The 71,130-nt window shown below is 43.6% G+C and overlaps 3 protein-coding genes, 1 long non-coding RNA gene and 1 other non-coding gene across 8 annotated transcripts; 4 read left to right on the forward strand and 1 right to left on the reverse strand.

Moving 5' to 3' along the window:
• Positions 1–2,727: 2,727 nt before the first annotated feature.
• Positions 2,728–6,351, reverse strand: LOC135256850 (uncharacterized). The gene is made up of 2 exons (XM_064339054.1): positions 5,733–6,351; positions 2,728–4,949 (listed from the first exon to the last, which is right to left on the reverse strand). Exons 1-2 carry the CDS (start codon positions 5,895–5,897, stop codon positions 3,822–3,824), a joined length of 1,293 nt encoding a protein of 430 aa, XP_064195124.1. The 5' UTR covers positions 5,898–6,351; the 3' UTR covers positions 2,728–3,821.
• An 8,672-nt stretch (positions 6,352–15,023) lies between these two features.
• Positions 15,024–27,589, forward strand: LOC135256851 (fizzy-related protein homolog). Of its 2 annotated transcripts, none has more exons than XM_064339056.1 (14): positions 15,024–15,243; positions 17,705–17,836; positions 18,656–18,784; positions 19,217–19,280; positions 19,668–19,795; positions 20,330–20,412; positions 20,731–20,914; positions 21,684–21,749; positions 21,918–22,020; positions 23,003–23,187; positions 23,765–23,998; positions 24,747–24,851; positions 25,404–25,496; positions 25,878–27,589. In XM_064339056.1, exons 2-14 carry the CDS (start codon positions 17,768–17,770, stop codon positions 25,917–25,919), a joined length of 1,485 nt encoding a protein of 494 aa, XP_064195126.1. In that variant the 5' UTR covers positions 15,024–15,243; positions 17,705–17,767; the 3' UTR covers positions 25,920–27,589. The 2 variants fall into 2 exon arrangements, with proteins under 2 accessions (XP_064195126.1, XP_064195125.1); XM_064339055.1 differs by having other exon boundaries at positions 15,025–15,243; positions 19,665–19,795.
• A 5,231-nt stretch (positions 27,590–32,820) lies between these two features.
• On the forward strand, positions 32,821–35,594 carry LOC135256852 (uncharacterized). Of its 3 annotated transcripts, XR_010330536.1 has the most exons (5): positions 32,821–33,022; positions 33,820–33,909; positions 34,198–34,288; positions 34,513–34,980; positions 35,301–35,594. It is a non-coding gene; the product is annotated as an uncharacterized LOC135256852 (long non-coding RNA). The 3 variants fall into 3 exon arrangements; XR_010330534.1 differs by having other exon boundaries at positions 34,513–35,594; XR_010330535.1 differs by lacking the exon at positions 34,513–34,980.
• Positions 35,595–40,573: 4,979 nt separating this feature from the next.
• Positions 40,574–63,706, forward strand: sin3b (SIN3 transcription regulator family member B). Its single transcript, XM_064341170.1, has 19 exons — positions 40,574–41,011; positions 42,281–42,387; positions 42,652–42,805; positions 44,503–44,853; positions 46,021–46,173; positions 46,363–46,485; positions 47,924–48,013; positions 48,146–48,264; positions 48,461–48,671; positions 50,286–50,407; positions 50,972–51,100; positions 52,333–52,603; positions 53,841–54,618; positions 55,532–55,701; positions 57,831–58,004; positions 58,628–58,720; positions 60,647–60,741; positions 62,020–62,218; positions 62,593–63,706. The coding sequence occupies exons 1-19, from the start codon at positions 40,904–40,906 to the stop codon at positions 62,824–62,826; spliced, it is 3,681 nt and encodes a 1,226-aa protein (XP_064197240.1). The 5' UTR covers positions 40,574–40,903; the 3' UTR covers positions 62,827–63,706.
• A 1,208-nt stretch (positions 63,707–64,914) lies between these two features.
• On the forward strand, positions 64,915–64,986 carry trnag-ucc (transfer RNA glycine (anticodon UCC)). The gene has a single exon. It is a non-coding gene; the product is annotated as a tRNA-Gly (tRNA).
• Positions 64,987–71,130: the final 6,144 nt, after the last annotated feature.

The following is a 71,130-nucleotide window of genomic DNA, read 5'->3' on the forward strand; positions in this document are numbered from 1 at the left end:
TGCACATTTGAGAGTTCAGTGGTGCAATAACCATAGGGACTGGTCTGCAGAGATGTGAAAAAAAGTGATATGGTCAGATGAGTCATTCTTCACCATATTCTTGACAAGTGAGTGAAATCATGTGTGGTGTACACCAAGATAACAGTACAGGCCTGAATACTTTTCCATGGGGCACGAGGGGTCACTGAATGGTTTGATGAGTATGAAAATTATGTGAATCATACCATTCAGTCACCAGATCTCAATCCAACTGAACACCTATAGGAGATTTTGGACTTTTTCCCCTTGTCATCTGTCTCTATCTAGCTGCCTTAAAGTGAAAGTTTGGCAAGACAATCCCCCCCAAGTTTACTTTGGGTACACATTGCATTCGCTGTCTAAATATAGGCTGGTGTTAATTAACAAGGGCCCTTTTCATGGTGTAATACAGTTCTAGTGTGCATCACAATGATTTCTGCATGCTGTGCACTGTGCAGATACCGAGTACAATGAGAGGCTACTCCGTGGTTCATCTGAGGAGGATCGGGCTGCAGTGTCAGCTCAGTGCCATAAGTCTTCTGTGGTGCATATCTGCTACAAGACAGGAAATGATGCATTTTCTATTTCCTCTTCATCTGGATTTACAGCTTGGTCACCTGCATAGGTATATACTGCCACCAACAGGACAGGAAAAGTATTGGAAGAAAATATGCAGTGCTCAGTCCATTGTCAAATCCATACAGTATTGGAAGGTTTGATTGAAGCATTCAGGAGATGGGAGTATGACTCAAATTTTAAACATTCACCAACCCCCCTTGATTGTGAGTGCACTACCTGCTATGTTCTGTTTGTCCTTATACTGTTGGAGATAAAAGGAGTTGGCTTGTGGTGCCTCTACTGCCCCATTTCAATGAGCCTGCATCATGTGCAGGCTTTGTGGTGAGGAGTCGAAGATTATTGCCCACTCTTTGCATTATGGCTGGAGACCGCTCTTAACATCCCAAGAAAATGCTCTGGCAATATGATGGAACCTCATTTGCATAAATGTCAATATGTTGCCATCTTTTTACCCAGCAGTTTAACTTTTGTATGATATTATAAGAGTAATAAATTAATAAAACATGTTTATACCTTGTATACTTGTATAATTTGTATACCTGCTACAGACTAGTATTCTTAACCTTGCACTATAGTAAAAGAATGCAACATTTGTTATTACTAAGCATAGGCCTATATAGGTACTGTATTATTATTACTAGTAGGCTCGTCATATATAATTATTAGTACTGGTCAGTAAAAATATACAATCATTGGCTATCAACTTAGCAAGGCAATGCTTGGGCTGAGATTATGCGATTGCTAGCTAGCTAGCTAGCTAGTGGGTCTGGCACTGGGGTAGCAATTAGTCTGAGGTGAATCATTTGATGATCTTTCCTGGACCTTACCATTAGAAACACGTCAAACATTTTCTTTTTTATATTTTTATAAAAGCGGTACACCATCTGGGTACAAAGATTGTCTTATGTCTTTTGTTTTTGACCCTGCAGTTACGATATCAGAAGTATCTAAACAATATGTCAGTGTTTTGTAGTAAAAACAAGTGGTGTACACTGAAGAAATACAGTCTCTCTGGACTGTGATGTAGGAACAGTTATTCAGATATATTGAGTTACAGATTGTTTCTACATGGAAAATATTGATTTAGGGTTTAAAAAGGGGCTATATCACAGTGAGTCCAGAAAGGATGGGTCAATTTTGTCCCTGTTAACTAAGGGTATATACCTAATATGAAGACAACACAAGGGTTGAGCTGATCACCTCTCCCCTCACCTTGTTCTACCAGTGTGGGTGCTGGACCCTTGTCATGCAACATGTCATGGTCAGATTCGCAGACAAAAGCAGTCAGAGCAGTGACAAAGTTTGAATCACAGTGCTTTCTTTAGGCTGTTCTTTAGCACCCTAATGTCATGCATTGACCCAGGGTGCACCACAAATATGTCCAAGAATATCCCCTAAAGTCACAAATTGCTTTAAGTTACACGGAATAAACCAAACTTATTTTAGTAAGTCAACCTGGTATTGGCCTTTCAGAAAGCTTGATGTGTGATGTGGCATCCATCTAGTGCATCCACAGCTGCTGAATATTGCACTCACAGTCAGTTGGGCAAAACCTTATGTGTTTTGCAGTTCATCTGGCTCTGGTAAAGATAACACCATTTCCAATTTCTCTTTCAACTGCTGTGTAATTTTTTATTTGCCAAAACCACTTAATGAAAAGAAAAATACAGGCTATTACAGCAATGCATTCTACCAACCCAGCCACTGGGGATGTGCAAGCCAGTGCATTCCTAGTGCCGGTCCCAAGCCCGGATAAATGGGGAGGGTTGCACCAGGAAGGGCATCCGGCGTAAAGACATATGCCAAATCAAATATGCGGATCTGATCCACTGTGGCGACCCCTAACGGGAACAGCCGAAAGAAGAAGACAGCAATGCATACTACCATACGTTTAACACATATCGCATTCACTGTAGTGTTTTTATTCCCAAATAATTAATGAGTCTGGTTATGAAAAGGAGACTGAGGCTACACAAGGACAAACTTTAATTGACTTGCCCTAATACGTGTATGGAATAAAAACAGCCTTAAAAGTCTGTCGTATATCTCCATTGGTATCTTGTGTTGACCAACAAGTTATAAATCCAAGCAAACAGAGTGACTAAAAAAATTGTACACAAACTGAACCACTCAGAGTCACATTATTTTTATTAATAATACAATGTATGTCAAAGACTAAATTATAAATAACAATCTACAGGATGACAAAAAATACTACATTAATTTCCCACTGAAACAATGAGTAACCTTACTTGTCCGGCAAATGTTTTGGATTCTCGCGATGGAAGTCCTCCGATGTGATTTCTGCAAGAATCACATTAAAAAGGCAACAAATTTAGCAGAAGTTGCTGGCCATCTACTACAAAGTGGCATAATATCCGTCATTAGACGCTGAGTGATGATGCTCGTAAGTGTCAGAGTTTTTAAACATCCTGCCTTCCTAATCCTCCCCTCTGTTGTCCCACTCACCCGGCCCACTCTGCAATGTCAGAAGAACATCACACAGAGGTGGCCTCACATGAATAAGAGGGGGTGATCTAGGATGCAACCTTACTCATAAGCAATGTGAACATTTTGTAACTGAATTTCTAGTTTGATTGTAGGCCTGCAATGATCCAACGTTTCGCAGTCATCATCATGGAGCGAGTTTTGGCTACATAATTGTGTTTTCATCACACCGGCCTCAGTTTCAGTGTTCTCGACGCTTCCCATGCAGCCTGTGACATGGCAGTGTCGATTGCAGCTCGCATGAAGCGCATCTGGGGGACCCTGTGAAGGACTGCGGAGAGAAAGGAAGCAACACAAGCTTTGGAGTTCGGCTGCATGGCTGTTTGTTTGCAGAGGACATCGCACAGGCTTAAGGATATGTTTACGCATCCTATGCCATCTTGTGAAATGGTTGAAAACAGGTCATAAAATGGATCCAAAACAGTGGAAACGACATACATTCCGTACTGCCCTGCCAAACATTTGGCAGAAAACAAAATCTTCTTTCCCCCAATGGTAACTCTAGAATGTTTATTATCATCAGGTCATGGGGGGGTTTATGGTGGTGAGAGAGGGAAAAGCCATCTCTGCTTTTCAGGAGAGCCAGGTTACTCTAATCCCATGCAAACAGTTCTTCCCTAATTAAAGGGTTAGCTGCACCTCGGGAAGAAGGTGTTGCAAAGTCACCGATGAAGACGCAGTCTATAAGAATGCATTATCTTTAGTCCCGCTGCAGCTCAGTTCTGCTGCTGCTGCTGCTGCTGCTGAAAGTAGTCGCAGAAGAGGGAGCGCACCTCCTCCGCTTCGGGGTCGTCGGCGGAGGGGGGCAGGGCGTCGGCGGGCTGCGGGCAGTCCGCCTGGCTCACCGCCTCCAGCCACTCCTCCACGAAGGTGTCCCCGTGCACCTCGCAGACGTTGTGCAGGATGCAGCAGGCCAGCACCATGGTGGGCACCAGGTCCAGGCTGCAGTCGTTGCGCTTGTGCAGGCACTGCCAGCGGGCCTTGAGGCGCAGGAAGGCGTTCTCGATCACGCTGCGCGCGCGGCTCAGCCGGTAGTTGAAGGCGCGCTGCCGGGGCGCGAGCCCGTCCGACTCCGGGTAGCACTTGAGCAGCCAGCTCTGCAGCGGGTAGGCCGCGTCGCCCAGCAGCAGGTACCCCAGCGGCCGGCCCATGAAGCTCCGGGGCGGCTCGGGGGAGAGCCCGCCCTCGCTCGCCGCGGCCCACAGGGTGGAGTTCTGCAGGATGGTCACGTCCTCCGTGCTGCCCGGGAACCCGGCGCACACGTCCCAGAACTGGCCCAGCCCGTTGACCACGCCCTGCAGCACCACCGAAAGCCAGCCGGCGCCGTTCCAGTAGTCGGCGGTGTTGTTGGAGGGCGCGATGATGGCGATGTGCAGGCTGTCGATGGCGCCCACGCAGTGCGGGAAGCCCCAGCGCGTGTTGAAGAGCCGGGCGGCGTCCTCCATCTCCTGCTCGCTGGGCTGCTGCAGGTAGAGAGGCTTGAGGAGGGACACGATGGCATGGCACACGTCTCGCACGCACTTGCACACGGTGGAGCGGCCCACGCCGAACAGGGCGCTGATGGTGCGGTACTCCACGTTGGTGGCCAGCCGCCACAGCGCCACGGCAACGCGCTTCTCCAAGGGGAGCGCCAGCCGGAAGTGCGTGTCCTGCCTCGTCAGTCGGGGCTTCAGCTTGTTGCACAGGAAAAAGAAGGTGTCCTTGCTCATGCGGAACTTCTCCAACCAATCGCGGGGCTGGAACTCCTTCATCACCACCCGTTCCCACCAATCTGTGCTCTCTATGTTTGTCCAGGCTCGCGTACGGTAATTACAGGTGCACCTTGTGCTGCGTGCTATTAGCATCTGGAGGAGAGAGGGAAAGGAAAAAAAAAACTGATTGTACAACCAACAATTCACGAGGCTGGGAAGCAGTGAAAAGTAAATAAAATAAATCTCACATCGTGTTTCCTGTGCAAGTAATTTTAGATAAGTTGATTTACTGTTCGTCTGCATGTGGCCAAATCAGGACTACTCACCAGTCATTGGAGAACATTTCCACAAGGAAAAACATCCATTGAATTATGACTTCACATTTAAAATTCTACCTCTTAGCCTGCCTTCTATGATAATATGATAGTACTGTGAAGCTATGTCGTTAAGTCGAAGCACGCACTTTAATGCATATTTAATTGGCGATGTTCATACACTAATTGGCCACTTTATTAGGTACACATTCCATATAGGTGTGCCTATACTGCCATGCCGCAAATAATTAACGCTAGTTATGATACCACTGCACACAGAAGTTAGGTGATAACGTGCAACACAATTTACAGGGTGCTCAATATCATGCTGGCCTTAATCGTGTATATGCTACCTGTTTCAAGAAATAGGATAGCACAATCTTCCTGTTTTTGGCACTTCTATGTACTTTATGGAAGAGAGCTGTTTGAATTGATATTTCCCATAATTTACACAAATGGTGACTGGTGAAAACACTAATGAAGAGAATTACATTTTTAACATTAGGTTGGGGTTGGCCAAGATAGCCACTCGAAAGGCAAAGACCGTAACGAGAATATAAACAGAACAGGACACAAATTTATTGAGTTATCACTGAAGTTATGTTATGAATGAAACGTTCACCATGAGCATCCTCCTTTGTCTCTGGAAAAAATACTGCCTGTGACGGATTCGCCTCTGGATTTCATTCCGTCTTTGCACGTCTGCGTTGTTTATGTCCTTTCTGCGCTTCATGAGCGTATACATGAGCAAGAACATTAGAGGCTTTAGAGCTTCCTCCCCAGCCATTTTAGAAGCACAAAACCCGGCTTGCACGACGAATAACAAAATATTCAAAGCAATAAGCTATTAATGTGTTTTCAGGACGCAAGCTACTAATCGAGGCAACAACAAGACATCCACTTCCGGTCACCAAACGGGTGGAAAACTTCAAAATAAAAGGATGTTTTTAACTTGCACGTGTCTAGAAGAAATAGGTCTGGAAGAAGATTCAGCGTGTTATCACTGCAGCCTGGAGTCACTTTAAAATGTAATATTAATATTCCCTCTGCCTCTTTCTTGGTATTATCTTTAATCCTTGCAGTTATTCCTTATAACCAAATTATTGATGTCTGGAGCCATTTGTTTAAGATGCTGTCCCAGCAAGACTTCCCAATGTGAGTTCTCAGTGACTTTCTTAAAAGACCTCTCTTTTGTGTAAGACCTGTTCCTGGAAAAAGACTGCACTTTTGTGGTAAACTTTTGCCTGGAAAAAGACAGCTCTTATGTGTCTGATGAGCAGCCTGGATGCCCGGATTGTTAGGAAGGTTCCGGACTGGGTTAGCTAAGGCTCCAAGGGCAGCGAGGTGGTTTTTATTCCAAACCCAATCAGTTTGGTGATCTACACTCCTGGGCAAAGAAAAATGGGCCAAGCCCAAAATGGCAAAATATTAAGCTTTTAATGGCCTTAACAACAAATAATTGGTCAGAAAATTAGCAAGAATTAAATTAAATTAGCAAAAATTAGCATTGTTTCACCTGAGTATATTTTCCATTGAGTTCAACAGGAAAATTAATCAGGAGAAACAATGCTTGTAGTATCTACTGCATATCTGGCAGCAGCACGGTGGTTTGAGGCTCATTTGATACCTTGGACCCTTGTCTAAATGACTTAAAGCCATTTAGCCAACAAATGTGTTCCATACTGTATCAGCATAATTTACAGCTGAATGTAGTGTATGTATACTCTATTTATTATATATTTTGTGGCATAGTCCAGTGGTTAAGTCTTTTGCCTCTCAATCTGGGGACCCGGGTTGAATTCTCGCCAAGAGCCAATTTCTCATGCTTTCAAAATCTTCAATGTCTATGAATCATAGGTTGTCTTAAAGGAGTAACATGGTGGTTGAACGTGACACTTCCCAGTTGTCTTTAGGCAACAACAAAACAAATGTGCATAATTGTTTTATTATTCAGTTATTTCAATGTACTTTAAAACGTATTTTTCTAAGCCTAAATTTCCCACTATAAAAGTTCACCCGAACCATTCTGGGCGTGGTAATGAGAACTGTCAGTTAGCTATGATTGACAGACCGTGCCCGTTACCATAGCTACCCCCATGCTAAGCGCTCTTTTTGGGAGACTTTTCACAAGCTAGCTAGCTTAGTAGTATATCAAGTATCGATAGATAGCTAAGGTAAGGACGTTGACTTATATCCAATTATAATTTTTGCTATCTAGCTAGCCAAGTTAAGATAAAAGCACAACTATAACGTCCTCATAAAAGCAAACTAGCTAGCTAACGTTATCGATAACATTGCCTTATGAAAGCAAACTACCTAGCTAGCTAACGTTAGCTAGCTAGCTAGCTAGCTAAATGAATATAACCAGAAATAATCTAATAGTCCTTAAAAGGCACTCTAATTTAAGTGAACCTAACGTTAGTCAAATATTTGCATTGTCTTGCCGGTAAGCCAGCGGCGCAAACTATGTGTCTCGAGTTATCCATACCGGGCGTGGAAAACGGGAGTGGTTACTGTGTTCGTGACGCACCAAGTTGACAACTTTCTCAACCGGTTGAAAATAGGACTATAAATTTAATAGTATATTTCTCCAAAAATACAGAACGGACATATTTAATACTCTACTCATTGTGTTTCTTCAATGCCTCTTGTGCAAATAGCACATAAAACCGAGAAAGTGTGAAAATCACCATGGTACTCCTTTAACTTAATACTGCCATATTGGCTGAACATCAACATATTTTTCAACTATTATTTTTGATTTGTAATAGTTGTATTGAAACTCTGATTCAAAACCTGGTTGGAACCATTTAATTTTTACACATTTTACAGAGTAGGCTCTATACACTCTCTGTTCACAGCATGCCTAGGTTCAGACCAAGGAGGAAAACAGCAAGGGGAGTGCCACTGTCCATATTGGAGGTTGCCTCCAGTGATGTGTCCAGGGGCAACTCAGTGAGGGCTGTGGCAACGTCCTATGACATTTGTCATGTGACCTTGTACTGCTTCATAAAAAAGAAGGAGAAGTTTCAGGCAGGAGAAAGACAGGGAACAGCAGCCCCAACTGCAGGCTACAACCCAGCTGGTAGGGTTTTCTCAGTGGAGCAGGAGATCAAGTTGGTGGAGTACCTGAAGGAGTGCAAGCGTACGTGCGGTTGTGTGTGTTTGTTTTCATACAATTGTGAGAAGTGGATGTGATTTGGTTCTTGTGGTTGGAATGTTTTGGGGCCAAAACATAACCATGTTTAGGGCTACCATAAGCTAGGGCCGGCTCTGGGTCTACACAGTGAATGCAAAGAATACAGTAGCAACAGTGGGGTAAGATGCAGTTGTTATAACAAGAACTACCTTTAATAAATATATTAAAAACAGTATATATATGTGTGTGTGTGCGTGTGTGTTGTGGAAGTAAATTCATATAACATTGAATTCATATAATTAATGTAACAGTAAATTCATTTAGTGGCCTTTTTTCAAAAACCATGCTTAACATACAACCTTTTTTTCCCCCCCAGACACGCACGCTTAACTACCAACTGGCTGTGGCATATGATCTTAAGTTCCCAGCTTCATGGAGTACCAATGAGATGGCGGGGCCAGATTGGCTTACTGGCTTTCTTCAGAGGCACCCTACACTTTCTATCCGCAGTCCCCAAGCCTTGCCAGAGCCACAAGCTTTAACCAAACCAATGTGGGAAGGTTCTTCAGTAATCTGGAAGAGGTAGTGGAGAGATATGGTTTCAGTGCAAAAGACATATGGAATGCAGATGAAACTGGTATAACTACAGTCCAGAACCCCGGCAGGGTACTGACAAGACGGGGTGCCATACAGGTTGGAGCTGTGACCTCCGGGGAGCCTGGTTCTCTGGTGACCACGATGGTAGCCATCAATGCCTTAGGTAACACCATTCCTTCCCGCTTTATCTTCCCAAGAAAGAACTTCCATCTTCACTTTGTCAGAGATGGACCACCTGGATCTATTGGGACGGTGAATGGATCCAGCTGGATGCAAGAAGATTTCTTTGTCTTCCTGCACCACTTTCAAGCTCACACAAGATCCAGCCCTCAAGCCGAAGTCTTGCTAATTCTGGACAACCATGCCTCCCATCTGTCAGTGGAGGGGATTGATTTTTGTAAGAGACATGGTGCTCTTATCTTTCCCCCCTCATTGTTCACATAAACTTCAGCCAGGCAGGCTTCAGGTGCTCAGGAATCTGGCCTTTAAACAGGTATATTTTCTCCAACCAGGAATATGCCCCCTCACGTGTCACTGAGCGCTCATGCCCACCACAGCCCTCACCCTCTGCCTCAGAGTCTGCACCTCTGCCTCAGGCTCCTCCTCCTCTGCCTCAGGCACCTCCATCTCAGGCTCCTCTGCCTCAGGCTCCTCCATCTCAGGCTTGTCTGCCTTGGGCTGGTCCATCTCAGGCTTCTCTGCCTCGGGCACCTCCATCTCAGGCTCCTCTGCTCCAGGCTCCTCCATCTCAGGCTCCTCTGCTCCAGGCTCCTCTGCTTCTGCCCATAGAACTTACCTCTTCATCTCAAGGCCTTTGTGCTTCTTTCACTTCAGCACCAGGGCAATCATCTGAGGTTGTCTTCTCACCTGTCACAATTAGACCTCATCCAAAAGCTTCTCCACGCAAAGTGAGTGTCAAGAAAAGGAGAAGAACCACAGCAGTGCTAACTGATACACCTGTCCGAAACTCTGCAGCTGGAGAGGGACAAAGCCATTGGATCAAAGTGCAAGAGGAATATTAATTTCACTGAATCCAAACCCAAACCAAAGAAGAAGAAAGTAAATAACAGAGAAGATGATGAGGAAAGTGAAGAGGAGATATTCTGCATTGTCTGCCTGGAGAGTTACTCCAGATCAAGGGAGGTTTGGATTTCCTGTGTATCATGCCACTCCTGGGCCCATGAAGAATGCACAGATGGGAGCAAATACTATTTGTGCCACAACTGTGAAAGCAGCTGAGACGTGCCCTGCCAACCTCACTTCAGAAAATGATAAGAATAAGATAAGAGAATAAGAGTTCCTCCATTTTCTAACTCCCATGCGATTGTGTTCCCATTTTGTCAGTTGTCTGTTTTCCAGTTGTTGTTTTTTATAACTGTGGGTTATAGTTTTTTCTGCATTCTTTTCTAGAGATAAATTTAGCAGGTTGGGAGCATTGGCAATTCTACGGATTATCAAGTTGAGATGTTTTAGGTCAAATGGTTTATGACTCAGTTCATTTTGTTGTCAGCTACACTGACTTTTTAATGTTGATGACGGGGAAACCCTTTTTTGTGCGATGCTGTTTCTGTTGCTTATTAATTATAAATTGTTTTTATATTTGTATAATTATATCATTAATTAAACTGTTTTAATTAAACTGGAATTAATTGTTGAATGGATATTAAATTGTTTTAACTATGTCTATATTCTTGGGAGTTTTTTATGGTCCTTGGTATTTATATGAAGGTATTACGTGTGTTGTTCCAATTGCCCCCATATGCTGTTACAGTCGCCCCTGCACGTGGGGGCAGATGTAACATTTGACTTATAGTGTTTCAATCAATATTGTGACTCTAACATTGCTTGTAAAAACATTTGATGACTGTTAACAAGTAGAACACAGATACAAGTTACCTACATAAAAATTTTGTCCAAATAGTTCAAGAGGTTTTTGAGTAATGACATCAAAACCAAAAATTGTTACAATTGCCCCTGGTCTCGCCTACCTACCGACTGTATAGGTCTACACTTTCTATCGCAATCCTCCTTAAATGATTTCTAGATAACAGTGGCTATATCAAAGGTGCAATTGAGGTAACGGTAGTAGGAATGCTGTTTTCCATTTTTTACCATGAGCAATAGAACTACTGTAAGAAATTGTGGTGATGCTTAACATTGAATTATGCCCACTACTGACTATGCATCTCCACCTCCAGGCACCAACTCACCGGTTCTATTTCTCTATTTGAAGCGTACATCACCTTCCACGCACCTACATTTAAGATTATTAGATATAGAAGTATTGTTACATTAAGAACATTCACTCATGTTGAAAAAAAAAGTAGCCCTCCAAAAATTACTTAAGAACAAAAATGTTTCTGGTCAGAGAACTCCTCAAGTGAGTGCAAATTCCTAATATATTAAATACAGTTTTATTTGGAATACTTTACCTGCCAAAAGAATTTTGTGGTATGTCCCATTGAAAAACAATAGTGGAGTATGACCATGTTCAAAGGGACTGCATGAAACTTTTCTTTTTTTTTTAAACTGCAAGAGTCAATATGTTTTAGTGTTATAGAACCAAAAGGTGTATATACACTCAAATACCAGGGTTATCAAGATCACAAACAAAGTAATATACCATATCCTTATTTCTATGGATGGGTCAACAGCAGAGTTCCTGTGTCACTTGGCAAATCGGTGCATCCACCACGACACAAACTGAAGGGCATGCAATGTATGGACCGGAGAGAGAGACGATATAACTGAACAGAACCGATTAAAGTAATGGAGTAACAGTAAAATGTTTTCCTTCAAAATTTTCTTAAGAAACGTACTATAGAAAATCTTTACTATTGAAAATACTGAGAACAGTACAAAGAAGTACAGAAGTACAAATCCCTCCTTTACTTAAGTGAATGTAATGGTATACTTATACCCACTTCTTGGTCAGCCAGTGTATTAATTTGAAGATAGTAATCTGTGATGTCAGGATTGCAGACCTACAACACCAATTCCAAAAACGTTGGGACAGTATGGAAAATGCCAATAAAACAAAAAGGAGTGATAATGTAAATTCTATTCACCCTGTACTATATTGAAAACACTACAAAAGAACATTATTTGATGCTTTGCCTTGTGAATTTAATTGTTTTTAGAAAATATACACTCATTTCAAATCTGATGACTGCAACACTCTCCAAAAAAATTTGGACAGTCGAGTGTTTACCACTGTGTAACATCACCATTTCTTTTAATAACACTTATTAAGCATTTGGGCACTGAAGACACCAGTTGGTTAAGATTAGCAAGTGGAATTTCCCCCCATTCTTCCATTATGCAGGTCTTCAGCTGCACAATTGTACGGGGCCTTTGTTGCAGTATTTTGCGCTTCATAATGCGCCACACATTCTCAATCGGAGACAGGTCAGGACTGCAGGCAGGCCAATCTACCACCTGCTTAACTCTCTGCTTACGCAGCCATGCACTTCTAATCTGGGCACAATGTGGTTTGGCGTTGTCCTGCTGGAAAATGCAGGGATGTCCCGGGAGAAGACGGCGTCTGGATGGCAGTATATGTTGCTCCAAAATTTGTACATATATTTCTGCATTAATGGTGCCCTCACAGATGTGCAAGTTACCCATGCCATGGGCACTGACACACCCCCATACCATGACAGATGCTGGCTTTTGGACCTGACGCTGATAACAGCTTGGATGGTCCTTTTCCTCTTTGGCCCAGAGGACACAACGGCTGTTTCGTCCAAAAACTATTTGAAATGTTAACCACAAAACACGCTTCCATTGTGCTACTGTCCATCTCAGATGAAACTGAGCCCAGAGAATTCGGCGGCGCTTCTGGACAGTGTTGATTTATGGCTTCTGCTTTGCATAATAAAGCCTTAACTTGCTTCTGTAGATGTAGCAGCTCTACTGGGCCAATGGTGTTCTCAGTGGAGCCTACCACCTTTGACACATGCCACCTCTGGGGCATTGGTGGTCTCACCTGGTTCTACCTGAGAGCATTGGTGGACTCACTTAGCTCGACCATTTCAGAGGTGGACTCACCAGGCTCTACCATCTCGGAAGCGTTGGTGATCCCCCTGGAGCTTGTCATCTCTGTTGCAACAGTGCTCACAGTGGGCTGTGCCATCTTGGGAGTGACATAATTTGTACTGTGTCCTGCTGCCTCTGGAGTGGCAATGTTCTCATTGGAGCCCACTGCTACTATGGCTCCACTACTGGGCCCTGCCACCTCTGAAGTTGGAGTTTTTTCACTGGGCTCTGCTATCCCCAAGGTAACAGTATTCCCAGTGGGCCCTGCCATCTCCGGTATGATAGTATTGCCACTGCGCTCTGCCACCTCTGGGGTGATAGTATTCCCACTAGGCTCAGCCATCTCCAAGATGATAGTATACCCACAGTGATCTGCTATCTCCTTACTGAAATTGTCAACAGCTGTGGTTGCAGGCCAGCTAAACCAGTACATCTCTGCCTGCAAATGGCGCCCTAACCACACCACCCGTCCACATGAGCCTGACTGCTAGAACTAGAACCTGAAATTTCAGGATCTATGCAATCAGCCCTCTTGCCTGCTGAAGGCAGACTCTTGTGATCATCATCATTTACCTCAGGGCTGATACAGCTGGTAAACAGTGTCTTCAGGCAGCACCGCATTGTCTTCTTCTTAAGTCTTTTTGCTGGTTTCTTTTCTGGCGTATGACCTCTGGGCCACCACTGGGAGAGTTTCTTTGTTCCATGTTGTCCGAACAAAACTATTGATATTGTTCTTCTCGGTTCCTGGAAGACTAAACAAACCAGTCAGTTGCATCTACCGAATGATCAAAATTCTGCCAGTTGCACGATTTAAATAAAAAACGTGGCAGGGCGGACAACAGTGACATCTGTTTCTCTTGTGACGTCACGTAAGATCGTAAGTTAACAGAGCCCTAGAACTGCCGTCTCGTAGGTTTGGTAATCTTTAGGACATAAATAGACGCCATCTCTAAACAATAAACAAGATAGCCGACAAATTGTAGTTTTAATTTCCGGCCGCCAATTTTACATAAAATGTAAGCTTATTGACTTGAGTATTAGTTTGGAGTTTTAGCCAGAACATGTGAACTTTAAATCATCGACGAATTATCTCGATTAAAATTAATATGCATAACACTAAATGCAGTAGATGGCACCAAAGCAAAGGTTTAAAAGACCTGGCTATGTTCAAGCAAAATAAGGTTGACAATTGACTGATGTATTCAATTTTACGTGGACAGAATTGTACCAAAACATAAGCAAAACACTAAACTATTACATGAGTCAATATTAGCGAAATTAGCATAAAACGACATGATACAAGACAGTATATGAATAATCCAGGTCAACTAGCTAGATTCTCCAGGTCAGCTATGCTATGAATCTCCATTGACAGCTGGCAGATTTGAGAACCAATCCGGCAACATCCCAGCCAATTCTATAGCTAAAGTAATACATACATTCTTTATATTATCCTTTTACAATATCAACCTTTTGACCAGGAAGGCGCTCGGAATTCCCTCATCGCGACCATTAAGTCTAATCTAATAATTGCAAAGACGCAAACGTTCAACTTCAGTTTCCAATTCCAACTACTTTCCCAACGGCTGTTTTGATTCCTGCGACGGTTACAACTGTGAATACGTACGGATTGCTGATTGGGACCACTCTTTCTTATATCAACCTCAAATAAACGGCTTGCCACACAAGACTCGGATTCTGCTTCGTGGTACAGCCACCTGTAAACCCATATGTGGAATGGACATGTTGGCATAGGTGCACTCACGCTAGACTAGCTAGTAACTATTTAGTTTAGTGGAATATTTTCCCCATTTATATTAAATTCAGAATACATTTGTCTTTCTGTGTTTACTACTACCATTGATTTAACAAATTATTATTTTTGATAGCCTAATAATTATTCCATTGTTTCCATCTTTTATTATTCCATTATAAAGCAATCTATCGGTAGTAAAAAAATGTTTTATTTTTCTCCCTCGGGCTGTGCCATCTTCCTCCAAGCCCTTGCAAAAAACGAAATCACAACATTTTCGTAACTGCTTGCAAAGGTGAAAGTATTTTTTGTGGTTTTACAGCCGGTTCCCTTGACAACGGAACGCAGCCTTTTGTGTTTTCGTTCAAATTCTGTGACGTCAGCACGTTCGTTCCCAGGGTACCGTGCGACTCTGGAGATAACATTCTTGGGGTCCACCATATTGGAGGAGTCGAAAGGAAAAACCTGGAATTTTTGCTAAATCTTTCGTTGCAACGTAGTCGAAAATCTTATAAAAGCAAAATCGCAATAGCTAACATTACACGCAAATTATGTGTCTGAAATAAAGCCGGTTACTTTCGTGATCAACTCGCCCCTGTCGAGGAGGTAAGAAGCTAACTTGCTATCCAAATTAGCTGTTTAGCTACACTGTCTAGGGACACCAGCCTCATCTGAATTGGCAAATATGTTTCTTAGCTAGCTAAGCTTGCATTTACACGCTAGTTAGAAATTGGCATGTAGTATGGCATTGCCTTACAGTATATTCCGCGGTTATTCATATCTGTTTGCACACCGTGGCAGGATAAAATATTTTCCTTTCATCGTGTGAATCAAGTTGCATCAAACGAGCAAAGTTAGGCTATTCTAGCTGGGTAGCTAGCCTAGCCTACTCTAGCTATCTAAATAGTAGTAGTAGCCTAATGAAATAGGTGCTAACTCTGTCTGGCAGATTTGAATTATGGCATATCGGATCACTTTGTTTAATCTTCCTTGCTCATTCATAGATAGCGACTAAACAGCCGAATTACGTAAGTAAGCTAGGTGACTGAACACAGGACACTCATGAACACACACCTATCACGACTGTCGTGTCCAAAGCCAAGGCAACATTTATTGGGAAGGTGGCACTCCGTGACTGAATTTTATTAGAATTAGTCTAGTGAGAAATGTTCTTACGAAATATTACGTTGAATTTGAAGATACAAGTAAGATTTATGCCTGCTTATGTATCATGAAATTGGAGGTTGATTTTATCTATAACAATAATTCCCTTTGAATTGTTTGTATTATTTGATTTGTTTGTAGTATTTCTTTGGCTATGTTAGATTTCACATTCGCATGTAGCTGTTGTAGATCGGTTTTGGAACAATTGAAGCCACGAATAGCAGATTGTCTTCATACAAATTTAGTTTGACTTTTGACCAACATGCAGTTTCATTTACTGACCTTAATGCTGAAAAAGGGAGGTACGCTTGGTCTCTACAGACAACTGTGTTCTGCAAGGAGACAGAATTATTTTATTACATTACATTACAACACAGGTTCGATAAAGTACAATACTTATTTTGTACAGCTATTTCTAGCCAATAACACAGTTTAGTTCACACAGTGAACACTATTCAGGCCTAACCTCTGCAAAGCCAACTAGGCAGAAGAATAAGCTGCAGTATTAGGACAAATACAAATTACCAAAAAGTGCTGGGATGGGGCAACGTGTAACAAGTGTCATGAAAAGGGGGGGGGGGGGGGGATTTAGAGTGAAATATACAGCGTGGTGATAGTTAGTCCAGGTATAATCTGAAGAGATGAGTCTTCAGGCCACGGCGGAAGATGGATAGTGAGGGGGAGGTTCGAAGAGGGACGGGGAGTTCGTTCCGCCACTGGGGAGCTAGGGTGGCGAAGCTCTGTGATCCCTTTGGTCGGGTGGGAGGGGGTACAAGGCGCCCTGCTGCTGCAGAGCGGAGTGGTCGAGCAGGCACATAGGATCGAATCATGTCCTGCAAGTAGATGGTGGCTGTCCTGTTGGCTGCAGTGTAGGCAAGGGTCATTTGGGAATTTGTAGTTCTCGTTATGTTATCATAAAGAAAATGTGTTGTAGATTTGGCATGTGTACAGATTCAAAATATGTGTTAGAATATATCGTGTGTAATTCTGGTTGGTTCCTTGAATCAGTTTACTTTGGCGTGTTGCCTATTCAAAGAACATGTTCCCCAAAACGTGTATTTAGTATCTGCAGATGATGGAGACACACAGAGCATGATTCGTGTAATAACCTGCTTCAAAAGATAGTGCTCCTACGGTGTAGAGTCTAATTACTTTTGGTGATGTAGGTGTGAAGAGCTCCTAGTTTTTATGCAAAAAGTACAGGCCTATGCTATGTGCAAACTCTTGGCTATTTGTCAGTTACAGTTTCAAGGCAATCATCTATTCATATGTGGGTGCTCTTCCTCTGTCAGTCAATCAATTTGGTGTTATGATAATTATCCCACTTTTATATTGAAAGAGGGTGTTTGTAGCCATTTCAGATCGTTCACTCTGCATAATCATTGTCTATTAAGTATGTGATGTTGCCTTATTGCTTCAGGGAATTTATTGCAATTCCAAACTGGTACACCTGTTTTCCAAGCTTTACAGAATTTTACAAAGGTAAAACTTGTAATTTATGAAAATCTGTATTTGGTTTGGCCACAAGAAACAGAAGTAGAAGAAACATTAATTTTCTTAAGTGAGGTGAGTTTTGTGAATTGCTAAGGAATTCACCAAAACATGTTATTCTTGAACATATTTGAGACACTTTAGTACCGGAATAACAGACAGATTATTTTTTGCTCTAATGGTTGAATGCTGGTTTTTCCTTCTAAACGTATCTATATAAATTGTATTTCACATTACCAAGCTTTAAACATGATGCATGGAACTTCAAGCATGTCTCAACAATAGGGTTGCTTCAGGGTTGCAACCAGAAAGGCTTACAAGTCTGGAATGTAGCATTAGAAAAAGTACTTGTGGTGTGTAGATAATTTAATTGTCCTTATTTCTTTATCTTATCTTTTCCATATGCGTGCAGACGGTGAGCCTACGTGGACCCTTGTCTGTTCTGCAGCCTTTTCCTCCCTTACCAAACAAAAGCATGGACCAGGACTATGAACGCCGGCTGCTTAGGCAGATCAACATCCAGAATGAGAATGCCAGCCCTATCGTGAGTCTCTCACACAGACACCGTGCCAGCGCTCACAAACGTTTTCGGCTCCATTTTGCTTTCTCAATCCTGTTTGCTATTCAGGCTCTTCGTAAAATTCCCAGTATCCTTTGTGTTCGTTAATGTTGTTATGTGTTATATTTTATTGTACTGGGTAACCACCATGCACCAACTCAATTAACACTGTTGATTTAGAATAGTCAATTTCTAAAGATAGTTAGCACAAAACAAAGCTTTCACAGTTCTATTAATTATCTTGAGTGTACAAATTTTATTTTATCAGCGTCAGCCCTCCATGGCATCTTAAAAATCCAAGGCTCTCTAATACGAAATGATTCATTGAGCACATAAAGCCTCTAAATGGCTAATTTTTGCTGCTGATCGCATGCATTTAAGAGAAATGTTTAGACAAGTTAAGATGTTGCACTGGCTGTAGTTGACTTCAGTTCTTTTTGGGTTTGACCTTGTTGTTGAGAGCCTAGAATCTGGAATGAGACACCTTGGAGAGTTTAACACTGCCAAGTCAAATGATCTCAAGGTCCGAAGGCAAATGTGAGAGTTCACCCCAAAATGAAACTGACACTTTTGCTTTGGGCTGTAATGGAGGAAGAAAACTTGTCAAATAAGGCATCCTCACTGTTTAATGGAATATGATTTTCCCCTGTCTACATAAAAAGGCTGTTTTGTCATTGGAAAAAGAATAAACTTGGATGTTCATTTGTGCCGCTGTCTGTCAGAGAAGGTAACTGGGTGAAAACAGCTTGCTCATTATGTTTCTACTGTTTTTCCCTGGTACTGTCTTTTCCCCACCCCCTGCAGAAAGTAACGGAGGTAATGAGAGCTTTGACTCCCACCAGCTCCCCCTTGTCTTCCCCAAGCAAGCATGGCGACCGGTTCATCCCGTCTCGTGCTGGGGCCAACTGGAGCATCAACTTCCACCGGATCAATGTGAGAGAACGCCCCTAATCGTCATCTTTCTGCATAGCAAATGTGCTTAGCACGTTTAACGTTTAAGTTTTTGAGTATTGACTCAATTCTGACTGAGGTACTTTAAGTCATACTTTTTATTATTTATCTTGGAGAAAACTTTATTGCCCAGGTGTTGTTAATTGTGTTTTTAGAAACTGATCATACCTCAGAAACATGGTGCTCAAAATTGACAGTTTCAGGGATAATGAGGTCAATTTTGAATTTCTTTTTTTTATGGTCTGCAAAATTTTTCATGGTGTAAAATTTTCATGGTTCTTTGACTTTTGGGGAATTTGAACAAGGTAAATGTGAGAACTCTGTGTTCTTTACTTTTTGCCTTCAATGCTGTACTAGATTAATCATTGTGCACGCCTAAAAAATCTCCCAACCTTCTGAATTGCTTGTTTTTAGGAGAATGAGAAGTCACCCAGTCAAAACAGAAAGACGAAAGATGCTACATCTGACACTAACAAAGGTAACTTTGTGCACCTGCGTATGCCTTACTGTATCAGTGACAAAATCTCCAGTCCAAAGCTTAAAGGGCTGGGTCTCTTTCTGGAGTTTTATATATTTTTTATGTACACTATATGATCAAAAGTATCTGGAAACCCCTTGGTCTGGGACTGTTTTCCATGGATTTTGCCATTTTCTAACAAACTACAAACTAAAGCATTTAAACCTATTTTCAACCCAGTTATACACAAGGCAGCTTTGCTACCCATTGGGAAATGTCCACTCCCATTTAAATCTGTAACATTGTTCCATTATATATAACCTTAGACCAACTGGCCCCAGACTTTGCCGCAATAAGTTTTCACATGCAGACGTGAGGACATGCGTTGTGCTGTTATCCTCCCAGCAGATGGGCTGGCGTATTCCGCCTTGCTGAAGAACGAGCTTCTGGGCGCCGGCATTGAGAAGGTTCAGGACCCGCAGACAGAGGACCGTCGACTGCAGCCCTCAACCCCCGAGCGGAGGAGCCTCTTCAGCGTGGGTGCTTTCATTCTGTTTCTTACGACCGTCTTGGAGCGTAGCTGTTTGTCTTGATAATAACATCTTACGCATCAGTGCGGTATAATGGTGAGGGTTTGCAATCGTATGTTCGATTCCCATGTGGAGCACGGCCATTATATCCTTGAGCAAGGTACTTAATCTGAATTGGTTTAGTATGCAGCCAGCTGTATAAGCTGAATATGTGTAAAAAATAAATGATGCATAAATTGAATATGTTTGATTAAAAAAAAGGCATAGAAATGTGAGTCTTGGATAAGAGTGTCTAATAAATGCCTATGAGAGTATACAAGAAGTTCATTTTTATTATTCTGGGTATATGGGAGAGTTTATTATTAATGCTGTCTTGAGCGTGAGTTTATCTTTATTACTCTTTTGAGTATTTGGATTTATTATTACTGTCAGGGTATATGAGTTTATTTTTATTACTCGAGTATTTGAGTTGATTTTGTTTTATTGTCCGAGTTCAGCGTTGGCTCGTGTTTGACCGCTCGCTGCTCTTCTGTTGCACAGTACTCCCTCAGCGCCAAGCGGTCCACGCCAGATGACGGTAACAGCGTCTCTCCTTACTCCTTGTCCCCCGTCAGCAGCAAGAGGTACGTGGCGGGTTTTTTTTGTTTGTCATTTTTATGTTTCCTTCTAATAAGGACTGTAGACTTAACAAGAATAAAATGTGTTTTAATGTGTATTATTGTTAATACTGGTCAGATACACTCTTTCAGAATATTTTCAGCATGCTGGTGATGCAGGAATTCTAAAGATTCAAGTAGAGAAAATCTGCTTCTTTTGAAATCCTGTGCTTTGCATGGTGTTGAAATTGGGAGTCGGTTTGAAGGCATTACTCTGCATTGCTCTGTTCTGGCTGTCAGTCCGTTTGAAGGGCCCGCCTTTGAGTCACTGCTCTCGCCTTGCAGTCAAAAGCTGTTGCGGTCGCCCCGGAAACCAACGCGTAAGATATCCAAGATTCCCTTCAAAGTGCTGGACGCCCCTGAGCTGCAGGATGACTTCTACCTGAACCTGGTGGACTGGTCCTCTCTGAACGTGCTGAGTGTGGGCCTGGGGACCTGCGTCTACCTGTGGAGTGCCTGCACCAGCCAGGTGTGTGTGTGTGCGTGTGTGTGTGTGTGTGTTGGTGCATTGGTGAGCGTGTTACTTCAGCCAGATCATTTTTGGGTAGAAATGATGCCAAGTTGAGAGAAGATTCATTTCTGTTTTGGAATCGGTTATGATCAGTTCCGGTTTGTTGTGCAAGAACGCTTCAGATGTGGGTGCCAGGCCAAGAAAAAAAGCAAAGTGGTTTCAACTGACAGTGCCCTTGCTTCACTCTTGTTAAAAATGATTTTAAACCAGCTTCGAGATTCATGCGGATGTGTTTCAGCTCAGTTACTTCCTCAGAGCTCATATTTCATATCAAGAAAAAAACCTTGAATGCCATGTTTGCTTCTGATCTGAAAAATCCTTATTGAAAACTGCCAGGACATCAAGAGTACCTTGGTTAAGCTAGCTTTATTTCAAACATTTCCAGATATAAACAGTTATTTATGTGCATCTAGTTTGGTACCAAGTTTGAACCAACAGATCCTTTTCTATTAGGATATGAAACTACTGCACTGTTTTCTTTGGAAGTGCTGCCTCTTTTCCATTTCTTTAACTTGGAAGAAGGGAAAGTAATCTGGTGATAATTTTGACAAGGCTTTATTGTCTATTGGAGACGAAACCAAATGGTCTGTGTGTATTTGGGTTTGTGTGCTAACTGAATGTAGATTTTCTGAAAAAAGTTTCTTTATGCAACATCCAGTGGTTCTCAGAAGACTGTTGTGCCATTACCTATGGGAAAGATGAGCATGGCTGATGCATTTCTTTACAGGTGACACGGCTGTGCGATCTGTCGGTGGAAGGCGACTCGGTCACATCAGTGGGCTGGTCAGAAAGGGTGGGTCTCGCCTTTACCTGTCTGTGTGTATGTGTGTGTTTGTGTGCCTGTGTGTCTGTGTCTGTATCTGTGTCTTGTGTGTGTGTGTGTGTCTGTCTGTCTGTCTGTCTGTGTGGTGTGCGTCTGTGTGTTTACATGTGCAGCTGCTTGACCGTGTCGATGTTTCAGGGTAATCTGGTGGCCGTGGGTACACACAAGGGCTTTGTGCAGATCTGGGATGCGGCTGCTGGTAAGAAGCTTTCCACGCTGGAGGGACACACGGCCAGAGTGGGTGAGTTACTCAGTGTGGTATGCCTGCGCCTATCTGCCTGTCTGTCAGATCAGTAGCACTATCACTCCTCCAAAATATTACATTTTAATGGTGGCACATAGAGACTCCGTATTTAGTTGTCATGTACCACCTACTAATAAAGCTAAAATACAGAGTTTGTGGTTTTCACTCATAGTTTTATGCAGGAGTGCTGAGTGTCAGAGTTGAGCAATCTCAGGATGCTGGCTGTAAATTAACTACAGCGAAATTGCAGCTACACTTTAAATAAATGACGACGCGCATAACTCGTGGGTTTCAAAATTAACGCTTTATTTTAGTTAGTTAAAATAGTACAAATTCATTCTGCGTGAGATGTAACGCTCAACAATTTTTCTGCAGTGTAATGCGCTTATTATGATTTATATTTTATGTAAAGCTGATGGCAAAATATGGAATATATCTGGTAAGGAGGCTATTTGGAAAAACACTGAAACAGTTTCTCTCACCCTCCATGGCTAACAAATTATTTATGGACTGATTCATAGCTATGTCCTCAAGCAGAATGTTGATTCTGTTTGCTTCAGATTACATTAGCTTGTTTGGCTTGTGCTTAGCTATTGCTGTGTGCAGTTTTAGCCTGTTTTATGCAGCAAATTGGCAGTACTCCACTTTTTGTAGAACGGAAACCGTTTCTGCCATTATTAACTGCAATCACAAAATAACATAAGGCATAAGGGACAATAAGGCATTATGGGTATTTAATACCATTTAATGCTACTTACAGTACGTCATTGAATGTAATTGTGTTGATAAGATCATCTAACAATAAAATACAACAACAAAAAATACAAAGGTATTGTCGACTTTGTCCAGCACATATTTTACACGGTAATGGGTATTTTGGAGCGGACGATCTGTTCCCCTCTCGTCTTTGTCATGGAATGGAATGAAACGAAGTGTTTAGTGTTAGGTCCTGAACACGGGCTCCCCCCCCCCTGCACAGGTGCGCTGGCGTGGAATGCGGACCAGCTGTCGTCCGGGAGCCGGGATCGCATGATCCTGCAGCGGGACATCCGCACGCCGCCCCTGCAGTCCGAGCGCCGGCTCCAGGGGCACCGGCAGGAGGTGTGCGGCCTCAAGTGGAGCACCGACCACCAGCTGCTGGCTTCCGGGGGCAACGACAACAAGGTACCGCTGCCCTTTCACAACGGCCCATTCAGCATCACTTCATTCATGCACTTTGCTGTGGGGTCCCCTTTCACATTACCGTTTGGCCCCTTCCACATCGCTGTGGGGCCCCTTTCACATTACCGTTTGGCCCCTTCTATACCGTTGTCGGGTCCCTTTGACATTACCGTTCGGCCCCTTCCACATCACTGTGGGGCCCCTTTCACATTACCGTTTGGCCCCTTCCACATCGCTGTGGGGCCTTTTTCACATTATTGTTTGGCCTCTTCCACAACACTCTGGGGCCCCTTTCATGCACTTTGCTGTGGGGCCCCTTCCACATCACTGTGGCGCCTGTTTCACATTATTGTTTGGCCCCTTCCACATCACTGTGGGGCCCGTTCCACATTACCGCTTGGCCCCTTACACATCGGCCCCTTTCATTCACACCGCTATGTGGCCCCTTTCACAAGGCTGAGTGGCCCATCTCGCATCACACTAAGTTTCTAAGGCAGTAGATCTGAGGATGTTCATCCCGCGCCTTCAGTTGGAACATTGTGTGACTAAAGCGCGCTCTTCTCTTCCCTTCCCCTCGCAGCTCCTGGTGTGGAACCACTCCAGCGTGCTGCCCGTGCAGCAGTACACCGAGCACCTGGCCGCCGTCAAGGCCATCGCCTGGTCGCCCCACCAGCACGGCCTGCTGGCGTCCGGCGGGGGCACGGCCGACCGCTGCATCCGCTTCTGGAACACGCTGACGGGCCAGCCGCTGCAGTGCACCGACACCGGCTCCCAGGTCTGCAACCTGGCCTGGTCCAAGCACACCAACGAGCTGGTACGGAAGCGCACGCCAATGAACTCCCTTCTGAAAACATCCCATCCCATTCCTTTGATTTTTAGACAACACGGGGCTCGGCAGTAAGGAGTGCCCGCTGGCTTGGGGCCGCAGTGAGATTGGTTAGGGCCAATTGATTGACCTCTCGCTTGTCCAATCTGGCCAGTACCCTAAACAAGTCTTTTTCAAGTCAAAGAGAACGATGGTTTTTATCATCCCGAAAACTGCTACAACTTGATCATTCTTGCTTATCATGCACGAATATTACAATTTGATTATTTATTAATATTTGTACTGAGTAATGTCTGAAGTGGTTTGACATACTTACGCGCAAGATAAAACCGCTGTGTAATGAAGTAACATTAAAACGATAATGTTGCTATCTAGGTATTGCTAGAAAGCTTAGTGAACAAAGAAAATGAATTAACCAGATATTAGCTGACTATATTTTTACTACTATAATTGTTAAACTGCAAGCGTCTTGCCTCAAAATTCAAAATCCCCAGGCAAAGAAGTCTTCCATGATTCCAGCATTTTGCATCTGCAATTGAACCGCTCAGAGAGACAAAGGTCATCCATTATTGGCAGATTTTCACTTTAAATGCAAATAGTCTCCTTTAAAAAGTGATTATATTTGGTAGTTGATCCAGTGGAAAGAATCCTTAAAGTCGAGCCCTGCAAACGCATACGTATGTGTATGTGTCTAACAGCTACATATGTCCCCCAAATCCTCCCCCCCTCTTTTCAGGTCAGTACTCATGGCTACTCCCAGAACCAGATCCTAGTGTGGAAGTACCCCTCGCTAACCCAAGTGGCCAAACTGACGGGGCACTCCTACAGAGTCCTGTACTTGGTATGTACTTTGCTCTGCCGCCCACTCTTCAACTACCACCACAACTATGAGTCGAGGCAAAACAGTATTTTTACTGCATTGTGGGTGTTTTAAAGCCAGTCTGTCAATGGATCATTCAAAGGCGTCAAAGGTGTTAACTGCACGCACGGCCGTAAAATTTATCAGATAAGGAAATGGGGTCGGGTCCTAGGTTATAAAATGTTCTCAAACTAGAACGGTTATTGTGCAATATTATGAATCGTACCGCTGTTGCCATTTTTTTCCTTATTTGGCATGAATGGAGGAAAATGTCATTGCAAGCATACATCACATTTAAAAATAAATTGTAGTTGGTATTACTGTCTGCTGCAAGTAGATGTGAGAGGCTCTGTGACTATTTCCCATTTCGTATTCTGAGGTAGGAATTTTTTGAGTTCTCAAATCACTTTTGTAGCGTGGTTTTAGTGATTGAGGCATTTTATGAATATGGGCTCTGATGTGCTTCAGTGAAGGGTTTTCAGTTGTAGGGAAAGGAATGTCCTACTGACTCTTTTCTGTCTGTTTTCCGCGTAGGCCATGTCGCCAGACGGGGAGGCCATCGTCACTGGAGCCGGGGACGAGACGCTGCGATTCTGGAACGTGTTCAGCAAAACGCGGTCGACTAAGGTACAGCTAGCTCTGCGGTAGAATGCGCACGCTGACATACATACACAGCTGCGCACCGGCACATGCATGTACAGCGAGTTAAGGCAGTCGTTCCGGAAACGGTCGGCTTTTATGATCCTCGTGACCACAAACGAGTTGTATCGCACGATTCAGAGTTTTGAACGTTTTATATTCATTTACACTTTTGTGATTTTATTGTAAACTAATTAGAATGTGTATTGCTCTAGTGCTGTAATCTACAATTCATTTAATTTAAAGTCTTATTATGAACTGACATTTTAACAAACCTTTTTGAAGACTGGTGTAGTGCTTGTACCCATTTCTATCCATTTGCTAAAATGAATGACTTTCTGAGTGAACATGCTACTCTCTCCTTCCCAGGAATCTGTATCAGTTCTGAACCTGTTTACTAGAATACGGTAATGCTGAGGTGCTATTCGGGGAAGAAGAAACAGTGGCTTCATCATTCAACGCACATCTCATCCTGCAAGATCCTTACTCCCGACACTGCCTTCTGACGAAGAGGAGCACAGAAAGCGAAGACACTCTTCCTCCTTCTGTTTGTTTACAAAGGGACTTGATTTTTTGGGATCGGCCAAATACAGATTTAAAGGTTTTGTCATCATTAATGTTTTTTTTCTGCCTCATTGTACAGTTTTGTTGTAATTGTTTTTTTTGTGTGTGTGTATGTGTACGTGCTTTCTTTTGTACCAGTTGTCTACAGTCACACAGTTTGTGTTAACAGCCTTAAAATTTAAACCAATGACATAACCGTAGGACTTGAACACACATGGGCACTGTTTCAGTTATTTCTGCAGTTGTAATTTATTTACCTGATGATAAAATTATTTTTAAGTTGGATTATTAGGTTGATTTCAAGAAGAATGATAATCAGGGGTGGATCTTATGGCAGAGCAATATTTGTTTTTAAATTACAGTACTACTATAAAATGTCATTTCTAGTATCGGGCAATTGCTACAAGGGACTTGATCCAAATTACTTTGTGGGACTATCAAAAAAGTTATTTTCCTTTTTTTAAGTTACATGCTTCCTTGCAGTTAAGTAACTGTAAGAAAGCAATTCATTTTTAAAACATGATGAGTATAATGGAGATAGGGTTGTTTGTCATACATTTAGGTGACCTGCTCTTCAGTACTGCCCTTCTTTCTAAGTTTTACTTATTCATAGGAAAACCCAATTTGGTTGAAGCTTCTCAGAGAGTATGATGTATATGTCTACATTACATTGTTTAATGTGGTAATTTGAATATTTTTTTAAAACCCCAATCAGTGATGCTTTCCTCCAGATCAGTCGGTGTCAGTTCCATCAAGCATGTTACACGTGACAGTACAGCTTGCCTACCAGTGTTTAAAGGGAAACGTTCCGTTTTTGAAGTACTGAAAAATTCTGTTGGAAATGATTCTACTTAATCCTTAGGTTTTTTAAAATTATGGTGAGGTTATCAGTGGGACAATAGAATATTTCTACCACCTTGTTCATGTGACTTGAACTGAATAGAACAAAGAAATCCATGTAGCTTTCTAGCAGTTGATACTTTGAAGAAAGGCTGAGTAATTATCAAGGATGAAAACTGTCCGTTTCCCCCATTGTAAAGTTTAAGGAAATCTTTTCCATTTGAGTCCCCTTATTAAACATAGTCAGTTATTTTAGTTCAGTTCAGGTCATCTTTCTCATGGCACTTCTATAATCTCTTGTTTCAAATGACAAAGCAGGTTGTGTGGAAGAGAAAGTTTGACTTTCCTCACTTTAAAAACATAAGAATACTCTGATTGCCTGTTTTATATTCTTGAGTAGCTTGTTTATTTCTTTATCAAGGTTTGAATGTACTTTCTGTACCACTAGAGTGAATGGTATTTATTTGACTTGTGGAACGATATTATGAGTGATGTGAGTTAAACTTTATACAGGCTGAATGTGGATGACCTGTTTGTGTCCCAAGTTTTTATAGTCATTTATTTTCCATCTTCTGAGATCATAACTGCCAACTTGAAAAGCCTAAAGAATGTAAAACGAAATCAAAGAATTTATTTACTGGAGAAATTGAATAAATTCTGATTTGTGGCCCATGGTAGTGCTGACTTGTGTTTGGATATTATTTTACCTTGTTTGCTTCCCTTTGACCGTCATTTCGCCTGCGCTGTTTTCGTTTATATATGGTGATGAAAGGGTTGTAATGATGCCGAATATTCGTGTTTCGAGCCCAGCAGCTCATATTAGCTTGGTAGGTTGTCAATCTCGTCGATGCTTTTTTGTGCTCAATCGCTTATAATTCTTTGAGCTCTGAAACGTGGAAATCCGCCTATACTCCGAACGCCATGCCCATATATCTATAGTCACTACAAGTAAACGTGTAGTATCACCCCTTTTGTGAGCATATTAATAACATGTTAAAGAAAAACTATTGGGTACTTAAAGTTGACCGAGCGGCTGCAGACGGGGAGTGGTTTCTAAGTTAATGACTCGACACCTGGACCGAGAGAAGGAAACTTCAATACCCAGAAGATTTTGCTGTGCGATTCTTCACCGGAAACGATGCCCGGCGGGAGGTTGGCCCTTTTTTACAGTCTCTGGGTTGGACCAATCAACTGGGTTTTTACAGTCTCTGGTGAAAAGCTACTTCAAAACGCAAGGCTGGGTGTTTTCTCTCACCGCTTCTCTCGATATTTACACCGGTGACAACAGCAGTAGAGTGTTTTTCACCACCACTCAACTGCCGTTGTCACTATTTTAAATGGAAACTTAAGTTGCTCTATTCCCTTGCATTGAAAATACCAAAGTAGCTAGAGTAGAACGAGTCGCATGATACTTGGTCATATGTGTATGCAGGGTCTTTCATTGCTCAAAAAAGGGCTTAGGTGGTGTCTTTGCGTGACAATGATCGTTCCGGCTTTACATCCACTGTTAACTCGATGCGTTGTCTCCCTATATTTATCTACATTTTCAAGTATTTAAATTATTTTTATACATTCACTCAAAGAATGCTTGTCCCATTCTTTTTGTCACTGGTGTTACTTTTACCGTGTAACAACATAAAAGGTTTCTTAGAATTCTGTTTCCTCGTTCAGTCTGCACATACAGGCGAAAGCAGTGTAGGTTAAAGATTTAGTGGAATCCACTTAATTGCATAAGGATTATTTCTTATTTCGGGTATTTTCATAGAATAGCCAAATACATAACCATGTCCCATTCATTCCATTGCAAAGCGATCACAAACCATTACTGCAAATTTTGGAATTTCAATGCAATTATGTCTAATTCCATCGCACAATGATCTATAAATATACCTTAAAAGTCAGCTCATAATTAAACCGATTATTGGTATTTGTACTAGATGGTATTTGTGTGGAAGTGGTACTAGGTGGTTCTGTTTTTGTGGGAGTGGTACTAGGTGGTTCTGTTTGTGTGGCTGTGGTGCTAGGTGTGGTATCTTCTATTCTTTCTGCGGGTTGAGTGTGCACAGGGGCAGACTGAGTCAGCCAGGCAGTAGGAGATTCAGAGGGAGATTGAGGAGCTGAAAGCAGAGCTGGATCAGGGGTGAGGATGAGGTGAGGCTTTCTCTGTCCTTGCACAGTTATGGGAGTGCTGGCCGCTGCCCGGCCCTGGACCAGCTCAGCAGGTTGGGGCCCCTCCCTGTTCTGCTCTCTCCCCCTTACCCACACCTCTCTTCTGCCTGCATGGGCTTGAGTGTTTAGCCTTCTACATGCCTCAGTCTTTTTTGGCTGGAAAGCAGAAGTGCCGTTGGTGTTCTGCAGTGAGCCCAGTGATGGAGGCAACTCTCTGGGCTTCTTTGGTCCTGCGCCACTAGTCCTAGTACAGTAAATAGTACCCTACCCCTGGACAAACACACCTGCCACCTCAGTGCACAAATTGTTGTAAGTCTTTACATTTATTTTTGTAAAGCAAACAAAAAATAAAAAATAAATTCCCATTGCTTCAACTGAGGGTAAATGATCCAGTGGTAAGAATCTTTCCATTACCTTTTCTCTGTGTTCCTCTGTCCCTCCATCCTTCTCTTCTCAGCATGATGTGAGAGAGCTGTGTGAGGAGAGGCAGCTTTTCATCCACTCTCTGCAGCAGAGTGAGCTGACGGCTGTGAGCACCACTGGCGAACATTGAGTACAATGCAGCAGCTTAAACTCTGACCCACTGCCCTAATCTCCATCCTTATATAATAACACTCTTAGCAGAGTCTGCTAATATTACTGGATGATATACTACACAATAATACTTATTATAATCTTGAACACATTCTGTCAGTTACCAGTTTTTGTTTTTCTCTTTATCCCAAGCTTATCCATTTGTGTTTCAGCACTGGCTCAGTGCTGTAGAAGTAGGATAACTGGTGGAGGGTATACAGCAAGTAGCTTATGTTCAGGGTTTCTGTGGTTCAGCAGCTAATTAAAGCCTTGAGTACAAAGTATTTTGATTTTTTAACGACTTAATCACTGGTGCTGAAACGTACCCTGTGGCCCCCCCAGGACTGTATTCTTACGCCCATGTTCTAAATGATTAGCCATTATATACATTTTATGGTAGTGTCATATGCAACTACGTTATTTGATAGTGTCTGTCCTAGCAACACTAGTGCTAGCTCTTGCCACACCACACATTGCTGGTGCTGTGGGGGAAGCTCTGTCAAAACTTTCTGCCTACCTGTTTCATTTTCCATTGCTAACAGTCAGAAAAACTATATTGGGCTATTGCGAGCTAGCTAGCCAAACAAACAAACTACTAGTCCCTTATCTGAGCAGGAGATCACCAATCCCCTATCTGAGGATCGGATCATGATTCCTTATTTCAGCAGGCTTCTAAATGATAATGGATTTTTTATTTGTGATGTTTGCCTAGAGACTTGTTGCACCATAGTATATGCGCATTTAAAAACAGCAAAAGTAATTATAAATTGTTTTTATGACCGTTTAAAAAAAACCTGGCATAATGTTAAGTGGTAGAGAATGCCATTGTACTGTAACTAATACAATGGTATGCACTACTAGTAATGTGTTGGAGGTAGTGCTACGCTGTCTCTCTTTTCTTGAATGCCCCTCCACCCTTTTTATCTCTCTCCCTTCAGGAGCTGATTGGCTCACACCCTCCTAGCCATATTGTGTCTGCGCTGCAGCACCAGGCCTCCTGGCTGCAGAGCTCATTGCAGGAAAAGATTCCCATGCTGGATGTGGAGCAAGAGGTAGCTGCTCTTTTGTGGTTCGCCCTGTATACTTAGCATGCGTCCCTTTATTGACTTCAGGACGCCCATTTCCCTCTGCTTTATTGGGAGTATCCAGACTTCTCACAGGTAGTTAATGGAGTATGCCATCATAATAACATTTGTATTTGTATAACATTTGATGCACATTATGAATGTGCAACAAAGCAGAACTTATGCAGTGCCTACGAACATGGGTTTTAAAGTCCTTGGCGTGACAAGTCCCATTTTCGCTGAAAAAAGGTTTGACTAATGGAACCTGACAAATTTTTGGTGCTTTGCTTCACACCTAACTGAACAGAAGAAGGCTGATAGAATTTAAATGGCACATGTAAATGTATGCATTGTTACACACCCTCTTGCATTGGCTATTCCCCTAGCCATAAAAGGTTAAAACAGAAGAACTGTTCATTCTTTAATTCAGCAAGGGCCTTTCCATCCTGCTCTGTGATAAGGACTTATCTATGTCTACATTGGTATATCCAGAGAAATGTGTCAGAATAACTCATTTTACGATATTAGCACTATTTTTTTTAACTCCCTGGTGTTGGTTTACTGTTTTTCTCAATGTACAATGAATCATATATCATTATGAGAATAAATACCTGTAGGACATCTTGAAAGAAGAGGAGGAACTTCCTTCAGTCAAGTCTCTTTTACAGGTACTGGTATATATAAACAGTTTGTTTTGCTATGCATTAGAATGAGTGTTTTAGCTCTGCTACAGTTAGCATGCTTTAGGTATGTACTCAAATGAGTGTTATTGCTCTCTGCTGGAGTTAGTATATTTATCAGTTTATGCAAATGAGTGTGTTTTAGTTGTGTAAATGTGGTTAGCTGTACACTGCAGTGAGATTGTGTTAGCTGTGTATTTTAGTGAGTGTGTGTTAGTGAAAAATACACTCACTCCAGCACATGGCCAGCCACACTGACTTGTGTGCATGGACACTCTCACTCCAGAAAAAGTGTTGGAGTTAGTATGGTTTAGCTACTGGTATAAGTGTGTTTCTGCTCTGTGCTAGAGATAGTGTGTTTTATCTTTGCACTTAAAGGAGTGTGTTTTAACTGTGTGGATAAGTAAATGTGGTTAGCTGTGTGCTGGAGCAAGTTTGTGTTAGCTGTGTGTACTCCAACACATGACCGGCCTGCATTCACTTGTGTACAAGGCTAACGCACACGTGTTGCAGCTGCGTCCTGGAGCCTGCTTTGGTTGCGTGCTTGAGTGAGCACGTTTCCGCCCTTAATCTCCCTGCAGAGGGGCTGGGAGGAGGTGGAGCAGGCTCTGGTGCAGCTGGCCTGGGTTTGACAGCACCAGGACCAGCTGAAGGCCAACCGGAAGGAAGTGTATCTGGAACTGCCCCTTGCGAGGTATATGTACTTCATGACATGGCACAGAGAAAGGGAGAAAGGGGTACAAGGCAACTGCAGCCAATGTCATCCCCGAGGAACTTTCCATTCAGTTAAATAAGCAGACATTTGTTGATTATGGTGAAGTCAAGGACATTCAGGCTCTATAATGTGTCCCTTCAGGCCACCGGGCTGCAGTGTCTGCTGGCTTTCGCTATTTTTCAGCTCCAGTGATTCAGTCTTTGATTGGCTGAAGAGTCATGCACCTTGTTCTTCAGGCCTTCAATGGCCGCTGGCTGAAAGGCAACCGCAAATACCAGTGAACACTGTGGCTCTCCAGACCTGGAGTTTGACACCCTGTCAAACCTGTGTCCCTGTTGTGATTTTCTAAGCTTAGTGTACAATCGAGAGGATGTGAATGGCCAGTGAATTAAGACGACACTTGAGGCTTATTGAGACAGGAAGCTTTCATGTTCAGTCATGAGAGAATACTCTTTTAGAATAGGATAAGATTACGCTCCATTAAAAGGCACAGTTGTATCACTCATTCCGTTAAATGTGATTATTTGTTTCAGTCCTCTCCACAGCTGTCTTCCTGGTCTGAATTGTTGTTGAAAAAAACCAAAGTCACCACACCCGATTTTAAACAGATGTCTGTCTACTCTACAGTGTCATCTCTCTCTCTGTTTTTCTCTGTCTCTCTCTGTCTCTCATTCTTTCTCTCTCTCTTTCTCTCATATAACGCTCTGACAGACAGCGCGCAGCATCGCTGCGTGTGCAGGAACAGCGTCGCCCCCGGGTCCATCCCGCGCCTGAAGTCGGCGTGCACCAGCTGCCCGTGAACCGTATCCCGACGCCGCACCTGTGCAGCATGACCTCACCGATGCAAACGGCTGCCCACGCTGGAGACGGAAGGGGCCCACGCTCATGCGCTCAAAAACGCACAGAAAGGTCCATTTGATTTCATTTCTCATGTAACAATGGACTCACTGTGTCTACATCTACTCTGCAGTTTCCCACAGTTCACACTCCCCCATATGGCATAATGCCGATTTTAAAATTTATTTTAAAATTTTATTCTGTGTTTTTGTGCAAGCTACCAAGCAGGAGCAAATCCGTGGGCTAATTAAGGCTAATTATCGCGAATGCCAAGAGTGAGCTTCCGACATATGAACATTCCGATGTTCACAACAACATATCCCACACACAGAGCCGTATAAAATGGATGCCACATGGACGTCTGACACTCTGCTTGTTTATTTTTTATTGAATGTCCCTTCTTGTGTAGGTTTCAGCCTATGAGAATACTGTATATTGTTCTTGAGATTAAGACCAGAGAATCATGTCGCCTACAGGGGACAGAAATGAATTGCCTGCTCAGAATAGGAGGATATGTTACCGTATGTGACATGCTTCTCCTAATAGAATTGCGTTGTGCTCTCACGGTTTTGTTTCCATTTTTGAGGTTTATTTGGCTAAATTAATGTATTTTCAGTGATGGTAGCTGTTAATTTGTCTCAGTTTGTTTTTTATTTCTCTGCAATATTCTGCCCCAACATGCTTTGTCAGTCAGTCAGGCGAACTTACACTGATAGTGGCTGGTGTGAATGCCAGATAGTATGCGTACACTGCCACCCATTGACTGGGCCCTTGTGCACTTAAATTTGCAAAATCATTCAGAAGTTTATGCTCCCTCCTTTTTTTTGTCCCTCTGACTCCTGTACATCCTCGACTGGACTCTAAGCCAGATGAGGCAGTCTGCGGAGGGGAGACCGGGGCCTTGGTGCGGGGCGGCGGTGGAAGTGACATCGGCACTGCGCAACACCGTGTCCCAGGAGGTCAGACTGATGGGCTCCATGTCACTGGCTGCCCTCAATCGCAGAGTTATCAAATGGGACGCAGGAAATAGGGGGGCAAATTGAGAGTGAATGCATCCTGTTAATAGTTCCTTCTTAGTGTGTTTCTCTTAATCGTAGCCCTCTGTGGGTTGTTCTTCTGTTCCCTAACAAGCAGTCAAGAGGAAGAAGTTGACTGTATTTTTTTTGCTTGTTTTTTTTTGTTTGTGAAGATGTATTCTTAGTGACCTTATGCCGGACTGAGACCTGCTTTCTGTGTGTTTGCCTCAGTGTCCAGCGAGTCCCTGCTGAATGGCTGTCCATCTACCTCCTGCACTCCTTCCACAACCTGTGTGAGAGCTTGGCCTTTCCCATGTACAGAGTGTGTGAGCACACAAACAAACACACACACACAGACACACACACGCTCGCGCACACAAGACGTGTCTGAGTTTGCCATGTACAGGGTAAATGAGCATCTTCTCGCACGCAGAAATAAATGAACATACAGACACTCACCCATAAACACACACACACACTGTGTTGCTCTTCCCCACCTCATCTCCGATGTGCCTGTCCTCATTTCTGACCCTGTGCTCCTCTCAGGCACCAGTGCAGCTGACTGCGCAGGCAGCGTCCCAGCAGTTGGAGCTGCATTTCCTGCGTAGGCTGCTGCGGCTGCAGCTGTACGCTCTCTCACAGACCAACCTGCAGGGCCAGAGGACGCTATTACCCGCCCTGGCCCAGAAGAGTACAAACGGCTTTAACACAAAAAAAACAACTGCTCTGTACCTCACTATGCACTCAGTCTCAACAGCAACTGCCACTTTCTTTTACAGCTACTTCCCATAGATAATAATAACTGCCTTCCTCTTTACTCTGCTGTACGTCTTGTCAAGCTCCCACTCCGGTCCTCACCGTGCTGTTCCACTGTACTGGCCCTCTGAGAGTGAACATGCGTGAGGTGAAGGAAGAGCTGCTGCAGTGTTTGCTGCTCTGGGTTAGAGAGCTGAGGCGGCGCACTTCCCAGGGTCTACTGTACGGGGCTCAGACTAAGATCGGTGTCTCGCACTGGTGAGCGCCGCACTTGGGCTCAGACACGAGCCGGGAGCTATACAGCGTGCACTCGTTGCATATGCTCTTACACTAGTGCTCAACGGCTGTGTGATACTCAGCTGAAGGTGTTGCATGATTTACTGCAAATGCAGCATGCATGTTGTGCACATGCACTCATAGTTGTACTTAGTACTTGTATTGTTATGTTGTATTCTCACATGGGCAGAGTGATATATTTTGGCTCTGTAAATGCTCTCTGCTTCTGATTTCTCAGTTTTATTCTCTTTCAGTGTCCCACTCTCTATCTCTCTCTGGCTGTCTCCTTCCTCTCTCTGCAGGTGGAAGCTGACTGCTCAGTTTGTTCTGCTAGAGTAGCAATAGTGCGGACTGACTCTGCAGAAGTGGCTGCATGCAGAGATGGAGGCTAGCAGCCAAGGCCCTGGAATGAACACAGGACAACCAGCACACACTTACAGACACATATACATACCTTCATATGGCCAGCACACACTTACAGACACACATACATACCTTCATATGACCAGCACACTTACAGACACAGATACATACCTTCATATGACCAGTACACACTAACAGACACAGGTACATACCTTCATATGACCAGCACACTTACAGACACAGATACATACCTTCATATGATCAGCACACATTACAGACACACATACATACCTTCATGTGACCAGAACCTACAGACCACTACATACCTCATATGACAGCAACACTAAAAGACCAGATACATACCTTCATATGACGCACACATAACAGACACAGATACATACCTTTACATGACCAGCACCACTTACAGACACAGATACATACCTTCATATGACAGCACATACTTACAGACACAGATACATACCTTCATATGACCAGCACACACTTACAGACACAGATACATACCTTCATATGACCAGCACACACTTACAGACACAGGTACATACCTTCATATGACCAGCACACACTTACAGACACAGATACATACCTTCATATCACATATAGCTCTACAGAGGAAAATTACTTTTGTTTAGCTATTAAGTTTGTGAATTTACCTACTGGAGATACGACATACTGCTTCCATTTCTGTTTTACAGTCTTTCATTGTAATCCTTGCCATTGGCATGATGTTTTTTCTGTATTTTTATTTGAGGATAAGGTCCATTTTGAAAGTGATCATGTGTTATAGTAATTTGAATGATATGTTTTGTACTAAACTGTATGTTAGAAAATTTTACGCAATATGTAAGCCACTGTAACAATGGAAATAGCTGGTGTGTTTTCACTCTGCATTGATTCACTATTCTGAAAATATGTTTAAATACCTTTTTGTGTGATGATGAGTTAGTACATCACTGAAAAATTTAAGGCAGTCACTGTGCCATACCATCAAACAAAGACTATAATAAAGAGTGCCTCTATTTTCACTAAGGATACCTTGTATGCAGTTGAGCTATGACAGTTATGACAATATAATATGTTCAGAAATATTTTTTATTCAAACAGTAGCTAAGTTCTTCGACGGTTTGTGATTAAAATTGTAAAAGTGTGCTGCGTACAGGTCATGAAAAAATGAAAATACTTAATGGGGAGCAAGCATTGTCACTGAATAGTGTTGAGTCACCATAAGGGGTCAGTCCAACCAGTATGTGTCATGTAATAGAGGCTACTGTGATCTGGAATTCTGACAGAGGAATGCATCACTTTTCTACTTCCACAAGACAATCGACTCGAGCTTAGTTAATGGAAGCGGAAAAGGGTCTCAGGCACTGCTCCAAAATGCCCCATAAATGCTTGATTGATTCAGCTCTACACAGTGAAATGTTCCGTGTTAAATCAACTCTTACAAAGTGCATATGGTTGCAATTTGACTCATGTACTGTGTTGGAGTTGAAATAACACTGGACATTTTACTGTAGAGACAGAGAAGGTTCTGGCATCGATAATGTCAATGTATCTGTCAAATATACAGTGCATAATATTTAAATGTAGCTGAGTAATACACAATCACAAAAAGGGATCGGAAGTAAAAATTTTTAAAGTTTGGAGCATTTTCCACTTACCGGTGAGTTGAATAGTTGCTGATTGCAACAATTATCTTGTTTCAATGAAGTAATGCAAATTCAATGGCCTACAGCAGTGGAAAGCCCAAATAAGAACTTGAGTTTCCCAACTAAGTTTTTTTTTTTAATCACGTTTTTAAAACCATGTTTTTTTCACTGCCATTCAATGCTGCTTCAATAAGTACAAAAATACATTAAATTTTTTTTTTTTTTCACATCTCTGGCAGTTCATGCAATCGCTAAAGTACAGTATTGCATGGAATGTAATTTATAATGCACTGAAATGGTAAAAAAGAATTGGACACTTCAATACTGGGGTTACAATGAATGCTTGTAATTCCAGGAATAAGAAAATGCCAGAAACATGTTAGATTTACATCTTTATACATTTGGCAGTGATCCCTGTACTGCCCTACAGGTGTAAGAAAGGCCCATTTCCTGCAATAGAAGAACACTATCCAAGAGACTACAAATACTGCACTGTTTTGACGAACCACCAAAGAGTCTGATGAGGCCATTTCCAGTAATGGAGCTCTGTACAGGACCCTGCAGCCTGAATGCTGAAATAACTTGAAATAAGTCTTGTGCCCCTTCAATATAAAAAGGGTTGAATTGAATTTATTTAACCTTCATTTGTCCAAGTTGAAAAAAATGAGAGCACTAGGAATACAAAAATTCAGAAACTTAGATAAAATTAATGAATAAGAAGAAAAAGAGATTGCCTAGAAAAATGTTTGTTTCATGTATTGTAGGTGGGGCAGGGCCCATACCACGTAGTAACTTCCATGTATTTGTATCAACAAAGTATCTGAGGAATTTGCAACATGCAACATCAGTGCTCTGACACAAATGTTATCTTCTAAATGTTTTGACAGAGAACCTGAACAGGGCACAATCAACATTTTAGTAATCAGAATTTTTATTCTCCAAAAGAAAGTGATTTAGCCTCCTAAAAAACAGCAATTAGTGTTTGTCCTTTGCAGAGGACACGAGTCCCTGATCTTAATCCCAAGAACCATATATTCTAATATACTGAAACTTACAAGAGACATACTATGAAAAACAAAATAATGTTTTCAAAAATATTTACACTGCAAATTTTTTTCTGCCAGGTCTCAATGTGATTTCCCTGTATAAAAAAAGTTTGAGGTCTCAGGAGGCTATGGATCTTTAAAATTAACGGCCACGAAATTTAGATTTTTTTTTTGTATTCAATTGCTTAGCTTTTTACTCATGATTCATACCTTAATACTGTTGGCTTGCTTTTAATTAACCAGATAAATTAATTGAACCCAACTGAAATATTGCTTTTAAAAATATTACATTTTGAATTATATCTAGTCATTTGTGCAATGTCTCAGTATCAAAGGAGCCACATCTTAAAGATGTGAAGTAATGAAAAAAGGTTTCTTTCTAAGCAAAGGTAATGATAGCATTCCACAAGTATATAGTCATGCCTAATATGGAATGTATCTAGAGCTTAGGTGATTTGTGCCCTTATATATATATTTTTTTTCAGTGGGCTCAAACACTGGGAAGGGCCATACTGTAGTACATAGGGCCTCTCCAATGTTAGAGTCACAGGGGCAGCTTTCTGTTCAGCTCACCAAATGCTTCAGCAAAGAGGGCAGGACCACGGACAGCACTTTCCCAATTGCACCTACTACCTATTGCGTTACCGGATGGAACATGTAACGACTAAATGTGTTGGCTTTCGGATATGCAAACTCTTGATTTTCATCAAAAAGGATGCCACGGACCTTCGCCAAGTACACCAGTGAGTGTCTGAGTTGCTCACATGAAGGCCTTATCCTATATTCTTTTGATGCAATGTGCTTTATTATGTTATTTTATTCTTTAGTTTGGTCATTGTGGAAGTATTCATAATTGCTTTGCTTATTTGTCCATTTTAATTAAATAAATGTATGCTGCTTCACAGATAAATGAGGTTGTAAAATTGAAGATCTGACAAAATTAAACAGACCTTTTATTTAAATCCAAAATGCCATCGACCTTGAGGTTTAACACTTGTTATTACTAGTAAATATCATAAGTATCATATATTTGACATTGCTTGCTCATGACGAGCATGCTATTCTTCATAACCTGACACTGTGTACAGTAAGTGTGTGTGTGTGTGTCTATATATATAATCATTTATAGTTGTAATACTAACATGAACGATATAAGCCTATAATAATATACTTGTGCAAACACATACAGTATGCATATTGTCAAGTACAGCAAGTAGTAATTTCTTACTCTGCTTGTGATTTATGATGACTGCAACTACAATAGTGACAAAAACTTTTGTATTGTGGTACACAAACTTTTATTGGTGCTACCCTTGTTCTACCAGACCTTGAGTGGCTGGGAGAGCATCAACTAGGTGGATATTCAGTTCATGAGAACTAGAAGCTTACACACAGAAAGTGGTATTCTGGTTTGAGTAAAAATCAATGGGATCTTTTCCCACATCATAGGCATAAATTGGGTGATATAGCTGAAAACAGTGTTTATGGAGGCCAACCAGTCTTAGCCACAATAAAGTCAATGACAGATGTTGTAAAACAAGACAATCAATATAGAACAGTAGCTGCATGTCAGTTTGTAGTCCATCAGGGAACTTACCTAACTTATTGTGACTAATAAATCTTAATATATGATTATTGTATGAATATTCTAGTAGACCGCCTAGGTATTAATAATTAATAATTTCAAAAAATGTGGCTTCTTAAGTTTGTGATTTAAAAAAAACTCACTTGTGACAATGCTGGAAAAACTTATTGCCATTCAAATCACAATACTACTTACTCTGCATGTTGTAGTTTGAGCAGAAAAAATAAAAAAAATATTTTTTTAAATACAGTAGCTTGCCTATCTTGTTAGTTCCTCCATGCTCCTGGGCTGAATCTCTTGACATTCAGCAATCTTTGGTTGTACTTCTGGTTTTCATTTCCCGGTCTAATCAGACTGGTTTAGACCTGGGACAGCAGGTGAATTAAATCTCCAGTCAGTCAGTAACATTAATCAATCAATTAAAATACTGAGGGGAAAAAATAACAGATTGACTAGGGAAAAAAGACAAACAACAGTTCTTCTGGGATCAATGACAAGATTTCTCTGGTCTCTGTGTGCAACAAAATATTCTGATGAAAATTCAAATGTGACTATTATCTTTTATCCGTTCATATTTTTTGCAGAACAGTTTTTTACTAGTGTTGCCACTCTACGCGATTCTTACTCTTGCATATTTATGAACTAGGTCTGTTCGGGAAGTTACTTCAATATAGTTACCATATTGAATAACTTAACGAATGTGTTCCAACGCATGTAAAATAAATTCACCGATGGACTACAATCTGACTACAATTTAGGGACACCCATTCTCCCTTGACTTGCATTATAGCACGTCTTCTTGTCATTTCCTCCACCATCTTTGACAGTATGATGGTGTGTTGTGCGCAATCGCGCAAAGGAATGCCTCCGCCTCCTCGAATTGTTTGCGCCTGCGCATTACAATCTCTTGTTTTAGTGTATTTCCGGACGCCAAGTCTGCACAGCTGCCGCCGAATTTAAAGAGACAGGGGGAGGTAGTTGTTTAATTTTAATTTTAAACCTTTGTCTTGAACCTCGTTTGCTATTGCTTTTTATGGGAGTGATCTACATGTAGCGACAAGATAACTAGCTAGCTCCTAAATGAAAGGATGTTTTTTTAAACTAAAAGTCACCTCGCACACACTAATTTCCCCTCATCTCTCGGCCCCCAGCTAACGTTAGCTAGCAAGCTGGCTAGCTAGCTTGCTAGCTTGGTACGCGGAGACCAAGATTTCTTTCAACTAGCAAATCTGGGACAGCGGACAATGGCGAAAATTCAGGCGCACGGTAACATGAAACAAATAAGCCAAATGCAAGACAAGGCCTACGTCGTGCAGAAACAAGTACAACAGCAACACTTTCAAAAACTGAAGGTAAGAAATGACAGCAGCAAAGAAAGAAAAGAAAAAGTCCTCCAGTCCAGTGCCATTTTGTGTTTGCGTTTCGATACGAGAAGCCAATAGCTAGTAAGATGAGAAAAGAACTGGATGTACCGTACCCCTATTCGCTTGCTAGTTAACGTTGGCTAAGCTACATCTGGTTATCCAGTAACTGCTAGTCTTAAACTTGTTAGCTGTGCTGCGTGATTAATAGATATTGAGCAAGGTTAACATAGCTAGCAAGCTATATATCTTATAGTTACTAACGTTAGTTTGCGTTCTTTCGGATAATATCTGCATAGCTAACGTTACTTACTTTGTCTCTCTTAGCCTGCTGAGTTATCTAAATTGTTTTTAGACGTTTTAGATGGCTGTATGACTAGTTCGCTAGCCATTTAGCTACTACAGATGTTCGCAGTGTCTTGGAGGCTTTAGTGTGTGTGTTGCAGTTAGCAGTAGGCAGTTAGCGAGCTACACCTCGGTGTCGCTTTTTTCTTTGTTAGTCTAACGTTAGCTACCTTGGAACTAGCTTGCCCGCCAGACAGAAACAAACCGCTAGTTAGCTATGACACGGCGGTGCCAAAACAACGTAGTTAACGTTAGTTACCGTCAGAAGGTTTCGTTGTTAATGTTTAACTCGCCCTTTCCATTTCGCTAGAATACTTAGATTATCTCTACGCTGTAGTTAGTTGTCTTGCGAGCTTTTTGTCTTGTCATGCTTTGTTAAACATTAGTATTTTGAACGGGTTGGTTAACATTAACATTATGACTCTGTATTTGGATAACTACCACTGATACACATTGTCATTGAACACTGCTTTCCATGTGTTTACATACGAAGCGGATGTTGCCTGTGATGGCTACACGTAGTGGCATTTTAGAGAATACAAATCAAAATCAAGAGTCTGCTGCATTGTCAGATTTCAAATGGAAAATTCTTCGCGTGGTCAACAACCGCAGTGCACTTCGCGAGCTAGTTGGCTAACTAGGTAAGGTATTATGGCAGTCTGAAAATGTCATTGTTTTCTGTGACCAAGCAGCCTTATTAGAAATAGCTCGGCAGCTTTACAGATAGACGAAAATGCTCGCTACTCAACTGCACTTCGTTTAATTGTGGAATTGTATGTACACTGAGCTTCGTAGAGTCGTTTTGTTTTCTTGCATTACAGAAGTAATGTTTTTTCCCCCTTCACTACAGTTGCTTTTGTGAAATAAAAAACGGGTATTGCATTTACGTTTTCTTTCATTCATTTTCAACCTCAGGTAGAAGATGCTCTATCGTACCTTGATCAGGTGAAAATACGCTTCGGGAATGACCCTGGGATATACAACAAATTCCTGGACATTATGAAAGAATTCAAGTCGCAAAGGTTTGTAAATGGATTCCTGCTATTTTCTCTGGCTAAACATGCTGTGTACTTTGATAGGGGACAGCAGAGTGCATACACCTTTCTTGTAGACATGTCAAACACAAGATGCTTGTCTACTTAGAAACAGTTTTAAGACCCGCAAACTGAACCATGGTCAGGCATTCTTAAAATTAGCTTGATATGGCTAAGCTCTGTAAGGAAACTCAGGATATCAGTTTTGTGTCCCATTTTAATTCCAAAGTTTCCTTCCTCCCTCTCTGACAGCATTGACACACCTGGGGTCATTAATCGAGTGTCCCAGCTGTTCCATGGTCATCCAGACCTGGTCTTGGGGTTCAATGCCTTCTTACCCCCAGGATACCGGATAGAGATTCCCAAGAATGGGGTGGTGTCCCTTCAATCGCCACTGTCTGCCCAGGTGAAGCATCTCATCTTGTCTCTCACACTTTTGGTGCTTTCCTTGTTTGCTTGTTTGTAGCCGTGGACCATGTACCTTCCTCAGTAATTGCAGAGGTGTTGCTATCTGTCTGATCACCGTTTCTAACACTGCTTCTCTAGAGAGAGGCAGTAATGCTGCTTCTGTAGGGAGGTAGTAACGCTGCTTCCGTAGAGAGTGGCAGTGACACTACTTCTGTAGAGAGAGGCAGTAACGCTGCTTCTGTAGAGAGAGGCAGTAACGCTGCTTCTGTAGAGAGAGGCAGTAACGCTGCTTCTGTAGAGAGAGGCAGTAAGGCTGCTTCTGTAGAGAGAGCAAGTAACGCTGCTTCTGTATAGAAAGGCAGTAACACTGCTTTTGTAGAGAGAGGCAGTAAAGCTACTTCTGTAGAGAGAGGCTGTAAAGCTGCTTCTGTAGAGAGAGGCAGTGACACTGCTTCTGTAGAGAAAGGCAGTGACACTGCTTCTGTAGAGAGAGGCAGTGACACTGCTTCTGTAGAGAGAGGCAGTAATGCTGCTTCTGTAGAGAGGCAGTAACGCTGCTTCTGTAGAGAGGCAGTAACGCTGCTTCTGTAGAGACAGGCAGTAATGCTGCTTCTGTAGAGAGGGGCAGTAATGCTGCTTCTGTAGAGAGGCAGTAACGCTGCTTCTGTAGAGAGAGGCAGTAACGCTTCTTCTGTTGAGAGGGGCAGTAATGCTGTTTCTGTAGAGAGGCAGTAACGCTGCTTCTGTAGAGAGAGGCAGTAACGCTTCTTCTGTAGAGAGGGGCAGTAATGCTGCTTCTGTAGAGAGGGGCAGTAATGCTGCTTCTGTAGAGAGGGGCAGTAATGCTGCTTCTGTAGAGAGGGGCAGTAATGCTGCTTCTGTAGAGAGGCAGTGACAATTCTTCCGTAGAGGGAGGCAGTGACGCTGCTTCTGTAGAGAGAGGCAGTAACACTGCTTCTGTAGAGAGAGGCAGTAACACTGCTTCTGTAGAGAGGCAGTAACGCTGCTTCTGTAGAGAGAGGCAGTAAGGCTGCTTCTGTAGAGAGGGGCAGTAATGCTGCTTCTGTAGAGAGGCAGTACTGCTGCTTCTGTAGAGAGAGGCAGTGACACTGCTTCTGTAGAGAGAGGCAGTGACACTGCTTCTGTAGAGAGGCAGTAATACTGCTTCTGTAGAGAGAGGCAGTAACGCTTCTTCTGTAGAGAGGGGCAGTAATGCTGCTTCTGTAGAGAGGGGCAGTAATGCTGCTTCTGTAGAGAGGCAGTGACAATTCTTCCGTAGAGGGAGGCAGTGACGCTGCTTTAGGATATTAGTATTGGTAATGACAGAATGCCACAGTGTTGTATGTCTCCTTTGCTTTATGAACTGAGAAGCTAAATTGCTGCTGTTTAAAACTCTGCTAATTGCCCGAGGGTATTGGGGATCATATTCTGCAGTGAAGCATTTTCAGTGTGTACAAGATGGGCAGCAGTGTAGTATAATGGGCAAGGAGCTTGGCTTCAGTTTCAGGTCCTAGGTAAGACAATGCTCTTATACCCTTGAGCACGGTACTTAACCTGATTTGTTTCAGTATATATCCAGCTGTTAAAATGGATACTATGTAAACAAGCTCTCGACAAGAGCATCTGCTAAATGCCCGTAATATAATGTTTAGCAGTTGTTTTTCATGTGACTAATGGAGTCTTTTCCCCTGACAGGTGTCCCCTGGCCAGACCAGGAGCGTGGCGACCGTTGCAGTGGGTGTGGCTGGGGGAATCTCTGCCTCGCCCCCAGCAGGTGCTGGCTGCACTCAGGATGAGGCGGCAGCCTCGCTGGACTCTGCCCCTTCGTCCTCTGGCATCCCCGAACCGCCCAATAGGCTTTCCTTGGCCCTGCCCAGCCAGGAAGGGCAGTCCGGGCCCCTCCCTTCCTCCTCGTCCCCGCTGTGTTCAGAGCCCAGTCCCGTGGAGTTTGACAGTGCAATCAGCTATGTGAACAAGATCAAAAACCGCTTCCTAGACCATCCAGAAATTTACAGATCCTTCCTGGAGATACTACACACTTACCAGGTACCTTTTTTCTATTCCATCTAATATGGGATCTGGACAGAGCTTGTCTGAAATGTAGTGCATGTATGTGTTCCAGTAAGAACAGATCTGAAATATGGTGCATGTGCATTCCAGACAGAGCAGGCCTGAACTGCGGTGTGTTTTCCTGAAAGAGCATGTCTGAAATGCAGTGCATGCCTGAGTTCCAGAAAGAGCTGGTCTAAAATGCAGTGCTTGCCTGAGTTCCAGGAAGAGCAGGTCTGAAATGTGCATGCGTGCATTCAAGAGAAAGCAGGTTTAAAATGCAGTGCATACGTGTGTTCCTGAAAGAGCAGGTCTGAAATGCGGTGTATGTGTGTGTTCTAAAAAGAGCAGCTTTGAAGTGTTGTGCGTACGTTCTAGAAAGAGCAGGTCTGAAATGTGCATGTGTGTGTGTTCCAGGAAGAACAGGTCTGAAATGTGCATGCGTGCGTTCCAGAGAAAGTAGGTCTAAAATGCAGTGCATACGTGTGTTCCTGAAAGAGCTGGTCTGAAATGCGGTGTATGTGTCTGTTCTAAAAAGAGCAGCTTTGAAATGTTGTGCGTGCGTTCTAGAAAGATCAGGTCTGAAATGCAGTGTGTGCTTGTGTTCCAGATAAAGTAGCTCTGAAATGTGGTTCTTGCGTGCTTTTCTGAAGGAGCAACTCTGAAATGCAGTTCGTGCCTGAGTTTCAGAAAGAGCAGGTCTGAAATGTGGTGCGTGTGTGTGTTACAGAGAGAGTAGGTCTGAAATGCAGTATGTGCATGTGTTCTAGAAAGAGCAGCTCTTGAAATCTGGTGCTTGCGTGTGTTCCAGAAAGAGCAGCTTTGAACTGTGGTGCGAGCATGTGTTCCAGAAAGAGCAGGTCTGAACTGTTATGTGTGTGTTCTTGACAAAGCAAGTCTGAAATGTGCTACGTGTGTGTATTCCAGAAAGAACAGCTTTGAAATGTGGTACATATGTGTGTTCCAGAAAGACCAGGTCTGAAATGCGATGTGTGTGTGTTCCAGAAAGAACAGATTTGAAATGTGGTACATGTGTGTTTCTGAAAGAGCAGGTCTGAGATGCGGTGCGAGCGTGTGTTCCAGAAAGGCTAGGTCTGAAAAGTGGAGGGAGACGAGATTGTCACACTTTTTCATTGCAGTCTGTACTTTTTGTGTGTGTTCTAGAAAGAGCAACTGGAGATGAAGGAAACGCGGGGTCGTGGAGGAGGGGGCATGACTGAGGATGAGGTCTTCTCAAAGGTGGCGAGCCTCTTCAAGGGTCAGGAGGATCTGCTGGCCGAATTTGGACAGTTCTTGCCAGACGCCAAGAGATCATTGGTTAGGAGCTTTTTCATGCTTTAATGTCGCTCTCAAGCATCTATCAATCTGTCTATGAATTTTTATTTAGTTTTTAACCAGTAGGTTCTGGCCAGGGTCTTTTGAGATGTGTCTCGTTTCATTAGAATGGCTTCCATTGTAATGTGCTAATTAGGCTATATTTTATATGCTATGCCTACTCTATTACAGTTCACGGGCAGTTCGCTAACGGGGAAAGACCACCTCAAGAAGATGGAAGACGAGGACTTGGCCAAACAGAGCAAGAAGAGGTCCCGGCCTATGCTGATGCCCCACATGACTCCACTGCTAAAGGTTTCTGCTTCCAAATGCTTTTCTTGGCTTATAGTAACTTCCTGTTGGTTTGATATGTCGTGCCCACTCTGGGCCTCACCCAAAAGTAGTTTCTGCGAGTGAGAGTAACGGTTATTATATTGAGGACCTGTGCCCTCCTCAGTCTTGTGCATGTTCTCTCTTGAGCCATTCAGGAGGACATTTGAAGGGGAGACCATTTCGGTGTATGCTTTTATGCAAATGCGTGATTGTAGTGAAGTGCCTAGGTAACCCACAAATATGTATTCAGATGCCATAATGCAGCGGTTCTCAAACTCGGTCCCGGGGGACCTCTGTGTACGCTTGTTTTTGTTACAGCCAATCTCTTGCTCAATTATGGTTGTTGGAAGTTCTTCGTTATTTATCTAGAGGCTAGTTTTAATTGCCACATTTTTTTTAGTTGTGTCCACATTTTTATCAGTTTGGTATCTGTTGATTCACCTCAGTCCTTAATTTGATCTATTAATAAATGTTTTTTTTTTAACCTCTCTTTATGTAATTGTTATTCCGTTGTTAGCTATTTCAGATATAATGTGGCTTAAGAAGGTAAACAATCCTTCAGAACATACAGTGTAATTAAAAAAAATGAACAGCTTGTTAAAACCCTGAGATTTAAAGTGTGGCTGGAACATAAACCAACGTACACAGGGGTCACCCAGGACCGAAGTCAAGAAGCACTGCCCTGATGAATGGGTTGTGACCCCCCCCCCCCTCTTTTTTTTTGGGAGGTGTTACAATCCCCCCCAAATGTCTGTCTCTTTGGACATTAATAAAGTGCTGTGTATCCACATGTTCACCTGCGTCCATAAAATGTACCATGGAACATAAACCAGCAGCATGTTTTTAAAGTCTTGGATAAGATTGCCTGTTAAAAAAAATATTTAAAATCATTTTTTATATTTGGCTGCTCATGGATCAAATATCTCAAGGTGATTTATTTTTTGCTCAGTAGCAGTGTAAATTTAATTATTCGCCTACATGGCTGGGTGGCCTCGATGCCTTGGACTTGTTAACATAGCTGTGCTTCTTAAGAGCTCAAGTTTTAATGTTAATGCAAAAAAATATGTATCGGCTGTATAACATGAATACAGCTTGATCTATTTTGGTATTTGAAAATGGTACTTCATAGCACGATTTAATGAATTTCTGGTAGGTGTCTTCAGCTTTAAATGAAAAGTCCAGAACTCCCTACAAGTAGATCTCAGGGGGTTTGTGTTGATATTCATTTTGTGTAAGTTTAGAAGCTCTTTCAGTATGGTCTTCTATTAAAATGCCATGTTAGTTGTTCTGTTAACATAATTTTAACATTCAAGACATTCTGAAAGGTTTAAATTAACAAGAGTAATGTATTCTTGTATTTATTCTGGTGTTTTATTATTTCAATTACGTCATTGCTTTTACTTTTGGTTTTTTTTTTTAGAAAAAAATGAAGCTGTCGTGTTCGAAAGACCAGTCCTTTGCTGCTGTTGGAAAGCATGGAGTTTTACGGGAGTTCACATTTTTCGACAAGGTATGGAAGAAATTTTTTAAATGAAATCGGGTAATTCTGCTTCATGTCTGTGTAACGGACTGACACATCAGAGCCCATGGACTCTTCGATGGCCCGTGGCCTTCAGGTGCTCAGTCGTTGTCTTGTCTTCAGGTTCGGCGCTTGTTCAAGAGCCAGGAGGTGTACGAGAACTTCCTGCGCTGCATTGCCCTCTTCAACCAGGAGGTGGTGTCGGGCGCAGAGCTGCTGCAACTGGTCACGCCGTTCCTGGGGTGAGTTTGACGGTGCAAAGACTGGAGAGCTCTCGTAATGGAATAGAATAGCTTATCTTTCCCAGGGGGAAATAACTTAGTTGGGCTTCAGGAAAGCGAACTGATGTGGAGAACAGAACTTTATTGTCCGTAGAAGTGTGCCTCGGAGAGCCCGACATGTCTTCAAATGACTAGCTTGATTTTTTTGTTTTTTTAGGAAGTTTCCGGAGCTGTACACCCAGTTCAAGTCCTTTCTTGGGGACAAAGAGCTCTCTCACTCCTTGTCCGGGCTGTCGGACCGCTACATGGAGGGCGGCGGCCGGGAGATCGATTACGCCTCCTGCAAACGCCTGGGCTCCAGCTACAGGGCACTGCCCAAGACCTACCAGCAGCCCAAGTGTAGCGGACGCACTGCCATCTGCAAGGAGGTACGGTGTAGCACTGCAGAGCCACACTTTTATCACTGCAGTCTGCACTGCAGTCACACTATCACTGCATCTGCACTGCAGTCATACTTTATCACTGCATCTGCACTGCAGTCACACTTTATCACTGCATCTGCACTGCAGTCACACTTTATCACTGCATCTGCACTGCAGTCACACATTATCACTGCAGTCTGCACTGCAGTCACACTTTATCACTGCATCTGCACTGCAGTCACACTTTATCACTGCATCTGCACTGCAGAGTCACATTTTATCACTGCAGTCTGCACTGCAGTCACAATTTATCACTGCAGTCACACTTTATCACTCCAGTCTGCACTGCAGTCACACTGTATCACTGCAGTCTGCACTGCAGTCACACTTTATCACTGCATCTGCACTGCAGAGTCACACTTTATCACTGCATCTGCACTGCAGAGTCACACTTTATCACTGCAGTCTGCACTGCAGTCACACTTTATCACTGCATCTGCACTGCAGAGTCACACTTTATCACTGCATCTGCACTGCAGTCACACTTTATCACTGCAGTCTGTACTGCAGTCACACTTTATCACTGCAGTCTGTACTGCAGTCACACTTTATCACTGCATCTGTACTGCAGTCACACTTTATCACTGCATCTGCACTGCAGTCACACTTTATCACTGCATCTGCACTGCAGTCACACTTTATCACTGCATCTGCACTGCAGTCACACTTTATCACTGCATCTGCACTGCAGAGCCACGCTTTATCACTGCATCTGCACTGCAGTCACACTTTATCACTGCAGTCTGTACTGCAAGCACATTTTATCACTGCAGTCACACTTTATCACTGCAGTCTGCACTGCAGTCACACTTTATCACTGCAGTCTGTACTGCAGTCACACTTTATCACTCCAGTCTGCGCTGCAGTCACAATTTATCACTGCAGTCTGAAGTGCAGTCACAATTTATCACTGCAGTCTGCACTGCAGAGTCACACTTTATCACTGCAGTCACACTTTATCACTGCAGTCACACTTTATCACTGCAGTCTGCACTGCAGTCACACACTATCACTCCAGTCTGCACTGCAGTCACACTTTATCACTGCAGTCTGCACTGCAGTCACACTTTATCACTCCAGTCTGCACTGCAGTCACACTTTATCACTGCAGTCTGCACTGCAGTCACACTTTATCACTCCAGTCTGCACTGCAGTCACACTTTATCACTCCAGTCTGCACTGCAGTCACACTTATCACTGCATCTGCACTGCAGTCACACTTATCACTGCATCTGCACTGCAGTCACATTTATCACTGCAGTCTGCACTGCAGTCACATTTATCACTGCAGTCACTTCACTCCTTGCATGCATCACAATTTATCACTGCAGTCTGCGCTGCAGTCATAATTTATCACTGCAGTCACACTTTATCACTGCAGTCTGCACTGCAGTCACACTTTATCACTCCAGTCTGCACTGCAGTCACAATTTATCACTGCAGTCTGCACTGCAGAGTCACATTTTATTATCACTGCAGTCTCTCTCCTCCTTGGGCATGTGCATTACTAAAGCTGTGCGTCTCTCTTTCTCTCTCTCTCTCTCGATCCCGAATGGCTAGGTGCTGAACGACACGTGGGTGTCGTTTCCCTCGTGGTCAGAGGACTCCACCTTCGTCAGCTCCAAGAAGACGCCGTACGAGGAACAGCTCCACCGCTGCGAGGACGAGAGGTTCGAGGTAACGTGAGCCGAGTTTCCATCTGCCTTACAATTACATAAAGCAGTGAAGAGCAGTGCGCCATCTTCCCTCTTCCACGAGGCTCATCAGGTAAGCCTAATTTATACTTTGCCAAATTAAATTTTTGGGGGAAAAAAAGGGTCGCATGACACTCACGCTCCTCAGTGTTGCAGTCCTTTAGAATACTGTTGTCGCGGACAACATCATACTGCAGCGTGATTGGTCAGTTTACAAAATGTAATTGGCTTTTTGTTACCGTAGACGCAATAGATCCCTCCCTGCCGGCCTTCGCAAAGTATAAATGGCTTCATTTTTGACGCCACACCTTTGTTTTTGGCGCACAACACTTGTCTAAAGTCTTGCGCCGGGTTATAGATTGGGCTTCACTGTTGAAAGTTTGTCGGTCTGTTTCAGCAGCTCGATGGCCTTGCTTTGCTGTCTATTTGGCCCCGTGTGTGCTGTTAATGCGCCACCCCTTGCTGCCTAAGACACCGGGCGTTACTGTGGGCCCTCCCCTCCCCTCCTGATGTATCCCAACAATCTGCGCGATGCGCTCTCCCCGGGGCCAGGTACCGCTTCCGCTCCCCTCGCACCTCCGAGGTCGTCCGGAGCGCCGGCCCATCCGCTGCTGACGTGCGACAAGGCGCCGGTCTCGCCGAGAGGACCGGTCACCGCTTCCGCTGCACGCTGGTGCCACAGTCAGAGCGGTCCGCGCCCGCCGCTACCGCTACGCACAATGTCTACAGTCCATCAGGCCTTAGAGACCCTCACCGCGTGCCAACTTCTACAGGGCATACAGTTGCATCCATATGACAGCTGAGATATAACTGAGCAGGCAGTACACCTTGCTCAGTACAAGAGTTATACCGAATTGATATTCGCCCTGTTACACAGCGATTCTTAATTAGTCATCTGCGTGATTAAATTAATGATGATTATTGCGCTTTTAATCAAGCGCTTCATTGATAGCTCTCTTCGCTGAATTATGGCTTGTACGCGTATTTTACTCACTAGTCACGCTAGCTGCCAATCGTGACAGTAATTATTTGAATAATGATCAACTACCGAAAAGAAAAATAACTGACCTTGAAAGAAATGTGGGCTTAATAGTTGGATCGTATTTATAATTGGCGATGAAGTCTATGCAGTATACTAGGCTCCATGGCAACCGTATCAATGGCGATGGTGGTCTTGGTGGCTGATTGTACTCATAGCCAGCCTGATACTTGAAGAAACCTTCATAACTACGCTAGGTGGGTCACATGTAAGAGACTGTCTTCACTACTGCATGACACTTTTTTCAACCAGTTCAGCTCACCAGTAGTCTGTCTAGGTGCTTAGTAATAAAAAGGTTGTGAATTGAGTAGCCTTTTTGCACAAATGTTAATCGCTAACCTGCCTATCAGTATCCAATGCTGCAATTACCCCGGTTCTGTGGCTAACTACAGGACGGGAAGGCGAACTAGTTCTGCTATCGTGCAATGGTGGTTTTGTCCACATCATGGTGTTTCCTTTCTAGATGCTTAAGCATGCAAGTTGTACTACCATGGCATGTTATTGTTTTCTGTTCTTCTACCTGTTCCATAGGTTAGAAGCTGCAGCATCAATGCTTCTGTCTTGAGGTTTGAGTAATTCATTCTCTGGTGTTTGGAGGCCCTTTGTAAATGACAAATCTACAGCAGAAATATTTGTCGATTTAATTTTTAGTCGAAATTGTCGATAACGTTGAGCAATTGTTTCAGCCCTGATACACGCTTGTGCAAACGCCACGGGCACGTGCTTCCTGAAAGCCGTGGGCTGCCACTTAACCCAGGTATTACCTCTGCCACAAGTTTCTAGTTCAGTAGAAATGATGTGGTCCGAGTCTATGGTTAGCATATTTAAATGGCCGAGCAGGTTAGGTGGTTTTCGCTGGATGAATGGCTTAATCACGGCCGTCGCGCGGCGAGAAACGCGCGAAACGCCCGCGCTTGGAGGACTCAGCGTCTCTGACCCCCCCCCCCGCCCGTGTCCGCAGGCTGAAGGCCAAGGAGGAGGAGTGGCGGGAGGCCCAGCAGGGCTTCAACAAGATCTGGCGGGAGCAGTACGAGAAGGCCTACCTCAAGTCCCTGGACCACCAGGGCGTCAACTTCAAGCAGAACGACATCAAGGCTCTGCGGTCCAAGAGCCTGCTCAACGAGATCGAGAGCGTCTACGACGAGGTGGGCTCCATTCCCTCATAGACTCCGGCCTCGTCATTCGACGAGGCCTGTGACTGGCGTTTCGGGCCTCGAGGCATCTCCGTAGATACGATAATCTCTGAAATGATTACGGTACGTGACAGATTATAGCTGCGCAGATTCTCATTGCCCATCCAATTACGCCGTCAAGTCAATGTTACGACGCAGCTAAAGGGCAGTGTCACCAAAGTGAAGCATGGATGCGCTGACAGCTTCTTGAGAAATGGTTGTAACCGATGGCAATATCCGTCTGGTTCACTGCACACCAGTGGACGTTATTTGTTTTACACATCATCCATTGTTAGACCGTAGCCGAAAGACAATAGAAGACCAGAATTTCAGATCTCAGAAATACTGTTTCTGAGGGAAAACCAGGGTTGGGACAAACGGGGTTTGGAACTGTGGGGGAAAAAAAACAGAAGCAAATGACGGGGAACACAACCGGAATGACGTTATTCACAAGTTGCTGGAGTCATTTATCATTTTCCAGAGGCGTTTAGCTAATATTTCCTTGGTGTAATGGCACAATGAATAACAAATTACCCGTTGTCCTTTTAATTAATCGTGCATCGTTAACTTCACTTGCAAATTGGGAAGAAAAAAACATTCACCGACTCGGTGTCTTTCCATAAAGTTACTTTGAAGTTACATTTCTGTGTTGTGACACGGAGTGGAAAACACAATTTGCATGCACTAATACCTTTCGCTGCATTTATCTGCATTAAAAGCACTTTTACTGGGTGATAAATTGTCTGTGTAAATGCTTTCGGGGAAATTGCTGAAAAAACTCGCTTCATACTTGTGACCCTGTTCGGGTTTGTTTGGGCCAACTTTTACACGTCACTCCAAAGAAACTCTTAACTTGACTGGTAACAATTAAATCACTGCACCCACATCACTTAAAAAGGAGAATGTGAATGTCATATTTACTTAAGTTGCATGTTCACATTCTTTTTGCATCATTTTTTTTTTACAGTTAGTGTAACTTAGAAACAGCAAAATTTTTGCTGTCTCGGTTTTTGATCGTGTTGCCGAGGCAAATTATTGAGGTGATTAATGTACCGCATCGGTGCGATTGTTTAACAAGCGGTGTGAAGCGAGGCTGGGGGCTGGCCTCACGCCACCTCCTTTCCACAGGCCCCGCCCGTAAAAAAAAAAAAACCCGCTTCCTGTTTTCCCGCCACCTCAAAACCCGCTCCCTGTTGCGCTCTCCCCGCAGAGGCAAGAGCAGAGCACGGAGGAGGGGGGCGTGGGCCAGCAGGGCCGCGACGGCGGCGGCGGCGGCTCCGGGGGGGCCGTCAGCGAGCCCCACATGGTCTTCACCTACGAGGACAAGCAGATCCTGGAGGACGCCGCCTCGCTGATCATCTACCACGTCAAGCGCCAGCCCACCATCCACAAGGACGACAAGGACCACATCAAGCGCATCGTGCAGCACTTCGTCCCCGACCTCTTCTTCGCCCGCCGCGGGGAGCTGAGCGAGACCGAGGAGTGGACGGACGAGGAGGCCGACGCCGAGGAGGGGGTCGGAGCGGGTGGAGGCGGAGGTGGAGGTGGAGGAGGAGTCGGAGTCGGAGGGGGCGGCGGCGGCAGCGGAGGTCCGGGGGCGGGGGGACCGCCGGGAGGAGGAGGAGGAGGAGGCCCGCAGCTGAACGGGGAGTCCAGGAGGAGGCGCTGCGTCTCGCCCCACAACGCGGAGCCCAGCCCCCCCGGCAGCCTGGCGCTGGGCGGGGAGAAGCTGGACCTGCGCGACCCCGAGGCCGAGCACCAGAAGGAGCTGGACGACGTCTACAACCTCTTCTTCCTCAACAACAACTGGTACTTCTTCCTGCGGCTGCACCAGACGCTGTGCGCGCGGCTGCTGCGGGTCTACCGCCAGGCCGAGAGGCAGCTGCTGGAGCGGCGGGCCGAGCAGGACCGGGAGAGGATCCTCCAGGCCGAGGGCCGCCGGGACAAAGCCAGCGACCTGGCCATGGAGCTGCGACTCAAACAGCCCAGTAAGAGCCGAGCCAGCCTCGCAGTGACCAGGCTCCTGAGCCGCATCTGCTAGCCGAGAGGCACATAATAAGAGCTATAGCTGTGGAGGTCAGGTGTCTGAGAAAGTGTAGGGACTGCTGAAGAGATAAAGCCAACCTACTTTGGGAGCATGTGCGCTTATCAGCAAAGTTTAATGACTGTGTTTATAAGTTTTTACTACTACACTGTGTCTAATCATCTTGAACTTTAGCAAATGATTAGAGAGCTACAGTAGTAGTAGTAAAGTCAACTCATTGGCAGATTTGCTAAACTTTACTAGTTTGTGCCATTTTTGTTGTTAAATGTCGGTGACTAGCTTGTGAGAAAGCTGTTGAGGCTAGATTGCTTTTGAAAACCTTTGACAAGTGAACAAAAATAAAAGCAGTGAGATAGCAAGCATGCTGTTGAATGGATGTGTATGTGTGCATGAATGCGTGTGTGTCTAATCAACATCCTTGTTGAGCCCTCCGGAATGTTTTTGTTCAGCATGTCGAGTGTGTGTGTGTGTGTGTGGGTGTGTCTGTGTGTTTTTCTGTGTGTGTGTGTGTTGTGTTGTGTGTGTCTGTGTCTGTGTTTTGTCTGTGTGTCTGCGTGTGTGTGTGTGTGTGTGGTGTGTCTGAGTCTGTGTGTGTGTGTGTGTTTGTGTGTGTGTGTGTCTGTGTGTGTTTGTCTGTGTTTCTGTGTGTCTGCGTGTCTGTGTGTGGGTGTGGGTGTGTCTGAGTCTGTGTGTGTGTGTGTGTGTCTGTGTCTGTGTCTGTCTGTCTGTCTGTGTGTGTGTGTGTGTGTGTGTCTGAGTCTGTGAGTCTGTGAGTCTGTGAGTCTGTGAGTCTGTGAGTCTGTGAGTCTGTGTGTACATGCGCGTTTGTGTGGGTAACCGCGGTCCTGCTTTCGCAGGCGAAGTCGAGCTGGAGGAGTACTACCCGGCCTTCCTGGACATGGTCCGTAACCTCCTGGACGGGAACCTGGACTCCACGCAGTACGAGGACACGCTGCGAGAGATGTTCACCATCCACGCCTACATCGGCTTCACCATCGACAAGCTCATCCAGAACATCATCAGACAGGTGAGAGGTGCACGATGCCCCACGGCTTTTCACACGCGTGTTCGCGTCAAACAGTAAATAGAAATGCCTACGTCAAGGCACTCGTCAGGTGTTGGGCTCCACGTAGGGCTGTATCGTGGTGAAGTCGCGAAACATTTCACAGTGCTTCTAATTCTGTTCACGCAACAGAACATTTGAACATTTCAATGAAAGGTTTTCATTGGGAGATGCAAAAAGCCTCTGGAAATTGATGGCTCACAAATATTTTTACCAAGCTAGCTTAATGACAGAAATCTAAATTCTACCTGAGGTTGGATGCACTTACCAGTGCGCGCGCGCGCGGTAGTCCGTAATAGTCTGCAGTTTTAACGCAGGCTCCATCCAACAGGATCCTTTCATCCTTTTTCTTCACAAAAATCCTGCTCCCCTTGAAGTTTTCGTGTCCCTTGTTTTAGTTCTCCTCCGGTTGCTCCACTCAAATCTCAATGGGGCTGAATTTTGTTTTAAGATACTCGAAGCCAGGCTGTGTGCATAAGCATCTTATATCCTTCTCCTCAAAGTGCAAAGCACACACTAAAGGAGGCAGGAGTTACTGCAAGCTTGGACTCCCGCAACCACAGATCCGTAGTCAGCCGCCTGTAGCCAGAGGACCCTCCCAGTGCTACCGCGCTGAAACGCTAATATTTATTAGTTCTCTCTGCATTGTAATGAGGGAATCCGCGCACTACGGGGTAGGGGCAGGTAAAATTGAGAACCTGGAGCTGAGTTCTTCAGCTTGCTGGCAGAAGCAAGAAGCCGCTGATATCCCAGCCCAGCTCGCCAGTTTGAATCTTTAATTTGCGGGTGAGAAATGTTCCGCAAGTACTCGATAACCTAGCTAAAATGCAGGAATTATTGTAAAAACGTGTTTTCGTACATTATCAAAAGTTTAGCCGTCATCCTAGTGTTAGCGTTAATCATTAGCATGTTCATTTGCAAGTGAATCCTGGTACAGTTTTGTTTCATAATTATTTGGAGTTGAGTAACATTTGCTTTACTTTCATGATACTTGGGCATTTGAATACATGTATATTTGTAAGTATTGTCAAACAATTTAATTTATGGTCAAAAATTTCGGCCTGGCTAATTTAATGTTGGCTAACTAGTGGCAGGTTGATTCTGTTCGCTCAGCCTCATTAATTAAAATGGTGAATTGGTGTTTCATTAAGTATGACTGTTATAGCCAAAGAAAAACGGAAGATAAAACATACAAATAGCCATTTATACATGGTTTTGTTACTTTCTTGGCCTAAATTGAAATACTGTCTTTGCATTTATTGCTGTACTGAGTATTACTTTAAAAGCAGTTGAATGTAATATTTGAGTTTTCCGTATGATTAAACGCATTTCCTTTTAAAGCAATTATTTGCCTTTTAAAATTGTATATACGTATCTTAAGACTTCTGATGGTGCTTGTCGTTGCTGAGCTGCGTGGCTGCAGCGAACTAAGATTGCTCTGCCCTTTTTTACTACAAACCCCTCTCCATCATCTCTGCTCATAGCCATTATCCATAATTTTCTTTGGTGTTCGTGGGCAAGGAACGAATGAAAGGACAAAATGGGGTTGTTTTCCTCCTTGAGATGGAGCAGCAAGGAACATCGCAAGCTTTTGTTTGCTTCTGAATCACCGTTCTGTGTTTCTGAACTCACCCGTTTTCCATGAAGAACTACGCAGAACTAAGCTGCCGGAAGAAAGTTAGTCCCCCTTCCTGTTTGCCTATCCGGAAATGTGAGATGGGCGGGTCGCTGTAATGCACACGTAAACTACACCAGGAAGACGTGCCCTCACACCATTATGCAACCCCCGGAATAACTTGTGTTTTGTATCCATGAGCTCAGGGTAAATTCCTATTTCGTTAAACATACTAGCTATCGAACGGGTTAATCTGCGTTTACATCAAAATATCAACATCATGTCTGTAAATTTCAAGCAAATGCCATCTTTGTTTACATAATTGTCTGCATAGCTCACGTTCCATAAACAGATTGTATTTGCATAAGAACTGTGGCGTTCTTACCTTGGCGCCACAGAGGAGCGCATCGCGGGAGCTCCGGCGTGCGCTCGAGCGGTCAGGTGGTGATGGAGTCTCCTCTCTATGCCCCCCTACCAGCTGCAGCACCTGGTGAGCGACGAGGTGTGCCTGCAGGTGGCCGAGCTCTACCTGGCCGAGCGCAAGAGGGGCGCGGCCGGGGGGAACCTGTCCTCGCAGTGCGTGCGCGCCGCCTGGGAGACCAGCTACCAGTGGAAGGCCGAGAGGGTCATGGCCGACGAGAACTGCTTCAAGGTAAAGGCAGGAGGGGGGGGGGCGGAGGGGGGTTAGCGAAGGACGACGGGCAGGACGCGTGGCGCAGGCGGTCCGTGGGGCGTGGAGCCGGATGTGACTCGTCCCTGTCTGGGTGTGGGTTCATCGCTCACCTTGGCACTTTCTCAGCTGTGTTTCCTTCTCTGTCTGTTGCCATCTCTGCTTTCCACTTGTCTGAATGAAGCAAAAAAAATTCTATGTGAAAGGAGGGCAAAAGTCAGGACTGATCGATGTATCCACCCTGTGGTAATATATCAGGGTTTGTAAAATAGCCGTGTGGGGGGGAAAACGGTGTTTAGGACCAATATGTGAACACGTCTGTCCTGACCCTGTCTTATTGGTTCTGACCGAGAACGTAAGTGTGTCCTGACCCTATTTTATCAGTACTAAGGAAAAACCGCTGTCTGTCCTGAACCAGGGAGGATCTGTCCCAGGCTTGTTTAACACTGATGTTGAGGCTACATGACACGGTGAAACGATGTTAAGTGTGGGGAGATAGGAATTGGTGCAGCAGACAGGGTGTTAAACCTCCATTCAGGGCAGCTCATGATGTTTCTGAAATGATGAAATGTATCAGTAGGCATGCTTTCTCCTTGACCGTGCAGGTGATGTTCATCCAGAGGAAAGGTCAGGTGACTATGACAATCGAGCTGCTGGACACCGAGGAAGCACAAGCCGACGACCCGCTGGACGTCCAGGTTCCTCAACCCTGATATTTCTGTTCTGATTAGAAACACACTGATTGCTCCGAGTAGTATCACACACTGATAGCTCTGAGTAGTATCACACACTGATAGCTCTGAGTAGTATCACACACTGATAGCTCTGAGTAGTATCACACACTGATGGCTCTGAGTAGTATCACACACTGATAGCTCTGAGTAGTATCACACACTGATGGCTCTGAGTAGTATCACACACTGATGGCTCTGAGTAGTATCACACACTGATAGCTCTGAGTAGTATCACACACTGATGGCTCTGAGTAGTATCACACACTGATAGCTCTGAGTAGTATCACACACTGATAGCTCTGAGTAGTATCACACACTGATGGCTCTGAGTAGTATCACACACTGATAGCTCTGAGTAGTATCACACACTGATAGCTCTGAGTAGTATCACACACTGATAGCTCTGAGTAGTATCACACACTGATAGCTCTGAGTAGTATCACACACTGATAGCTCTGAGTAGTATCACACACTGATAGCTCTGAGTAGTATCACACACTGATAGCTCTGAGTAGTATCACACACTGATAGCTCTGAGTAGTATCACACACTGATAGCTCTGAGTAGTATCACACACTGATAGCTCTGAGTAGTATCACACACTGATAGCTCTGAGTAGTATCACACACTGATAGCTCTGAGTAGTATCACACACTGATGGCTCTGAGTAGTATCACACACTGATCGCTCTGAGTAGTATCACACACTGATGGCTCTGAGTAGTATCACACACTGATAGCTCTGAGTAGTATCACACACTGATAACTCTGAGTAGTATCACACACTGATAGCTCTGAGTAGTATCACACACTGATAGCTCTGAGTAGTATCACACACTGATAGCTCTGAGTAGTATCACACACTGATAGCTCTGAGTAGTATCACACACTGATAGCTCTGAGTAGTATCACACACTGATAGCTCTGAGTAGTATCACACACTGATAATTCTGTTGAGTAGGAACACACTGATACACTATATGACCAAAAGTGTCTGGACACTGCTTGGTCTGGGGCTGTTTTTCATGGTTTGGGCTATGACCCTTAGTTCCAGTGAAGGTGAATCTTAATGCTACAGCATACAATCACATTCTGGACAATTATGTGCTTCCCCAACAGTTTTGGGAAGGCCCTTTTCATGCTGAAACAGGAAATGCCGCCAGACACATAGCGAAGTCTATATAGAAATGGTTTTGTTGAGAACTGTGTGGAAGAACTTGACTGGCCTGCACTGAGCCCTGGCCTCAACTCCATCCCACATCTTTGGGATCAATTGGAAAGTTAACTGCAAGCCAGCCCTTACACCCAACATCAGTGCCCAACCTTACTAGTGTTCTTCTAGTTGAATGAAAGCAAATCCCTGCAGCAGTGCTCCAACATCTAGTATATGACCTTCACAGAAAAGCAGAAAAGGATGGAACAACTCAAAATTATTTCCCATAATTCTAGATGTTTGATATCAGGTCTTCATATACTTTTGGCCATATAGTGTACCTCAGAGTTCTAATTCCCTGATGTTTCTGTGGAGTAGTAACACACTGATCTTTGTTGAAGTAACACCCGCTACTATTTTTGAGTAGTGACAGACACTTATTTCTGTGTAACAGTAACACACTGCTATTTCTGAGTAGTGACGCACACTGTTGTTTCTGTTGAATTGTGACACGCACTGACATTTCTATTGGGGTAGTAACACACTGATGCTTCTGCTAGGTAGTAACACAAAGATGTATCTGTTAAGTAGCAACAATATTTCTGAGTGCTGCGTACATTGCAGAGGCCTAAGGACTAGGCCCTGAGCAGGGGCATCGATTCCTGTTTTCCATTGGGAGAAGTGCACTAAACGGGGAAGAGTCTGTCTTTAATGATCTCTGTGGTCTTCTCCATGCAGTACCTGTCCAGTTACATTGAGCAGTTTGTTGGGACGGAGTCGGCACTGTGCGCTCAGTCAGAGGGATTCTGCTTCAAACCAGTCTTCCTGCCCAGGTGAGCACTGCCCTACGGCTGCTGTCTCATGCTTTTCCCTTTTACCTGTTCTCCTGCTCGAAGCAGTTTGAAAACTACATTTGTTTGGTAACCTTCACATAGAGCTTTACATTCTTCTCCAAAGGACACGCACTGTAATCCTTTTTGTTAAAAAAAAGTTATAATTGTATTGTCGTCTTGAGTGGAGCACCTCCTTAATCTGCGAGTCTACCCCAGTGTGCTGTGACAGGCACCTGTATGCCCCCAGTCACACAGCGGGACCCCCCACTCCCCACTCTGTCCCTCATTAAACCCTGAGACACAGGTCTGTCCCCAGCCAGTGTCCCACATTAAAACACTGAGTCACCTGACCCCCCACTCCCCACTCTGTCCCTCATTAAACCCTGAGAGACAGGTCTGTCCCCAGCCAGTGTCCCACAATAAAACATTGAGTCACCTGACCCCCCCCAGCCAGTGTCCCACCTTAAAACATTGAGTCACCTGACCCCATCCCCCTCCCCCCCCCACTCCCCACTCTGTCCCTCATTAAACCCTGAGACACAGGTCTGTCCCCAGCCAGTGTCCCACATTAAAACACTGAGTCACCTGACCCCCCACTCCCCACTCTGTCCCTCATTAAACCCTGAGACACAGGTCTGTCCCCAGCCAGTGTCCCACATTAAAACACTGAGTCACCTGACCCCCCACTCCCCACTCTGTCTCTCATTAAACCCTGAGAGACAGGTCTGTCCCCAGCCAGCGTCCCACATTAAAATACTGAGTCACCTGACCCCCCACTCCCCACTCTGTCCCTCATTAAACCCTGAGACACAGGTCTGTCCCCAGCCAGTGTCCCACATTAAAACACTGAGTCACCTGACCCCCCACTCCTCACTCTGTCCCTCATTAAACCTGAGACACAGGTCTGTCCCCAGCCAGCGCTCACAATAAAACATTGAGTCACCTGACCCCATCCCCCTCCCCCCCCCTCACTCCCCACTCTGTCCCTCATTAAACCCTGAGACACAGTCTGTCCCCAGCCAGTGTCCCACATTAAAACACTGAGTCACCTGACCCCCACTCCCCACTCTGTCTCTCATTAAACCCTGAGAGACAGGTCTGTCCCCAGCCACGTCCCACATTAAAATACTGAGTCACCTGCCCCCCAGCCAGCGTCGAACATTAAAACATTGAGTCACCTGACCCCCCCACTCCCCACTCTGTCCCTCATTAAACCCTGAGACACAGGTCTGTCCCCAGTAAGTATCCCACATTAAAACACCGAGTCGCCTCCCCCAGGAACCTGCGGCGTTTCCGGCGCTGGCAGCTGCGGCAGATGGAGGCCATGCGCTGTCGCCGGGAGTGGCGCCGGCAGCTGGGCGTGGAGACGGCCGGCAGCCTGGACTGCCGCTTCAAGCTGCACTCCCACAAGATGGTGTTCGTCATGAACTCCGAGGACTACATGTACCGCCGGGGGGCCCTCGTCAAAGCCAGGAAGGTACGTGGAGCCGAACCCCCCCCGCCCTCGCGCGGCCGGGAATCGGTCTGCGCGTTTAACATGCGCACGTGCTGCGGGAAGTATCCGCCGCAGGGGGAAAGAAACGCAAACGTTTGGCTGGAGAGCAAAGCCTAGTGTTGGGGTCAGATATCCTGCAGCAGACTGGCTGAGTTCCTGAAGGGAAATAAATGCAAACCAGGGCTCTATGCTAACATAGCTGAAATATGTAGGAGCACACTAATGCATCACAATTAGTAGACGTGCTATTACCAGTTAGCGCACATCAGTTTTCAAGCATGAATGCTCCTAAGATGGGAGCACTGTGGAGCACTGTGATGCCCTGCTAACGCCGCTCGGGCGGGTGTCTCCCTCAGGCCCAGCACGCCGTGGCGCGGGCGCAGCACGAGCGCTTCGACCGGTGGCACCAGGGCTGGCTGGCGGAGCACGTGCCCCCATCGGCGGAGCGAGCCGTGCAGGACTGGCTCATGGGCGAGGAGGAGGAGGAGATGATCCCCTGCAAGACCACCTGCCTCACCAGGCAGGTCAACGGCCTGCCCGTCAACCGGTACCAGGTCCGCTACAGCAGCAAGCCCCCCGCCTCGCCCTAAACAGCCCCCGCCCCCCCTCCCCCACCTGCCCCCGAAACAACCGCCCCCCACCCGCCCCTTTCACACACGTACAGAAGAGACCGTGCACATGAACCGACACACAGACACGCACGCACAAGATGGAGCAGGAGAGGCCGAGGAGGCGGGCCCCAGAGGCGCCGGGGGGGGCCGCGTGGCCGGCGCCAAGACGCGGAGCCGGAACCCGGACCCGGACCGGGAGCGAAACTCGGAAGAAAGGCAAAAGCCGCCCCAGCTTTCAGGAAGCCCCTCATCTTCCGCCCCCACCGCTTCTCTCATCTCTCCTGAAATCGACCTGCGAACAGCCGCACAAAAAAAAACTCATCCAGTTTGTTCGAGGAATGTGAAGAATCTTTTTAAATGTAGTTTTTAGCTTCACGAGCCTGAGTGTGTGTTGTTTATATTTGTATATGTTTCTACTGGAAGAGACAGATAAGATGAAAGAGTACAGCTGGTGTTTGTACAGGATACTAATTCAAGCATACTTATATAAATATATGTATACATGCATATATACAGTATAGATACATAAGGAAATAACGTGATACTGTGGCATTTTTGCTGGCAGCCAGTTCCTTAATACATCCATTACTTTGTTTTCCTTGTAACTGAATAATCATATCCCAGGCTGTGTCCATCATGTGACGACTTTTCAAGGCATTTGTTTGTACTTCAGCTGTGTTAAACCTCCAAATTATGTACATCCGTGATTTCATCAGGTCCTGCTTGAAGGATGCTGTCATTTTTACACATTAAAGCTGAAAATGAACAAAAAAAATCAGTGGTGGAAAAGAATGTAAACCATTTCCTTACCCTGTTGAAGTTTATCATGAAATAAACCACATAGGTGTAAACTTCTAAACCCAAGGCATTGTGTCTTCCTTTGATTTTGATCTCATGGACGTTTGAAATGCTGTCCTTTAGAGGTTCTCAAAATGGCATGTCATAGATCATAAAATATGCCGAGAAATGTCGGACTGCTTTCTTAATTGACAATGCTGGTTTGCCTTTGTGTTGATTTAGGTTATCGAGCAATTCAATTTAAGGTTAAGAAGTGTTTTGTTGAATTGCTGGATTTCGGTTCCTAATGAACCGCCACTGGATGACTGAATATTATGATATATTGGGATTTATTGTGTACAGTCTTTTCACTGTAATAATGTGAGTACAAGATCATTTTTCCCGCATGGCCTCGTACGTTGCCTGGTCTCCGAAAAGAATAGAACTGGGGTGGTAATTCTGGTCCTGGAGGGCCGGTTGGTGCAAGTTTTTGTGTCCACCAATTATCCTGGCTAAATGTTGGTCCCAGTAGAAGGCTTCATAAAGGGACAAGAACAGTCTTCGGCTGTCATTCGTGCACTTAGAAAGAAATGTAGCTGGAATGTCACGGTGTAAATGTTGAGGCTACTGAAGTAATCCAGGCCAGAAGTTTTCTTGAAAATCAGAAACTGGTGCCGGCCTTGTTGCCCACCTCTGGTTTTGCCTTTGCTTAGCGAGGAGCTAATGTATGGGGACATCATTCACTAACGTTGCCTCAAATTGCTATTGAACATATAACTGCAAATACAGTATTTTTATGGAACGTGAGCTATGCAGACAATTATGTAAACAATGATGTTTGCTACAGATCTTTGATATCTTGATGTAAAAGCCGATTTACCTGTTCGATAGCTAGTATGTTTAACGAAATAGGAATTTGCAATCAGTGGACTGAAAACAACAGAAACTAGCAAGCTTACTAGGTATAACTCGTGTTTGTTATTTCTAGAATATATTTAGGTTTAAGACGTTATGTTAAGCACGTGTGTAGCCCTAAATGTGAAAATTACTTGTGTGCGTTGCAGGGTTGCGTTGCAATTACAGATGCCCCATTGCTTCCTATGACCATTTTTTTGCTCATTTGTAGACCGAAGACGATGATTTGTTCCTACCGGGCAGTTAATTTGTGTCATATATATGTTTTAGCGTTTTCTCTCTATCGGAGATTTTTTTCTTTTTTCAGGTTTTGGGTTTCCGGTATTTTATGAATAGCGTTTATGACAATATTGCAGAGGGTCTTTTATTCGTCAAGCGTTGGTGGTATAGTGGTTAGCATAGCTGCCTTCCAAGCAGTTGACCCGGGTTCGATTCCCGGCCAACGCAGACATCCTTTTTTTCATTGATTACTCAATGTTTTTTTCTCAGATAGCCTCTGAATCAGTCAGACAATGAAACCATTTAGAATCTCGATCATTCAGTTGCGTGATTTAGGCCAATAATACGTTCGGAATCTGATGATTAATGACAGTCTTCAAAAAATCAAGACAATGAAACTGTAAATACTCATATTTCACAAATAAATTAATTTATAGCTAAGTATTGCCTTTTGTGGGAGAAAAAAATTGCTTGGTCATGTTTGAATGCTGAGACTGTACTTTTAAAAAGACCACATGGTGTCAGTGTTGTGTTTCTTTTTCCCCCACAACACGGAAGAGTGCCATTCTAGTTTGTAGGCCTACTACGGAAACATAAATGACTCTTTAGCTGCTACAGTGAGAAAGCTACACCAGGGGTTAAACATTTTAAATTTCAAAACTTTAATTACTATTAGTTACATAGTGTAGATTTACAATACAACAGCCAGGCCAATGCCCCCTTCCCTCAAAACCTTCATTGCTGTTGTGCATCATGCAGGAGTGATGTTGATGAGCGATTGAAAAAGGAAAACAGAACAAAGCTTATAACTGTCAGTAGTGCTTATAGCTTTGGAATGACGTCTTCCTCAGATTGTGCAGGAAGCAGGAACTATTTTTGGTCTTTAATCACTATCCTATCATCAAAATCTATGCCCATTTGATAGGGGTGGAGCGCAAGTTTTAGAAGAAGGAGCTGGAGGAAAAAATAGTGAAGAGCTATAAAATTCCTGTGAATATTGTGCACTGGCTCAGCAGATGCACAGCTCTGACAAAACAACGAATCACTAATTTATCAAAAGCATTCAGTGAAGTTGCATTAAAAACTCACAATGTTCCAACCCATTGCTCAAAAATAAAGTAACTCAAAAAATAAGCAACCACCTGTCAGCCAGCTTACAGATGTCCTCAAGCTGTCAGGATTTTTTTTCATCTCAGTCAAGTCTTCCAAGTAGGCTTGACTTCACAACAAACTCAACATCCAACTCAATTCCTAGTTTCAATAAAAGGTGTAGATCTGAGCTGCAAAATGACAAACTATTTGCAGGGAAAAACAGCACCGTAATGTCACTGTGTGAATTCTGGGATACAACTGAAGAAATATTTTCTTATCAATGTCAATTGATAATGCAGAAATATACATCTTTTCACACAGACATGTTTTCACGAAGCATCCTCAATCAGACAGACGAGACTGTTGTGGTCCAGTTTAATCACATAATTTAGAACCTTTAATTTGCATTTGAAGTGCGTACATGACATTCACCCCTTTTATTACATTATATTTTAATTTGCAAATTATTTTATTGTTTTAATGCTATTCAATTAAATGTTTCTCAGCAAGTTAAATATCATGTAACTGCTCTAATCTTAGCTGTATTTCCCATCACTAACAAAAACTAACATTCCCTGACTTCTCAGACTGAATTTAACATGATGGTTTCACTTGTTACCATCTGTGTCAATAATAATCTGTGCTTAATTAGTGGTAATTACTTTGTCAAGGTAGATGATTGAGGTGATGCTGTAGGGATAATTGTTCGACATGTAGCTTGATAAGAAGGCTATTAACCTCTTGTTGGTGGAGGATTGAAGTACATGTGCGAAAACAAGTGGAGACAAACTGGTGACCCTAGTCGTACCCTATAAAATCCACAGGACGGGGGGGCCATCTGTTTTGATAGCATGTCCATGCAAGTTGGTGTGGTAGATGTGTCCATGCTGGCTGGTGTGGTTGATATATACATGCTGGTTGGTATGAGAGACATGTTTGTGCTGGCTGGTGTGATTGACATGTCCATGCTGGGCGTTGTGATAGCCATGCTGGCTGGTATGATGTCAATGCTAATACGTGCCTCTAGAAAGAGCAGCTCTGAATGATCAGCATGGGCACTTATACATCCCTGCAAAAGGGGAACCATGGTGACCATAAGCCACTTCTTTGAGCTGTGCAAATTAAGGTTATTATGGAAATGCATTCCCTGGATTATAATGACATGCTAGAAGGGGATTAGAAATAAGGAAGAAAGCATGCTTGACAAAATAATTTTGTATACGCTTCACCTATAGCTTTCCTAGGAAATTATATTTTTTTGACTGAATAATGTCCAACCTAACAGTGACCCAATCTATTTTTAGAGTATACATATAGCAATTTTTTTCTAGCAATACATCTTGGTAAATCCCCATGTGTATTCTTTGTGTTTTACAATATAGGGAGAATGTAAGATATGGACATAAGGAATATTCTTCTTGCACGTGGCACCAAGCTATACATTCCACACATTTATTTCATGTCTGAAATGAAGAAGCTCAAATATTTCTAAACAGTGGACATGCTCTTGCTTCCATGAGGTAAAGGTTCACTTTAGTACACTTAAATCTATACTGTCTGTCCTAAACTTCAGATACTTTGTGAAAATACACTACATGTACTCTCCAAACACTGAACCTGATTGCCTGAGGCGTTTGTTAATTAATTCTGAAGTTCCTGTCCTACAGTATATATAATGCTACCACATGGCATGAAGACATAACATAATGCTTTGTCTGCTACAACAAGGGTGGCATTTATTCAATGCCAAGGCAGATCTAGTTTAAATTAAAAGGGTGATCCCTATTTGTGTACAGCCAGCTACGTGTGCACAACATCATTACTGTCTCAGCACTCCCTTACAGCATTTATATTTAAAAGAGGGATTGAGAATAGGAGAGATGTGTTCATTTGCCTAATCCTCCCATCTACCCCTCTTTTTTTGTTCACAGTAGTATAGCGTGGCACGCAGAGATCCCCACCTGACATCCCCTTTTCTGTCGAAGGTGTTCGGGCTGCGTGGAATTTTACATTTGGGTGGCCATTGTGTCTGCAGCATGCGCTCCACAGGCTTATGTTTTCTCAAAGGAGGCTCGCAGTGGGTAATTTTCATTTGCAAATGTACCATTCCCCTCACCCTGTATGCTCGCACCGCATCGGAAATGCCTCTTGAGAATAAAGCAGGGAAATCTCAATTCTCTGTGTTTTGTTAAACATACACAGTGGCCGGAGTAAATATTCAACCCTTCAGAGCTTGAAATCAGGCCACTGTTAAACAGGAATCGTTATTTCTGATCTGCACAAACTACACCGTGCGGAAACTATTCCATCAAAAATAAAAAACTGATTTCTTAATTGGTAGCCATACCCTTTGAAATCTATGCCAGTCTGTGACAAACATAAATTGATTCAGGTACAAAAAATGATTGTCAATGTCACGCAGTTGAATGACCTCTCTCTCTCTGCAATAATGCTGGTTCACAAGGTTGATCAGGTCAAGGTTGATCAGTTAGGTAGACCCAACCTTACTGATCAAAGTGCATTCAAAACAAGCTGGCTAAAGTTGCAGAAATGTAGTTGCACTGTGCAGATTATGTAGATCAGAAATATTATGTTAATTACTATTTCAGTAGAATAAATTTCCTTACAACAGGTTTGCATTTGAGATGGGTTTTATGAACTGCATTTGTTAAAAACCTGGGCTAGGAGTCCGAGGATGGGATCAGACCTGGCTATTGGACAACGTTTTTGACCCCCATCTTGGTCATCATTGATAATGGGATGGAAGACTCATTGAAATAATAAAAACATGGAAAAAAGATGGAGATGGGGAGCGGGATGTATGTTTGAAACAGCTAATACGAGAGGGAGGAGGTGCCTAGCTACTTATACCTGTTGAAACTTGTGATTGCATTAGGGGTTATCTGAAAATTTATCTCCTTGACCTTTGTTTCATTTTTGTTTAAACTCCAGTCAGGTATTCTGTGTTGGTTGATCCTACCATCTGACCTGGAATCCATAGTCAGTTCTACTTTCAGGTTAAAAAGAACCACATGGGGGCTGCTGGTTGGCTAATTAGTTTTAGGCGCCATGCTGGGCTGCATGGACGAGCCTCATGGTGTTGGATTGAATCCGTACTGTGCCAATGTGAAGTGCAGTTGGTGATTGTGTTGCCCAGGGTATGGGAGGCTTCAGTCAGTTAGGGGTCCACGTTCATCACTCTCTATCATCCCCTGCAGGCGCTCCTGGACCTCACACGAAAGGTCTTCCTCCGCCTCTGCTCTATGGAGCCTTAGCTATAGTTTGGCGTGTGAAAAGTAGCAGCTGGCAACAAGTGTTTCAGAGGAGAACCGTGAATGGCTACACTCTCCCCGATCAGCAGTGGCATTTGCGCATGAATGCGGCTGCGGTTGCAGATGATTGGCCATTCCAAATTGGGGTGGGAATTGGACATTCTAAGCCCCACATTGGACGCCGAAAAAAAAAGAACCACATGAACGAGAACGAAAGATGTGGGAGCTATACCTGTTTCACATCACTCCAAGGTAAAGACCCTCCACCAATAGCTTAATGCTACATCTGTTCATATCATACAAAACCCTCCCCAACGTTCTTAGGCTTTGATTTGAAGCCATATGACAAGACTGAGCGTTATTATTTTGAGGTTCTTTCCTTGTATTTATATTTTCTGTATCGCTATTGCCTTCTCTGTTTTTTTAAGTAATAGCACTATCATGATATCTTGATTTATACTGTCTTGTCGTGCCTTGTGTCTTCTTGTCTTATCCAGACTGGCTCCATCCTGTCCCATCCATGACATGTTTGTAGATGGAGTGTCTAGGTTCTTGGACTGGGACTTATAGGGTGGATGGAAAGGTAGGAGGGTGAGCTCTTGTTCACTGCAAACCTGATGGATAGAATTTGTTGAGTATTATAATTATCATTATCGTAATGACAACAAAAGACCTCTGGAATTTAACTGTTCTAAAATATCACAGCCAAAAAGTGAAAATTTACCGCAGTGCGTATTATTAAAATGACATTTGAACATAATTTAAATAAATTGAATATAATCATTTAATCTGGAAAATGTAATTAAATATCTTGTTATGTTGTTATGTTCGTGCAAAACTCAGCCTAAATATACTCTGAATAGACCATAAAAAAGATTGCGTATTTTTGGCAAATTTCATGCCCCTGTCAATGGAGATAATGGTATAAATTATAAATACATACAATACAATACAATACAGAAACATAGTATTTCAAATGAGCTTAATGTGCATATTGCCCATATATCATAATATTCAACCTCATTATAATGAGCATTCTGCATTCCAAGATAGTATAAATGTATTGCAGCAGGGTAGTCAAATCAAGTCAGGTATCATTAGATCATCAAGTTTTGTAATTATGACAAAAGTTTAACAAATATGCATAGTAATTAGAAAAATGGTTGACCCAGGTCTGGTCATTAGGAAAAGCAGAAAAATGTTCTCAAAAACGGTTTGTGTCATGTAGTTAGCTGTTATTATTATTATTCAAGGGACGCAAGCATGAGCACTGTCATGCTTTGGTCTCCATTTTAAACATTATATAGTCATACAGTATGTGAATGATTTGCTTCTCAAAAATTACTTGTGTCATGAGCACATAGTAATCAAAGATGGAATGGAGTGTGTAGGGTTAAAACTAAACAAGACCCCTTTTACCTCAAACCCAGAGCTCAATTATGAAGATGCCCTTTACAGACAATGCCCATATAATATTGAAAGGAGTGGCGATGCAGTTGGGGGACTAGAAGACTCTCCAGGGCTTTCAAATTAATGTTAAATCATATTTTTATCTCAAGCTATGGGCCTGGAAACGTCCTCTACAATAAAGGACAGTTAATTAGATTATTAATTTGCTGGCATGGAGATGTGCTGTCTACGCCTCTGTTGAAAGACCCTTCTCTGTGTGTGTAGCAGTGAGGTATTGTGTTAAGTTGGGAGGGATGGGGTGCAATGCATGGTCTACAGCTCTATTCAGATGCAAACAAGCCTCCTTCAGTGTTTAAAATAGGAATGGGATGGAGAAGAGTAAATGCAACAGATGGTTCAGTCCCCTGTCTATAAAAAAAAAAGCCTGGAAATGAAAGTTTCGCTGAAGTACCTGGGCAGGGTGACAGTTTTACGACTTGTGGATATTTTAAACTCATGCGCGTATAAAAGTGGAAATATACCTTCAGTGAGAGTTCTCCATTAAATGTGTGTCAGAAAGCTTGTCGTCACATTTTCCTGTTTCTTTTTATAGGATCCG

This window comes from Anguilla rostrata, chromosome 6 (assembly GCF_018555375.3).
Source record: "Anguilla rostrata isolate EN2019 chromosome 6, ASM1855537v3, whole genome shotgun sequence".
NCBI classification, from domain to species: Eukaryota; Metazoa; Chordata; class Actinopteri; order Anguilliformes; family Anguillidae; genus Anguilla; species Anguilla rostrata.

Coding starts and splice junctions, on each gene's coding strand:
- LOC135256850 (XM_064339054.1), bottom strand. CDS start 5,897: ATGGCTGGGGAGGAAGCTCTAAAGCCTCTAATGTTCTTGCTCATGTAT. Junction 4,950..5,732: donor GACAAAGGAGGATGCTCATG/GTGAACGTTTCA, acceptor TCTCTCCTCCAG/ATGCTAATAGCACGCAGCAC.
- LOC135256851 (XM_064339055.1), top strand. CDS start 17,768: ATGGACCAGGACTATGAACGCCGGCTGCTTAGGCAGATCAACATCCAG. Junction 18,785..19,216: donor TCAACTTCCACCGGATCAAT/GTGAGAGAACGC, acceptor GCTTGTTTTTAG/GAGAATGAGAAGTCACCCAG. Junction 23,999..24,746: donor CCAAGCACACCAACGAGCTG/GTACGGAAGCGC, acceptor CCCTCTTTTCAG/GTCAGTACTCATGGCTACTC.
- sin3b (XM_064341170.1), top strand. CDS start 40,904: ATGGCGAAAATTCAGGCGCACGGTAACATGAAACAAATAAGCCAAATG. Junction 41,012..42,280: donor AACACTTTCAAAAACTGAAG/GTAAGAAATGAC, acceptor TTTCAACCTCAG/GTAGAAGATGCTCTATCGTA. Junction 52,604..53,840: donor TCGAGAGCGTCTACGACGAG/GTGGGCTCCATT, acceptor CTCTCCCCGCAG/AGGCAAGAGCAGAGCACGGA.